Source organism: Brachionichthys hirsutus, chromosome 2 (genome assembly GCF_040956055.1).
Source record: "Brachionichthys hirsutus isolate HB-005 chromosome 2, CSIRO-AGI_Bhir_v1, whole genome shotgun sequence".
Taxonomy (NCBI): domain Eukaryota; kingdom Metazoa; phylum Chordata; class Actinopteri; order Lophiiformes; family Brachionichthyidae; genus Brachionichthys; species Brachionichthys hirsutus.
The window spans coordinates 4,894,120-4,965,426 of record NC_090898.1 but is presented as its reverse complement, the minus strand read 5'-3'; the positions used below and the strand labels follow the sequence as shown (position 1 = coordinate 4,965,426).

General features: G+C 41.1%; 1 protein-coding gene and 1 non-coding gene across 2 annotated transcripts; one reads left to right on the top strand and one right to left on the bottom strand.

Moving 5' to 3' along the window:
• The first annotated feature begins 11,002 nt into the window (after window positions 1-11,002).
• Window positions 11,003-58,589, top strand: sema3bl (sema domain, immunoglobulin domain (Ig), short basic domain, secreted, (semaphorin) 3bl). Its single transcript, XM_068751220.1, has 16 exons — window positions 11,003-11,105; window positions 26,290-26,450; window positions 31,197-31,259; window positions 37,986-38,105; window positions 43,211-43,301; window positions 46,628-46,744; window positions 46,854-46,996; window positions 48,210-48,324; window positions 48,412-48,481; window positions 49,436-49,580; window positions 52,881-53,112; window positions 53,269-53,360; window positions 53,496-53,537; window positions 53,640-53,865; window positions 55,614-55,744; window positions 58,077-58,589. Exons 1-16 carry the CDS (start codon window positions 11,003-11,005, stop codon window positions 58,587-58,589), a joined length of 2,364 nt encoding a protein of 787 aa, XP_068607321.1.
• A 4,453-nt stretch (window positions 58,590-63,042) lies between these two features.
• Window positions 63,043-63,124, bottom strand: trnas-uga (transfer RNA serine (anticodon UGA)). Its single transcript has one exon. It is a non-coding gene; the product is annotated as a tRNA-Ser (tRNA).
• Between the last annotated feature and the right edge of the window lie 8,183 nt (window positions 63,125-71,307).

Below are 71,307 nucleotides of genomic sequence, written 5' to 3'. Positions count from 1 at the left end.
AATGTTTTCAAGTTACTAAATATAAATATACTGACATAATTATTAGATTATTATTATTACATGAATGTAAATTCAACTTTTTTGTGTGTGTACTGCATTTAAAAAATAAATATTTATTATTTTTAGTATTATTATTAAGAATAAATAATAAAACAAGGTGTCAAGGTGTCTTCTTACAAAAGACACAAACACAGATGTTTGCTCTATTTCACACAAACACATCACACACACACTGTCCTGTGCCTGAGTTGAAACACGACTTAAGTTGTTTTACAGCCTTGGTGATTATTTTGTTAACCCTTAATGATGACGGATTGACTGAGATCTAATGGAAAGAAATGTAATGTCTCATAAATTTTAAGGTGGTACTTGTTATTCTGTGTTTCAGGGGTTTGCAAACCATCATGTTGTGAGGGTTAGGAGACATTTAACAGCCCACCCTCGCCGCAACAGGAGCAGAGCTGGTGTTTTCCATCTACTGGGAAAATAATATAATTGAAAAGAAATATAAAACAATTGGCTCATAATTGTTCTTTAATTGAACGTGAAAAGTTTGTCCTTAATTGGTTGTTTTCATACACTCAGTGCGTTTGAATTCGTTAGCCCGTAACCTCTGGTGTTGAGGTTGTCTCTGGAGTGTGTTTTCTTCTTCATTTAGCTGTTGCTCTTGGATATTTGACATTGACAAGCCACAAATACGGCGACGGCCCGGCATTGCTCATTCACAACAGAGCTGGAGTTGGTAGCAGGCTGTTCAACAAACGTACAAAACACAAGAACACATCATTTTAATGAGAATAAATCATTCTACACAATATGAATGACAAATAAACACTGTTAAAAGTTGTGTGTTTAGGGGATTCATGGGCACAGCCTGAGTGAGATAATCATTATTATGTTTTCCTTAGTCTATAATCACACAACCGTCCCTTTGAAGGAGCAGAGGGATCATCATGTTGACGAGACATGCTCATTAAAGGGAATATCTCATCATCTAATGAATACCTATGTGCTATTCCAGACTCCACCAACTGGATGTCTACAAGCACTGTTTTATTTTAAATACACAACATGGTGCTTTGGTTTCAGTTCAATATGTGTCTTTATTCTGCGCCTCTTGTACCTGTCGCATCAACACATTTACACTGTTAAATGTAGCTTTAGTTTACAGTTAAATTTAAATAGTGTTCTGATATTTTACTGTCCAGCAGGAGTCTGTGTTTAATCTTTTTTGTGTGTTTTGCCAGCAGGGGCATCATAAAGGTGACATCACTAAATTAAACCTAAAACAAGCGTGACATGGCTGGCACGCGAGGCCATTCATGTTGGCACGCAGAGAATATGAAGAGACAAATAATTATTTTTATATACCGTATTTTTTGGATTATACGTCGCTCCGGATTGTAGGTCGCACCAGCCAAAAAATGCATAATTAAGAAGAAAAAAACATATATAGGTCGCACTGGAGGATAAGTCGCATTTTTGGGGAAAATTTATTTGATAAAATCCAACACCAAACAACATATAGCACAAAGAACATGCTAACAAGTTTACCAAAATATCAGGTTTTACTCCGAATCACGAAATCCAAGGAAATCTTCATCCTCGGTGTCACTTTTGAACAACTCCCCCAACTCGGCAGGTAGACAAGACGCCGCTTCCTCTTCTACGTCGCTTACATCAGACTCGTCGTCAGTTGCAGTTCCAATTATTCCAGCCTTTCTGAATCCCGACAGGATGGTTACGGTTGTCACTGAAGCCCATGCTTTGTCGATCCATTCAATGACTTCCAGGAAAGTTGCATGGCGCATTCTCCCGGTTGCCGTGAAGCTGTGCTCTCCATCCGTCATCCACTGCTCCCACAGGTTACGCAAAACTGACTTAAAGCTCCTATTCACGGAGATATCAAGTGGCTGGAGTATTTTGGTTAAGCCTCCAGGGATGATGGCAGGTATGGAGTTGAAAACTTTTAATTTATTTTTTAACTGTGGTGTGATGTGCGCTCTCATGCTATCCATCACAAGCAGAGCTTTGCGTGCTCTAAAGAAGCCATCCGGTCGCTTATTGTAGCACTTTGTAAGCCACAAGTTCATCATTTCTTGATCAATCCACCCTTTCTCGTTCACGGCGACTTCAACTGAGGAGGATTGGATTTTTGGCATGGTTTTTCGTTTGAAAATGACCATCGGTGGCAGTTTTGATCCGTCTCCACAACATGCCAGCACCACTGTGAAGTGTGATCTCTCATGACCAGTTGTAACGATATTCACACTTTTTTGCCCTTTCTCTGCAACACTTCGGCCCATGGGGATGTCAAAAGTGAGGGGGACCTCGTCCATGTTAATAATATGATCCGGTGTCGCGTTGTGATCACTTACATGCTTTTCAATGAACGCGCGGAAACTGTCAACCTTGGCTTGGAAGTCCGCTGGCAGTTTTTGGGACAGTGTCGTCCTTGCTCTGATAGAGAGGCGTTTGCGTTGCATGAAGCGGTAACACCAAGAAGGTCCTCCCGCAAAGCCGTTTATATTCACCTCCTTGGCCACCACCTGGGCGCGGAGACGCAACTGCACCGTTGACAAACCTCTCCCAGCAGCACGTTGTTCAAGCACCCATGCGTGAACTCGTTCCTCCAACTGCGGCCACCTAGCTTGTCGCCCGCGATTAGCTTTCTTTGTTTTCTTCATTTCAGTAAGCGTAACCTCCGCTTTTCGCCAGTCCCTTACAAGTTTTTCGCTCACTCCAAACTTTCTTTCTGCTGCTCGATTGCCGTTTTCGGCTCCATATTTCACTATCTGAAGCTTGTAAGCCGCGGAATATGACTTTCTTTTCGGCGACATTTTCATTCAGCCCTTCTAATTTGTGTTTTTAGATAACAGGTGTGACAGATAACTCTGAACCTCCAGAAACCGCGACAGATTCTGACGGGTCACAGAGTTCCCTGTAACACCTGTTATAGAAATGTGTAGGCTACTGTCTCTGCCCTCACAGATTTTGTAAAAAAAAGCATATATAAGTCGCTCCGATTTATAAGTCGCACCCCCGACCAAACTATGAAAAAAACCGCGATTTATAATCCGGAAAATACGGTATTTAGCACCTCGCAAGAAATGGAGCACACTTAATGTTAAATGAATACTTTAACAAATAGTTGTTTGAGTGTGGAGTGGAACGTCACAGGCACTTTGAGCATATTCTAAAGTGGCACACGTTTAGATAATGGTTGTCTACCCCTGCTCTAAATTGTCCGTAGCGTGTGAGTGTGTGCGTGAATGGTTGTCTGTCTCTGTACATCCCCACGATGCGCTGGCGACACATCCAAGGTGTACCCCACCTCTCGCCCATAGCAAGCTGGGAGCAACTCCCGTGACTGGGCAAAGCGAAATAAAATGCATGGATGGAGACGCATCCCTCTTATATTGAATCTTCTTACTCCCAATCAAAGCGAAACCACAACCTAACAATGTAATTTCAATCTGAACTGAAGTTCAAAACTCAAATGAGTCAAGTTCAAAACAACATGCACGTCATGCACCACGACCACCCACACCACCTCCACTGGCGCTAAATATTGACACACAGCATATCACTCAGCACCCATAATGCTGCAGTCACGCTCACACACACACTCCTTCTCCCCTTTGACAGTGATGATGGATGTCCTGAAGAATGGAAGGGATCAATAAATAAACATCTGCCACCGTGATCTACGGGTCAAGAGGTAACAAACCATGGCCAATATCTGTCTATAGTGTGTGTGTGTGTGTGTGTGTGTGTGTGTTTGTGCGCGCTTGCACTTTAATGATACTGTCATACCAATTATCCAAATTAAGGGTCGTAACCTTCATGACCTTGCTGTGCTACAGGAACAACCCAGCAGTCATCACATTGTCCTCACAGAGTGGACGCACACGGCCAGACTGCTGATTTGATGAATGTTGGTTGAGTCGACTTTGCTTTAGTCGATGGTAGACGGTGATGAGTGACGGTACAGACTGGAAACACTAGGAGGAGCAGCTATGTTGACCGTATTGAGGATTTCTCTCTCTCTAATATTTGCTCAAATACTGTGTACACAATATGGAACTATACTTATTACATTCCTGAGTTGGGTCTGATTGTTAAATATTTGGCACCAAGCCCATCGGGATGAGAAGTAGCGTGGCTCTTTTTATGGTAATAACTTGAAGAATCAGGCGATGAACAATCTTTGAGAATCTCAGGCGATTCCTGAATGGAAACATACTTTTTGCTTTTTATTAAAATAATAATGAAAAAAAAAAAAAACATGATTCGCTTCTTGGAAATCCACTGAGTGGTCACTATGGGGAAGAGGAGGGAGATGGATGATTTAGGTGATGGAGAAGGAGAGGAAGACCAGCTGCCAAAATTAGATTTAACCTGTGTGTGTGCGTGTGTGTGTGTGTAGGGGTGTGTGCGTGTAGGTGTGTGTGTTTGCAAGTGTGTGTTTATTTTTTCATTTGTATCCTTACTTTGGAACAATCTAAATTAAATTCAAGTAACTTTAAAGGACTCAAAATGAGAAGCAAGCAGAAGTAAATAAACAGTACCAATGTGACGAGCAGATATCAGTCCAAAATATGTGTTTTGTGTCTTTGTGTGGGTGTGGTAGCAGAAGAAAGACGTTTTTCACATTCCCTGAGCGGACTTTGTTCTTCCCACAACAGGACACAACCCAGGTGCTTTCTGGGAAACCTGGACTGAATTATACATCAAGTAGCGCCATTACCTCTGAGAACAAACTGGAGTAAAAGTTAGCATTTCTTTCAGTCAGCAATACAGAGATAAATGCAAGAGCCAAAAAGGCAGTGAAGCAATCATGCGCTCTATTTATTATATTTAAAATATTAACAGTTGTACAAAATCATAGAACCTTTACGGCACTAAGGCCAGTGCAGAATTTGCTGTGTGTGAACAAACCTTTAAAGATGGTCTCAGGAGGGACAGAAAGAGGGCAAAGTAGATTTGTTTTTTAGGTCACACATTTAAACAAGCACCTGCGATCCGGTATTGGACAAAGTCATTAGGATGAATAAATGAATGAATGAATATCAATAGCTATTGCTAATAGATCCTCTGTCCTGTCCCCTGGAAAATTTTAACACCATTGTCTCCAGTGATCTCCCAGCAGAAGAAAAAAAGAACTGTGTTTCCCCATTTGTGTTGTTTTTGCATGTGGTACGGCAGATCAACTTCAATAATTATTTAATAAATGACTTTAATAAAAATTCATGTTCTGTGTTCTACGTCACACACACACACCAGATTTCTACAAGAAAGTTGTTTGCAGCAACGCTCTGGATAAATCTTGAGGCTCCGGTGGAGATGCAGTCCTTGCAAATACAGCTACATCAGACAGAGCTGTTGGATGGTGGTGGAATAAGTTACATTTTCATATTACTGCTGTGGGAAAGGAAGCATGTCTTCTCATTGTGAACTTACCTATGTGGGTATATCTTGCGGTCTAGAAATTTCTAGAAATATAAAAGGTGGAAAAAGTATATGAAGTGTTTCCTATTAGATTTACTCTTTTGAAAAGATTCCGATCTAACGTTGCAGAACAACTAAACTGCTCTGTACCCAATAGATTTGTGAAAGTGTCACCGATGACAGTCATGACAGTAATTCAGAGCACATTTAATTAGATACCGGCATGTGTTTCATATCAAATGTCAAAATGTCTTCATAGTAGTCGAAGGAGAAATTGCATTGTGGTCAGATTGAGTAGAACGACGAGCCTTAAATAACTTCCTCATGCTGTTCAACAGCCTCGAGTTTTCCTTTTGTCTGCATAATGGAGGTCCCCATGTGGTCTCCTAAGTGCTGTAGCTGTGCTTTATCCTTATCTGGGAGTGTTTAGTGTCCAGTGGTCAGTGGCAGCGGGGGTCACAGCTTAATCAGAACATGTGTGTCTGCTAGGGTCAGGCTCTAATCAGTCTAAACTGAGACATGGAGCATGTCAAGCGCCTTAAAGGGGGCTGCATGGTGTGGGGGTCACAGCCCAGTAACCCTTTTCCACTGTTTAAAATGCATACATTTCTTCACAGCACTTTAAGTACTCACTGTCTTGTAACCAAGATCAAATTGTCTCAGAAGAAGTCATGTATCACTATCATAGGACATTTGATTTTTAGGTGCAATGACATAATGGCCGTTTAAACCCAGCTGCCTTGGTGGAGGGTGCATGCCAAATATCAACCCAGATCCTTCCACTGAAGACAGGAATGATCTTTCAGTGGCAGATGATGAGTTTGAGTACAAGGTTTCGTAGAGGGGACTGAGCTGATGAAGGAGCAGACAAGTTTGAACAAGAATAAAATAGCTGAGTTAGAATGTCTCTCTGCAACTCATGATCGAGGCACATGAGAAGCACGTAAGCTCGGGCATGATGGGAGGAGTCAGGGGTTTATACTGTGGCTGATGATGCAATACAGCTGGGGGTTGAGAAGTTCTCGCTCTCTCTCTCTCTCGAATCATTACAAAACTCTAAACGTTAAGTATTTACATTTCATCTCCTACTGCATTAACAGTTGATTAATATACTAAATTCACTTTAATTAATTAAATAAGCATATTTCCCTGTGAAACAAAATGGTACACGAACCATCTGGCTTGTCTCAGGACGTGCTCAATGACAGACTCGGGGATCAAACTGTGCTACAGGGAATTTATCGTCCAAGGTAATGAGGGGGAGTCGGGTGAGGGATCATAACAGTTCTAGGGAGTGGCACACAGAGTATAATATATGGCGAGGATAATCTTAGATTTCCTCCATGCTGTTTGTGATCACAGGGGCGAACGCAGGTGAGCATATAGATCAAACTTGGAATTGAGCAAGACAAATGATACTGACAGGAAGATAACTACCCATATGGCTGATTTAGCTATCACTCCGGATGCTCAATAATCCCGTAAGGAATGGTTGAAGAGTCTGGGGTTCTTATAGTGCAGGCGGACGGGTGGATGGCAGACAGACAGGGGAGGTGGGGACGCAGGAAGAGACCGGAAAAACTGACCAAATTAAAGTTATGACTTCATACTCTTGAACTTGGAAGCTGCAGGAGAGAATTATCGTAGCTGTGCGCGTGCTGAGATTCTTCGGTTTTATGACCCGTCCCTAACAGCATATAAAGTTTTGGAAAAGTAAAATAATCCATGGAGAAAAACAAAGTAACCGAGGTTGCTGATCCATCTCGTTTGTAACTTAATATGTGAACAGGTAACGTATACCCTGATGAACTGCTTAAGAAAATAAAATAATTGCTGTTGGCGTCTTCATCTTGCTCCAAAATGAAGAAGACCGTTGTAGATATTAGAAAGACCAGGACTAAAAGGAACAATATTTCCTTTTGAGGTTCTGAGTCCCTGTTCAGCTCAGTCGAATGTGGTCGAACAGGGAAATATATGCCATGTCATGTTTGCAGTCCAGCATATTCAAGAATTCAGTGTCTGTTCCTGCCCTGAGATGAACTGGCGACTTGTCCAGGGTGTACCGCCCATAGTCAGCTGGGATAGGCTCAAGCGTAACCTGAAACCCAGATTCGGATAATCGGTTGAAGACGAGACGATTACGATCATCCCGTCTTCAAGAGGATGAACGAATGAATGAAGGTTGTTCCTGCGCGTCCATTGCCACCAGGGGGCTCCCAAGAGCACTTGAAATGCCCCACGAGAGAGCTTGATTACTTTTTATTATGCTGTTACAGCCGGCTCGCCCCATACATCCAACTCTTTCACTGCAAGCTGTTGTATGTTAAACAGACTATATGGCCTCCACTACGACTATGATATTTCCTCTGAGAAAATGTGCTCTCATTTAGAGCGCTTGAGATTGGCCGCCTGGGGACGGGGGCCAGGGTTAAGTTTGTAAGGAAACAGATTGCACTCTCATATAGTTTACTCTCCGTGTATATGTGTGTGTGTCATTTTAGCTACAACAAATCTAACAGACTAATACAGCTGTTATTGTCACTAGGCAACAGGTGTGGTACTTTGTGGCATGAGATTGATAGCATGCGTTTGACTCATGGCTTCCAAAAATATTGTTTTATAATGGAATGCCATTGTATTTAAGTATATAAGTGCATCTTATCATGTCTCAGGTGTGTGCGATGGCCCTAATTCTGACTTCTCATATCTACTTAGTCTTTTTACCGCGTCTCCACTCATGTCAACTCCATTATCTGGGTTTACAGTTAATGTCAAGAACAGTGAAACATTCGCGAACCCTTGGGCTCGTGCGTAAACACCAGCTGTCTCCCAGCTTTGCCCCGCAAAAATTGTTCTTCATCTACTTTTTCCTCCCCAACTCCCACGTTGTGAATTCACGCAGCTCAGCCCTGCCGTTCCCAATCACCACTCGAGGAGCTCCAGACCGATTTGTCAAAACGACGCAATGTCAAGAAGCTGGTAAAGTGGTCTAACGTTTCAACTCCACTGACAGCTGGAAGAACGCGATTCTGCAGCCTCATGAGGATTCCTGCGAGGTGCAGAGAAGGGCCTTGTACTCAGACAGTGCAATCCAATCAGAAATCTGACTGCAAGGAGTTCTGCAAGGCATTGCCTTCCGCTCAGCGTATTTGTATTGTTCAAGGGTTTGAAGACACAAAATGATCTTTGGTAGGATTTTCGAGAGCATGCGCCAGGTAAACGTTTTCTGTGATTGGTAACGACACTGGAATTTAGCGAAAGGAAGGAATTCATTTTGTGTAATCAGCCTACAGCTCCTCATGTTCCCCTCACAATCAGAAGACATGCTTTTCTTCTCTGAGGTCATCCTACGCTACAAACGCAGTGCAGGGAATACTAATTTGCAAGGACGGAAAGGTCATTTGAAGAACTGAATTCGTCTCTTCAACAGTTACCTGCCTGTGTCCTCTTCTGATACTTTCCCACGTGTGATTGCATGTCGATCAGGACGAGTGCTGTCCGACAATGAGCCCCGGAGGGAAGAGAGCACTTCACTTCAACAAGAGCGCAGAGGAGGGCAGCTTCAATCACAGCGGACACACTAATTTGTGGGATCAGTTGGTGAGTTGTTTCTTTGACGAAAAAGAAGACTGTGATGCTCGTTTGTCTTCAGAAGCGCAGGCGATGTGATGTTCTTGTGTTCTCCTTGATGTAGTCTTGGAGGTTATAATTCGATTGTTGTAATAAAATGAATATTTTTGTTGAACAATTATTGCGACAAAGATGCAATCAACCAACAATAAGAAAAAAATCACAAGGAAACACAGATCATATGTCCGAGATCCTAGTATAATAGCACCTAAATAAAAGCTAAGGAAATGACAGATGGAATAAGAATTCTTTCAAACATGTTTGTAATTATAATAAAATGCAGTTTGTGCCTGAAGAAATGGATAAGGAGTAACATCTTTGTTTCATCACTAAACATCAATGTGTACTTGAAATACAATCTTTGCACAATACCACTGAAATGAGGCAGATGGTATAGCCATTTGTCTATAGTACTATGCTCAGATATTCTGTGTACTTTCTCTGGTTCATATTAATGTTTTGAATATGTCATCTAGCATTTCAACGTGTGTGTGTGTGTGTTTTTGTTTTACTTTACACTATTGATATACGTAACTGATAAGAAAACTGGGAAAGAGCTCAAAAAAGAAAAAGGTCAGCCCTAAAATGATAACATGTGCCAGAAAATATCCATTTGTACTTGCAGTATTTGAGGTTGCGCTGGCATCTCAGATACAGCCGAAATATACCCTTTTAGTGTACGGTACCTCCATAAATAAGACATCTGATACCTTACATCTGAATGGAATGCCTCAGGTTGGTGGGTTGGGAATTTCTGAGAATCCAGATATCCACCAAAGATTTTACCACAATCGAAACCAATTTTCAAATATTCACAGGAGAACATCCACTATCTGAGCACCATGACAAATTAAAGCTGTGCTATTTTGTCTGTGTCACGCTATACTGATCTGTCTGGACATGTACCGGTAGGTTCTCTCATAATACCAGAACTTGAAATGCACATGCAGGATCCCCCTCCCTGACACAAACATGCCCAGCTATGAGACAGTCCATCGATTCAAATATCATCCCAGCATTCCTCCTTTTGCACTCGTCTCTCTCGCTTCTTTTTTTTGCTGCTCCCTCTTGATGAAACCTGCAGGGGTGCCTCTTGCCATATAAGCAAGGCTTCCCAGCTCTCGGTTGCACCAACACTGGCACCTTGAATGGGACCCGTCACCCTGCAGTGACCCCTGTGTTCATGCGTGGGCTTGCTCGTAAATAGACAAACACAGGAGGGAGAGCTGAGAAGGTGTCCCACAACTTAATGAAACTCCTGAACACAACCATTGGCACTGAATGGGTTAACAAAGGCCAAAGCATGCAGCCTCCAACAGCTGACAAACGTGAAGATGGGGATGCATGTTGCTTTTGTTTCCCTGTTCGGTGCTGGTTCATTCATTCATTCATTCATGACCAAAGAGTTCCAGTTTCCTAACGTTCTCACCGTCTTTATAAAGTCAGCTGGTGGCAAATCTTCCTCAAGAGTTCACCAATCTAGAAAGGAAGCTTCTGAAAGGTTTTTCTAGTGTTGTCCTGTTGTGGGATTATTTTAAAGGTACTCTACAAAATGTGTTTTATTATAGACGAGAACGTCTCCAAGGGCGTCTAACGCGAGGCTCGGTTGGTAAAGGCGTGGTCTCTCTCTCTCTCTCTCTCACACACGCACACACGCACACACGCACACACACACGCACCTCCGTCAGCTGTTGGGGGTGAGTGGAAGGAGCGCTGCAGCGGAGCCGGTGACTCTCCTCATCAGTGGGACTCCGCGGAGAGAGCGCAACGCGAGGAGCTGCGTAAAAACATCAATGTTGGCTCCTTCAACAGAGGGATCCAGTCTCTGCGTCCCCTGAACCCCTCTGGGATATTCGGTTTGCTCTTTGGCAGGACATTATAAAAGTGTGATCTTAAAGCAGAGGCACCATTCCTCAGCAGCATGAAGGGATTTACACCTTTCCTCGTGATTCTTGGTGCGGTTCTTGTCTCCACGGTGTCAGCGTCCAAACTGAATGTGCCGCGAATGAGACTCTCATACAAAGGTAATCTATCTATCTATCTATCTATCTATCTATCTATCTATCTATCGTCAGTGAAGCCTTCATCTGTGAGGGTGCGTGCGCTTCAGGTGCGATTTTTAAAAGCAGATTTTGTTTTAATTCCTTTTGGGAATATATCAATTCAGCCTCTACCTGTCAATTTAAAATCAAATCCGTGCGTCATCGGCTGTGCTTTTATTCTCTTTATAGTGATCTGAGTAAGAATACTTTAATCCGAGTCGATGCTTTGACTACTGTCTGCATGGAGGCTTTATTTGTTTTAGAGGCACGTATACTTTAATATGCTGCTTCCATGCAGGTTGAAAGCGCTCCGTATAATGGGGGCAAGGCGCACACCGGGGGGGTGGGGGGGGGTGCCTTTATGATCGAGGGATTTCACATAATGATTTGTTTATCCTGCGTTAGATTACAAGTATTATGCCATTATGCCACTTGGTGGGGGAAGTTAATGGTAAATACAGTATTTAAAGTACTGCTTGGATGCATCGCTTTGTTTTTCTTTCTTTTTTTGGACTGTCCGTCTGCAATTCGACCCTAATTGGTGACACGATTTATTCGATTTCATGTTAATCGCATGCGTTTTGCTTTGCTACGCACAATTTATATTCAATTTAGACTATATATAAACAGCAGAATTGAAACGTGGCCATGTACAATATATTTTTGGCCAGTTCCCATGCTACGTCTTCCATCCTCCTCTCCCCCCTCTCCAATCTTAGACTGGCTGTTGCTCATGACTCATTCAAGTTTGATGATAAGAGAACGGCTTTGTGTGTGTGTGCGTGTGTGTGTGCGTGTGCGTGTGCGCGCATGCTCTCTTGGCTGCATTGTTGCTCATTGTTTCGTTTAACTCGGGCCCGAGTCGGTCTGCAATCATCATCAGCGATAGATATCACACAGGATTTCCTCCTGTTCAGATGCATGTTTGCGGGACAGAAGTCATCATGGGTTTACTGGTCTTCCTGTTGGCTCCACTGGAATTGCTGTGGGAGGGGGGGGGGGGGGGGGGGTATTGGAAAATAGATTTTCCAATACGGTTTACGGTAATAGAATAAAATATACAGATACATGAAGAAACATCAAATGCAAGAACATTTACGCGCTGGTCTAAACTGGTTTATGGTTAACTGCATGTGACTATTAATTGCTAATCTAATCAATCTCTAGCAATCTGATTGAGTTGACACTGATACATTGGTTTGTATGGTTGACTGAAAATGTATTGTTATGCAAAACATCTCCAAAGCATGAGCATTTTGGTTCTCCCTTATTTTTTCCTGCTATTAAAACGTGTATTGTTTTAGACAATATAGCTGTTGCTTTGATTTTAATATCCACCACAGCATATTTGCTGGGTAGGATATTAACCATGCATCATGAGTGAAGTTTCATGTGATGGTTATATTTTTGAATTAAAACATAATAATAGTTACTTTAGACTAGAGGTTACATTAAAAGTGGTATCAAATCATCCAAATTTGAGCTTTTATTTGTGTATTGTGCATTTGTGCATGTATTTTATTCTATAAAATTCATGAGATGCATTTCTTTCTGCGTTAATTACTTTTTTTGAATTTGCTCTGAAACTGAGTGACATTTGTTGTGTTAGTTTGGAGAATATATTGGGGAAAATGCTGCTGCGCAGCGGAGGAGTGGAGCGCAGGGGAGCTTTGTGATTGAGCAAACAAAGACTTGCCCTGGGCAAACACTAAGTGGAAGATGCCAAGCCCAAGATCGTGTTTTACTTGTGAAGAGCCCCTTTTCGAAAATGCTATAGATCTGTTTTCACTTTGGTTTAGTAATTAACATTACAGCTTCAAAAACCAACAACAGCAAATTATTAATTCAAAGAGCCATCAAGTCTCCCTTGGAAAGGAATGTAAAAAGTAAGAATGTAAAAGTAAGCTTCTTATTGGTGCTCAACAAGTTCCTGCTTCCTGTCTGGATGATCTCTCATTTGACTCTAAATTGTCTCATTTCACATGATTTCCTTCTCTCTGCTCCTTGCTTGACTTTTTTATGGTAAATCATTCCATACGTCTCTCATGTTCTTGCTCCGCGGTGTAACATCGTATTCCTCCATCTCACCTCAGTGGTCCTTTCCCCCACGTTTGCGTGTTTCACCCCTCCCTCACTATTAGTCGGCTAAGCCCAGAGGGGTTTTTTTTATTCCTTAGAGGACGCAGACGTAATTTAGTAACAGGAAAAGCTGTCATTATCTCATTTCAATCAATTAGTGCAAATAAGTGGAAGCAGGAAAGGATTTACTTCCCAACCATTAAAGTACTTGTACTCTTCTCCTCCCCCCGCTCTGTGATCACTTTGCACATACCTTTAGTATAAACCTATTTTACACATAACAATAGTCTCAAAGGTATTTAAATAGTTGTATTCAGAGTAAGAAATTCATTAAATGTGCGAACACCAAATTGAAACGGCTTTGCATTACAGGAACAATGACATCATTCATTTCTTATTTTAACTATTCATGAATTTCATCTTCCTTTCAAAGTGATTTCCACCAGCATGCCATGCTTTATTATACATCAATATCAATACTGCCTATTGAGAGACAAAATTAAAAAGCCACTCTGTGATTTCATAATTCAAGAGTTCAACAGCAAGGTGTGCATGTATATTTGTAATGATCTGACATTGAGACAATATGTTTAGTGACATTCTGTGTATGGTTGGCTGGACTCCAAGTCCCCCCTGCCAAGCATCTATACCGAACTCCCATCCTGCATCTCTTTCTGCCATTCTCTATCTCTGCTTGTCTTTAATTTGCTTTTCTGTTCTCTCAGTCTGCCAGTTTCATTTAATCATCTCAATTCCCTTTTGTCTATCTGTGGACAACACACACTTTCTTTCCACACACACACACATACACACACAGGCAGGGGAGCACTTGCAAACACCAAAACCCACACTGGTGTCCTATTTTGATCAGATTGCATTACTTCTTAAAGTGAGGGGTCCGTTTGTTTTCACTTACAGCCTGTGAATATATGAGTTTGTTTTCTCAGTTGGCTGTGCCCAGATACGCACTTACAGACGGGTGTTAGTTGTTCACAGGCGGAGCAGCGTAATCTATCACCAGGAGTCTGTTGGAGAGCCCGGGGCTCCTTGAAAATAGGGCGTCTCATTCTGTCATCCTTCAGCTATTTTCACTTATCCATTCTTTTGCGTCTTTTTTCGTGTTCCATCCATCATTCCCTCTTTGCTTGAACTAATAGCACATTCATCGACATCTTTCTCTCCCCTGATTTTTCCATGCTCAGTTTAAGTGGTCCCAGGCCTCTTGACCAATCTAAAGCACAGCCAAAGAGAGAGAGAGAGAGGAAACAAAAGAGAGAGCTGAAGCTAATCAAGCCAACTGGCTTGTCAGACACCTTTTTTTTGTTTTTTATAGGATGCTTATAACTTCAGCTCTGGAAAGAAGAGAGGCTTTTAAAGGTTTTAATGTATTCGTAATTATTGACATGTGTTTAAATTTCAAATGTTTGTGCAAGTTCTGAATGTACTTTATGGTTTAAGAGATTATTCGGCCTCAGGCTCACTCAGCTATTTAAAGTCTTAAGTGTATGAACAATTTCTTTAACTAGTTTAACGAAATGAAAAAAGAGTAGTACAAGTGAACAGAAACATTCTGAAACGAACGTCATAGACCAGGTGAAAGCTGGAATTGAATTCAGATGCACAATAAAAGTAAGAAAAGCAAAAAGTAAAACCAATTTTTTTGGAAACTTAAGTTAATGAGGATTTTATTTTTAGTTCCAGATTGTAGATTGTATTATTGCTGCTTTAACCCCTCCTCCTATCGAGCTTCTATAATTAAGAAGTGAGAACAGCTGGTTTGGTTGGCCTGCCCTCTGTGTTGAAGGAGTGCGGAGTGAAACAGTTTTTCTCCAGCTAAATTAACATTTCCTTTTGTTTATTGTTTGAAGTCAACCACAGAGAGTATTTTCATTTTTGTAAATAAATCCAGAAGCATTTCTGTTGAATCTGATCTGTGCAAGTGCTTATTATTTAGCAAGTCATAAACCTCCTCCTCAAAAGACTACTTTGATGGGTTGTTTAAGCAAGAGTAGCCCTAACACATACATGCATGCATGCATACATACATACATAACATGCATACATAATAATAAATTGTTCATATTGTATGTTTCTGCACACATTGAGATGTCAAAGACAGTAAAATTCCAAATTGGAGAATTATCATCGGCATTCGTAGTGGTAAGACAAAGACTTATACAGCCAATACAAATTTGTAATTTACTAAATTAATAATATACCAACATTATTAATGAACTATATCCATAAATGTGTCAAAAATAGTTTATTTTACTGACAGTTTCTTTATAGGAAGCTTACTAAAGTGAACAAAAGTGCTTTTGTGATTGAAAATCACTGCTAATACAGAGCAAGCTGAGATGGCGTGGAGAGGTTTCTTTCTGGCTTGAACCTGCTGACAGAAGAAACTCTATATGTTTCACACACCATGAGTCTAAGCAGTGACAAATGAGTGTGTAAGAGAGAAACTAGCGATGCACAGTGAGGATGCTGGCTATAGCTCCAAGTGTATATGATGATATGTTATTCTAGGTGTTTGTAATAACCTAAAGCATTTGCGTGTGTGTGTGTGTGTGAGAGAGAGAGAGAGAGAGACTGCAGAGGTCAGGAAGTGTGTGTGGCCATGAGTGTGTGGGTTAAGGAAAAATAGGATAGTTGGTAGCCTTTGACAGCATGTGTGTGAGAGGCAGCAGGCTGTGGAGATTAAAACAGGAATCAGATCAGAGCAAACAGATGAAGAGGAAGTGACAGTTGAAAAGAGATGTCTGAGGAAGAAGAAAAGGGACAGAATGAACAGCAACAGAGGAAGGTGAAGGAAAGGAAAAAAGAGAAACGATGCATCAGAAAGTCACAAGGAAGTATCAAATAAGAAAATAAGAAATGCTGGAGATGAAAAGGGTTTCCTGTGGCTGAAACTGAAACACAAAAAGCCAAGCAAAGAAAGAAAGAAAATGCTAATGTAAAGAACAAGCAGGATTTTGTTTGAGATTCTTCTTCTTCTTATTATTATTATTATTATATTGGGTAGATTGTATTGACAAATCTCATGTAAAATGGCTTTTTTAGCCTGTTGTTTTTCTAACGCTTGCTGCCTGTCTCTTCTTCCCCCTTTTGAATCTGAGCAGTGACACGAGCTGAGATTTAAAGCAACAGAATTACACCTAACCCTAAACCCGACATATGACGTGGATTTTGTGGCATGTCTTCAGAATAAGAAAAAATGGAATAATACCAGCCGCATCTGTAATGACGTTATGATGTGTTGTTGTAAAGAGCCCGAGCCCATCTCCAAGAAACAAAGAGGCTGAGGTGCCTCTGTATACGCAATTCATATCTTCCTCAGGGAAATAAATTCCACTACTACTTCACTTCAAGTCTATTGATGGACTGGTAAGATCCCGCCCCCGTGGATTAACTGACTTAGTTATGCTAAAAACCAGAAAATGATAAACAATGCATTCATACGTCTTAAAGGTCAGCGCACAAAGACTGAGAGCCCGAATCAGGTCACCAGCATTAATTAAAACATGCGCCCCCTAACGCTGGCACGTATCAATGGGCTAAGATGTCTGTGAAAGAAAGAAAAAAACATCAATGAATTGCAAAGAAGAGTGAAAAGAGGACAGATGGTAAAGAGAGGAAAGTAAGGAATGAAAGATATTTGAATGTATGGGGAAATAAATGATGGACCCATGAAAGAATGAATGTAAAAAGAAGGGAAGAAGACAGAGTGGAGAGGAAGAAAAGGCAGGTTTTAAATGGGAATACTAGAGCAGAGCAGACAAAAAGAGGCCATGGTGCCAGAGTGGAGAAAGATAAAGGGATAAAAAAAAGACAGATAGGAACTAAGAAAATGAATAGGAAACAAAATGACATGCAGTTGAAAGAGTGGAGAGAAGGTGGACGAAGGAATGTCAGATTGTTGGATAAACGGAAGAGCGAGGCTGACCTGGAGGATGAAAGTCCCTTTGAGGAACGAAGGTTGAGGGATGAAGTCTCAACAATGCGGCTTTGACCGTCTGTCAGGAAGCTTGCAAAGCCTTCCACTTACAGGAGTTGTGGGAGATGTGTGCGTCTCGCATGATTGAAGGCTCATGTGTCTTTTCTCTCTGTGAAAGTGAGTCACTTTCTGCGTGTCTGAACATTTTGTGTTTAGCATTCCGGTGAAACAAGTGTGTAACACTGCAGAGACTGCGAGAAGAGGGCGAACCGATTAGATAACCAAGGCCAAATCCAGACTGTGAATCCCAATTCTTCTGTCCAGACTTCAAAGCAGTTTTATACAATGGGGAACACGTCTAAAGTTTTCATCAATTGGCCCAATGTGCAGTAAAGCTACCTGCGTCATACAAATATCATCTCATGAGTGCAATAATGACCGAAACAATTTTCCTTCAGACTTAGTAATGAAATGGAGCAAAAAGGCGTTTTTATATTTCAACTTTTTGGAGTTTGAGCTGAAGCTGGGGAGATGCTCGGTTTAATCTGTTCACAGATGAGTTAACCGCAGCGGTTTTCATTACTTTAAAATGTAACAGTTCATTTCTTACAATTGTTGGTGTTATTTTACTTTTAACTGCTATCATCAGATCATGATTGGATGTAAAAGGGGGGGGGGAAGAAAATCCCTTTCTAGCTCCCTCACAATCTCATTATCATCATGGAAAGGTTTTTTTTCTTCAATTCTTCTTCAATTCAATCATCGCAAAAGTTATGGACTAAGTATAGGACTGGTTGGAAATGGCTTTGGAAGCCACAGACGCAGACCTGGATGAGAATAGTAAGAGAGATGAAGGTAAAACCTATCTGGATAAAGGAATGCATCAAGATAATCAGATCCGATTTTGAATGAAAACCAAACAGAAAATTGTAATTACGTTTTTGACACCTAGAGGTGGAGCAACACTTGCAGGACAAACAAGATGACTGTCAAAGGAAGGTGAGCCAACTGTAATCACCGAGCAAGTCGGCTCACACAGAAGAGCAATTCATCATTAATCAAATCACGCCTCAAAAGGCTCAAAGCTCTGGAGGAAAAGATCAGGAATAACCACAAATGAAACTCTCAGTCCTTCTGAAGATACATGTTCCATATTCATTCAACTGCATGACATCGTATTATACATATAGTGGACTTTATCATAAAGGAGAGCTATGAGGACTAAATAAATCACAGGAAGAACATACCCTCCCTGAATGATTCATATCAACTTACGTATATATTTACGGAATTCTCATTCATTCATCTTCTTGAAGACGAGACAATCGTGTGTGTTTGAAAGAGAGCAATAGCAATGTGATGTAATAGGTGTGAATAGGCCAGCCAAAACCAATCCCAGTGTCCTGATGTTGTTTTAACTTGAGTGGGATGAACCAGTACAGTGAACGTTCACCAAGGGGGGTTCAAGTCCTTCAACTTATTTATCTAAACTTTTTACACTCTGTCACACCCTGACATTAAATGCACCTAGCAGCTCCCCACCCTGCTGTCCTCCTTTGCTCTGGGACTGATCTGCTCCATTGTTATTCTGTCTTTATTGTTCTGTTCATATCTTTACTGGTCTTCTCTCTCTCCGGATGATTGCCACTCAGATTCAACTAAATGCCCCTGGGGCATTTAGTTGAATTGAGCATCTGAAATAGGTATAATACATATTTGTTTATAACAATAATAACTTAACTGCATAGTCAATGTTAAAATTTGCATGTGATGTCACATGACTATTTTTCATTTATTTATTCAACAATTTCATCTAAAGAGGTATTTTTAGGTTGGTAACATCTAGACCACCTTGTAGAATTCAGTCAAAAAAAGAGCCTGGTTAATGTTGGTCAGGGCGATTGTTAAATGTTCCTAAATTTAAACAACTTATTGGGGTGTCCTAGTTCCACATGTGGGCACCATAACAAATACTTCAAGCCTCACCCCATCATTTAATCTTGTATTGCCTGTTTTCATGTTTCTGCTGTGAACTATCAAAAACTGGCAAACTCTGAGACGGCATCATTTTGCAACCAGTCGACAACCATGCCAGCATCTGTGTGAGGTTGATCACGGGCCGCGTGACCCTGAGCCAAATACTCATCGGGCTACACGATCAAGGCTGAAACATTTAGATGTTAATCTGGTGTAACGTTTATTAATGTTCACCAACAAAGAAGAATAGTCATGTCTGGATCAAGTTATCTGATACCTGCTCAGACATTTCACTGAAACCACAAATGGAAATCTCACGATTGTCCTAGAAGAGTTATTAGGATTCATTGTCTGGAACCGCATTGCTGGGGGCAAAGTTACAACCACTGTATCTATCCAGGTAATGTTCTGGAGCCATGGGAGCAAACGAATACCACAAGTATTAGTATAGAATATTGGCATTGAACACTACGAGAGATTCCACTGTTAGCTTATCAACAAAATAAAATTATATTACAGATACCAGTCACAGGCAAATGTCCAAGCCATACAAGCTGTTTAAAAAAAAAAAACGTGTGTTTTAATATGTCTTACTAAAACAACAATATCTAAAGCCAATAGAACTGTAGCAAAAGAACATGAGCATTGCATCTTTATCCGATGTGCATGAACATGACACCTTTTTATACTTTCCAAAGAAAATGTAGCGTCTCCTTGTAACACAGTGAAAACTCTGTTCACTAAAAAAAAAAAGCCAACCCGGCTTCCTTCCTTCAGTCACCGCCTGACAAGTTCCTGCTGGGATGAAGGTGAAAGGAAAGATGCCTTGCCAGTATTTTACAGTAGGACTTGTCTCAACGTGAAGAAGCCCCGCCCTTGACCACCCGTTCTCCATGCGATGGATAAACATCTTCATCTATGTTGTGTGTGTTTTTTTCCCACTGGAGACATTAAAGAATTACCAGAGGCTATATATTACAGCTGTCCTGTGAAGCTAAACCCTTCATGCATAGAGCAGAGAGCACACGAAGGAGGCAAAAACAGAAAGGGCTAGGCCGGGTGAACACTCGCACACACACGCAGAGTTCTTCTTGTCTTCTCATGTCAATTCTGTGTTGACCATTTGGCACTTTGGCAATAGAAACAATAGAAAGTGACAGAGCGGCAGGCTAGAGGTGATGGGAAAACTTTTAGGTGCAGGATACGTGACATTATACGTCAAGTTCTCAGAGGTGCTCACTCTCTCCTGAAGCAATCAATTAGTTCCACTGTGGCTACTGACGAGAAGAGCAAAGCACAAGGGATTCCACTGTGGCCCGGATGCGGCTGTCAGACAAGAGCTCACAAACACAAACACTCACAGATATCACAGTTAACTGACAGTAAGCAATCGTACTATAATGCCGTGTTATTTTTGTTCTTCCCTTTAGCATGCAAAAGTCTCCAGAATTAATTGCAGATCTTTACTCGGCTGCAGTCCAAGATAAGTGAAGATAAGTGAGTCCAGTTGAATTACATTGGCTTGTAAACTTGCAAAGACGAATATCACTCGTCTCACATCTGTTTGTGCCATCACGCAAAGAAGCCAAAAGAGAATGAGGTGATGAGGGAGTGAGGGATGGAGGAAAAAAGTGAGAGAAGGTAGATAAATAGCGCTGGTCTTCGGAGAGAGATACACTTTATGGGTAAAACTGATGAAGTGAAAGAGTAAGGATGGAGAAGTAGCGCAGAGGGAGGATGACAGATTTCTGAGACAAATGGGAGGACATAAAAAAAAGGAAATTAGCAGGGATGAGGAGAGGCATGGGGGGGGGGGGGGGGGGGTGATGCTTGGGTGAAGAGAAGCAGTTTCTCATGGATTCCGACGAGAGGTGTGTAGTACGGGTCAGTAGTGTAACACGAGAGGATTGAACAATGTATGGAAAAAAAGAAAGTTGATAAAAGAGAAAGATGGATAGAGAGAAAAACAACTTGCATTCAGGGAAAGTTGGAGATAAGGAGAGAAAGAGAGGAAGGAGCAATGGTGAAGTGAGGGAAGAATGGGACATAGAGGAGGGAGAGGGCTGATGAGAATTGAGCGTGATGAGGTAACACCATCAGCCGTGTTTTGGTTGGCCCAGCTGGGAAGATTGAGTAACAAGAACTGTGATAGGCATCTAAAAGGAGATGCTTTGAACATGGAGGTGGCGTCCATGGGTGTGACTGTGTGTGTGTGTGAGAGAGAGAGATGTTGTGCGTTCCACCTCTTTGAAGCTCTTTTCATTTGTCACGGCTTCATCACACAATCAAGCGGCTGAGAAACGTGAGCTGTGCCGTGGAGACGACGTCGTCAGAGAGCAGCAGAAACCGACTGGGAAGAAATCCCAGGATTTCTCCAGCCTGAGGCATCTCTGCCAGGACACCTCCGTCTATCTCTACAATGAAAACACAGATGTGCGGTGGTTTAATAACTGAGTTTGTGTTTATTTGTATTTTTAACATAGCATCAATTATTTGTTTCTAAATGTCATGTTTATCACAGTGGGATCCTGCAAACTGCTCTATTCCTTATTAGCATTCTCACCAATCTGGCAACAAATGTTTACATATTTTAACAATTCATCAATGACTAGTTTTAAATGCATTTTTTGCAAGTTAAACCAAAGCCATGGAACAACAAGTGTAAACGATGACAAATTATAGTACGTGGTGTCCATCAATTATATCTTTATGGACTTTTTGCAATAATTTTCAATCCTCTATTTTGGAAGAGCTCAGAACAATATGAACAGAAAGAAAAGGGATGGGTTTCCTTTCCCATCCGGGCTGTTTTTATCCTATTTTACATACAGTGTATAAAATATATTTGAGGGGGGAAAAAATCAGTTTAGGATCAATAACACAGCTATGACACACATCACTGAAACCACGTGAGGAAGCTGAGGCAATAAGAAACCTGGGGAGGAAGAGGAGTAGGATTTTTTTTGGATCTTGCAGCATTCCAGAAATACATGACACACTAACAATATACAGCGAAGAGCTAATGATACCCCGGTGGTGTAATGGGTCTACTGGGTCTTTATTTATGCTTGAGTGTGTGTTTGTGTGTCATGAAAATAACATGTCAAAGAGTCAGTATTTAGAGAGTGAGAGAGACGCTGAGCGGCATGCATTGTGTAGCACAGGGGGGTCTAATAGGGTTCAGATGCCCCCCTCACTGAGCTAACAGTAACAACACTGATGCTGCTGCTGCTCTGTGTGCGTGTGTGTGTGTGGGCTGGTTGACACAGCTGGTGCAGTGCCTTTGCCCAATTTGTACGTTAGAGATGACAACATGTGATGTGAAGTGAACTCTTTTCATGCTCTCTTTTCTCTTCTCCCACATGAACTCACCATCCCTCTGCTTTCCAGACCTGTCAGCACGAGTCGCATCTTTAACCACTTTGCACTGCTTCTCTTCACCAAATGTAAATACAAAATGCTTTCATGCAAGTGTTGCTCTCTCCACCGCGCCACACCGGCTCAGACCAAATAATCTAAGCTCTCAGATCAAAGAGAAAATGTGACACAAGTTGTCCTTTCACCAGCAGAAGTGACTGATTGCACGGAACATATATCTGACTCCCAGATTAGACTGACACCAGGGGATCCTGACTAAGTGGAACATTAACAAGGTAAACAATCCCAGAGTAAATTATAGCTTGGATATCTTTGAAGTGGTAAAGACTCTGCGATACGTGAGCCGAGGCTTGATGCATATAGTGAAACCAGATGCTCTCTAGCATGTCACTTTGGTTGTGCATGGCTGCTGTTCATCACTATTGCACTGGCATGCCGCCCTCGGGGAGCAAATACACATTGGGCACAGATGTAGAAGAATCCCTATGGATGTGAGGAAGCATTTAGATGTCATGGCTTTGTGGCTGCAACGATGAATAAATAGAGATAAAAGACAATCACAATCGAAGGACTTTCAATGGAAACAAGACCGCAAGGGCTTTTTTGAAATGCTCCTCTTAGACAGGATGTTTGACTGTATTTGTACTGTAATACATGCTACTGTGTGACTGTACTTGTACTCTAACATTCTATCTAATAAATATATTCATCATCATCATCGTCATGTAGAAGCAAATGGGTGTGAGGCAGAGAGATGAGTGGGCACCAATGAGAATGATGACATTTTTAAACAACTTCAAGAGGAGGACACATGCCAGAGAGGAAGCTGGATAGACAGCAACAGTCCTGATGGAGAATAATGAGAGGTGGAAGAAAGGATGGAGGAAAAGTGAAGATGGAGAGACGGTGGCGTGGTTTCCACTGAGAGGCGATGAGCTGCTGGAGTGATAACAAGCCACAGATGGAAGCCGTTCGCTCACCTTTACCCTCTGAGCGTGTGTGTGTATGTGTGTGTGGGTGGGTTGAGGTTATTGTGGATTTCTGTTTACGAGATGGCAAATAGAAAGAAGACAGACAGCAACGGTGAATCTTCTTCCTTGCTTGAGCCTGATGAATCTGGCTGCTGCTGAATGTGTGAAATAATGAAAAACTTTGCCGTTCTTTTTTTTATTTAGCAACACCCCCCCCCCCACACACACACACACACATACACACACCCCAAAAAAACACAGCATTGTTCCTGGTCTGTGCAATGTCACTTTTATATTTACAAAGTTTGACAAGTGTTTCCTAGAAATCTGATAACATCTATTTTCCTGCCATCTTTCCTGTCAAGATACGGAGGTGTATCCGCTAACGCTCCCAGCACATGCTACAAGTCACTCTTCATCACTCACTCTTCAGCCGGAGGTCACGTCAGTGGCTCAGGGCTGCGTGGAAAAGTCTGAACCTCCGGAGACAGTTTGACAGTGCGTGATGAGCTGTTGGGATAAAACACACACCTGAAGATGAGCCTTCTGTTTCTCTTCTTCCATCAGCGCATGCTCATGTGAAATGCGCTGAACTTTACTTGTTAGCATGCACTTTTGGACCTTTATGGATCTTCCATCAAAAGTGCAAAAGCTAGAATGATGAATACAGTAAATCCTTCGCACATGGCTTTCTCTTTTTTCTTTTTCTGCTCATTATTTTCCAGCAATTGCTTAAAGTCGCAGTCCTCCCGATTCTCCCCATCATTTTTGTTTATCTCTCCCTGCAGGACACCCACAGTCTGCCTCTGCTTGTGTCTCATTTATGCCGTCTTGCCAGAAGCATCTAAAGTTTTACTTGCACTTGTTCCCATAAAACTATTTTCTTATTTGGTGTCTTCGGTGGAACACATTTACTAGGTTTAAATAATAGTTGGCCTCGGTGCAGGAGAATGTTTTGGCAGAGTTTTTCCTGCTTTTAATTTGGCTGCTGCAAACACCCAATTAGGAAGTAAGTGTGGCATAAAGTGCTAAACTGTTGAACGTGTTCTACTTTCACTGTGAAAGTTTCTTCCACAGTGGTAATGAGGGTAATCTAAGGTGAGGCTCACTCTCTCTCTCTCTCTGTGTGTGTGTTCAGGTTTGTGAGTGTGTTGACTGAGCAAAGAAGACATCGTGGAATAGCGATGTGTCAGACGAGTGATGAGAAGTAGACGGCGAGATAATTCAGCCGAAAGATTTTTGCATTCCAAAGATGTCTTCTCGCATAGAGATGAGCAGAGCATCTATTAGCTCGTGTGTGTGAGACACCACCAGCCACACACACACACACCTGGGGTTCGAAGCATGAGTGTTCTATGAGTGTGCCTTGCATTTCAGAATCTCAGTAGTAGTGGTTTCAGTTTGTTTAGCGCCGCTGAATATAAACTCAGTAAAAATATTGCATGTTTTTACGACATTCTATCATCACATTATTCAGCCTGCAGCAGTTTTACATTTCCTCTCTGGCGGGCACTGCCAGTCTTTCCTGGCAAAATCATTCAACATGCAGAAGTAAAATGTCAAAGAGCAGGTACTGAAACCAAGTGGATTCCCACAAGGGATTTGAACAGAAACGAAACGGCAGAATAAAAGTAAAATAGAGCACTCATAAGGATAATTAGGGGTTTATTTTGATGTCAGTTAAACTGCCAATATCAGGCGTTTGGTGTGTTGTTTTTTATTGTGTACCGCGGTGTGATGAAATCACAGTATCAGCTTTAATATGTTACTGCATACACAGGAAATAGGGAACATAGTAATCGTAGATATACAATAGACGGATGATGCAGGTTGTGAATGCAGGGACGGCTTTATGCAAACTAATTTTGACCCAAGACAGTAAATAAATTCATTATGAACACATTTCAGAAATGAACGAGTTCATACTAATGACAGCAAATGAGCATCTCTGAATAGTCAGGATCAAAGCTGTGAAAGCATGAGAAACATTCTCCCTTCATCCTCTTGATAAAAATCCGACTAACAACTTTTTCCATTGTTTGCTCATTTTGTGTGTGGAGAAGAAAAAACACTTCACAACAAGCAAAAGTCCCAACTTCACATCCTGTTATGTGATGTTTTTGCAATGTTTATTATAAAACAGGCCAAAGCTATCGATGCATCCTGTGAGAAGAGAAATGACTCTTCATCCGCCCTATTGTGACTCTTTACCCCGTCATAAAGGGGGCATGGCTAAAGAGTCAGCTTGTTTGTCCATCAGTGATCATTTCTGCACATCAGAAACGGCAACTACCAGCTTCACCAGACCTTACACAAATTATTCATTCATTCATGTTCCTTTTAACCGTTACCGTGTCGCGGCTGGTGCTGGAGCCTATCCCAGCGGTACACCCTGGACAAGTCGCCAGATCGCTGGGCCGCACACAGACAGACAGCCATTGACACACACACACTTATGGACAATTTAGTGCAACCAAGACACCTAATTTGCATGTTTTTTTGTGGTGGGAGGAAGCCGGAGAACCCAGAGAACCCACGCAGACACGGGGAGAACATGCAAACTCCTCACAGAAAGGCCCCAAATCAGATTCAAACCCGTGACCTTCTTGGTGTGAGGCAACAGCGCTTACCACTGCGCCACCAGGCTGCCCCTATGTTGAATGTGGACTGAAAAAGAATTATAGTTAGTTAATGATGTAAAGTTTTACATTAAACGGAAACAGTTACAGCGCACACATTTTAGCAGTAGGCAGGGAAATATAACACCCTCTGATGAATCTTCAACTCATCAATGTAAATTTGAACCTTCCTTGTCTCTTTGCAGACCTGCTTTCCACCAACCGGTCGTCCGTCTTCAGCGGTCATCATGGCCAGCTCTCTCTTACCGCCATCTTCCTGGATGAGTACCGTGACCGTCTGTTCCTGGGTGGGAAGGATGTCATGTACTCTCTCCTGCTGGGGCCTTCGAGCAGCGAGTCCAAAGAGGCGAGTATTTTGAAGATTTTTGTTAAAAGGCGAAGATTTTACTGGAGTGTGATCGGCTCCAATGATGGATGTTTTGCAAATGGTTTGTTGCAGTTCAGTCCACATTCATCTTTCCATTTTGATTTAAGTTGCAGTGACTCTGAGGGGTTTCACTCCACAGGGGATGATCTATGGCTCAAAGAGATACGGGAAGCAAGACGTTTTTTATAGAAATTCCCTTTTGCAGAACATCTGCTGAAGCACTTTCTGTCATAAATCACCAATAAACATTGAATCTAACCTGAGCAGTCTTTATTTTTCTAATACTACCTTTCTAAAACAGTCCCAGAAAACAATGAAAGCAATATTCAAATAAAATGTTAAGGCAATAACAATTACAGTTAATAAAAAAGTTTGAAATACTGTATATATATATATATATATATATATATATATTGCACACCTGTTTTCTTACATACATTTGTGATTCGTCATCTGCTGGTTCTCATGTAAGAATCTAAATGTCATGTCCTGCTTTCTTTTTGCCAAAGCATTTCACCAAGCTCTCACCCTTCACAGTGCAGGAACACCTGTGGAGCTTGTCATAAATCAGCCCCAGATTTTCCATATGTGCATAAATTGTCACTAAGGCCTATTAAATGCATTTGTTCTGCTGGGACATGAGGGATAAATTATGACCCAGAAGTCTGATCTGTTAACTGTGTCTCCAGTTCCACTATCATAGCATGCAAAAACAGAGACAGGGGACGGCCTGCCATCACGATATCATCGATGTTGTAGATTAAAAATACGACTTCAGTGTTTCAAAACAAATTCGAGTTTAAGGCAAGAGGAGCAGCTGTCAAGAAGATAAGTGGGTGACTTTTCTACACCCAGACAACCAGATGTGGCTGACCCCATCCAGCATTAAATTACTCTACATCATTCCCTCAGCCTCCGCTCACTGCTCTCCATCTCAGCTGGCATTGAAATTTGCACAAACTCGAGTTCACTGCTAAGTTTGAAACTTCCCAAAAACACACAAAGGCACTAAAAATAAGTGAAAATAATATTTTTTCCCCATCATATATCTTTTAATTTTCTGTAGGCACTTGATGCATAAAAACACACTGACATACCTGCTGTATGGGTGGCCATGTATCCAGCTCAGTTAAACAACTGGAGAGTAAAAAAAAAAATAAGCTAAAATATCCTGGATTTGAATTTTTGCCTTCTTATACTGTTGATCCTTTGGAGCATGTGCGGTAATGATCAGAGCCACATTTTGAGAACAGCACAACTCACCAAAATACATGAAAGCTTTGGCTCACATAAATACAACTATAAAATAGTATATTTTAACAACATGAAATCCTCTTTAAAAGCACAAATTACCCATAGTTTTACCCACGTTTCTCTTTCCCACAAGGATTAAAATATATATATATATATATATATATATATATTTCTGAACTGTGAAGCTATGATTAACATCCAGCTGAGCTCATCTGCCTTTTGGAAATGCAATAATTTGGTTTGTAATGTTAGATGTTTAACTTTTCCTTGATTGAGGGTCGGTTTACATTGGAAGTTTGAGTACACAGATTTCACATTCAAAATGATCTTCCAAACCAATGGAACAATCTATAACAAGAACACATTGTTTTCCAGCTCAGACTCCAACAGAGTTCACGGCATCGCTATGACATCAAACTGTGCTTTGTCACCTTTTCCACTGGAACTCTGACCAACAGGGTAGGAAAATTGAAGAATGAAGTGAGTGTGTTCTAGACACATGGCTTTGGTCAGTCAGATGGCGTTGAGTCAATGAACCCAGTATGTTTCTGCTCAAACTGGATTTAGTTCCTATTAAATGAGACTTGGGAAGCTGTACAATTAATGAAAGCTGCTGTTTAAATTCACAAAAATGTTTGGCGTGATGGAGTCAATGTTCCACTTTCACTATGTAAACAGTTATGACTGCCCCTTATTCGATTTCATTTTCAAGTATGGTTGCCGCCTTTGAGACTTTGCCATGTTAAGCATCTTCAGACAGCTCAGTGATTATGTAAATCCTTCTGTGTAATAAAATGGTAAAACTGAAATGTGCCTATAAGCAGATGCTGGGTTGGATGTTCTCAATAATAAAGATACTTCTTACAACACTTCAGTCCAGATTTTAAATACGGTAACACAGCATCTCTAAAATTATCGCATAGAATGACTCTTCTTTCCATTTTTGCCAGACTTGACTTTGACTTGCTAAGGTGACAAAATAAATGATTATGTGCACAGATTCCTTGCATCAGCATCCAGCATGATACAGTTGTGTCTGTCTCCGCTGTTAAAATGTGATTTTTGTATCGACTTTCAGGATAAAAATATGACAGACATTCAAATCCTTGCAAATGAACATTGAGTTTAGCCATAGTTTAGTGCCTCTCCTCACTATAATCATAATTGTAGATATATATATATATCTAGTGTGGGTTGTGTTCCAGCTGGCACACAAACAAAGAGTAAACGTTATTTGAGGATTGCTGTATGATGATTTGGCTGACCTCCACGAGCTGCTGCCTCTTAGAAGGTCCCGTTTAGTCCAGCAATATCTCATTGCTGACATGTCAAGGAACAGTCAAAGACAGAGAGAGGGGACCAGGATAGCGGAGATTGACCATACTGCAGGCAATGTTGGTAGCTGTAAAATGAATTTGGAAGCAGACAGACTAAGGACATTTCCAGCTAGGTTTTGGGCCGGGACTAATTTCACAGCGTATCAATCAGAGCTGTCAGTGTGCTTTGAGTTAGACTGTGTGCCTCACATGTGTGAGTTTAGCTTCATGCCAAAGAAACTTTTGAAATCTGTTCAAACCCAAGTTCATTAGTTTCAGTCAGAGATGAAGATGAAAATCCTTTCAAGGAGCTCTCACAACCGTGAACCAGATTCTATTTAAAAAAACGCAGCATACTTCAAATCGGATGGTGTGACGGTGAAACTAGAGAACGGACCCCAAAATGCAGAGACATAAACCAGAGGGGATGTTTAAAGGTAGTTTACCAACACAAATAATCACAACGAAACACAATAATCGGCAGGAAACAGAATGAGAAAGGAACAGGTCTAAATGCCTGCTGGAACGATCATCATCTGGCGGGGAGCAGGGGGGGGGGGGGGTCAGGTCTTTAAGGAGTAACTGATGACTGGGAAGGGCTTTCAGGTGTGGCTCGTTGGGATCCTGCTGGTTCGTTTTCAGCATCAACAGAAACACACAATTAGTGAAAATGCAGGTTCATAACAGGCGGAGGTGTTTGTCAAACATGCAATAATGTCCATTTTATGCTGCTAGATTCCACCAATAAAATACAGCTAAACACTGCTTCGATATAAAGTTGTAAAAACAGAGATTATTATCTTTTCTGCTTGGTTTTTTTTGCAAAGCTGGGTCTTCATCCCAATGAACTGTCGCCACAGCATTTTCCTATACTGGTAAAATGTTTCTTAAATGTGCACTGCTGTGATGAAGTTATGATTTAATGAGCAAAGAGTAGAAACAAGTATCCTTTAAACTATAACAAATATTACCAGACTATTTCTGTCTCAATGGCTGCATGAGACAACAGCATCACAAGCGCCATCATCTCAATGCTGGTGACTCAGGCTTTTTCGCATCAGCAATATAAGGAGGAGTTGAAAACAAATCTGCTGCAATTTTATTATTTATTTTTTCAAGGATGAATCTGTGGACTTCACGTCTTGTATCGATATAGAAAGAACTGTAAGAAGTTTAAGAGATTAAGGAAGAAAAATGATTATTCCTTCCAGACGTCCTTTGTCAGGATCCACTAAATATCCTCGATAAGGATAATGTTTTTGCTATGTTAAAATTGTGTTGATGCACACATAATTAATTTTCAGTGCACGCTCTATGTCTACACAGTTCTACAAAAGTCTAGAGGATTTTTATTTCAGTAATCAGGGAAATTCTTTGAATAGAAAATTGCAAAATAAAGGAAGAAACCCCTTTATCTGTATCATAACTTAACCGCTGAATTCATTCCTCGCCCCCTCCACAAGGTTCTATGAAAGACATTTTGCATAAGCCTGCTGAACTAACATATTTTCCATGTGTACAGATTTACATCAACATCCACCCCCCACCCCAAAAAAAGAAATTGTTTGCTGAAAACCCACAATGCTGATGATTTATTGTAAATGTCCTCTGGAGCTGCGAGCAACACAAAATAAATTCATCCCACTTCACTTGTGGGATGTAAAAAATCTCAGACGAACTATCCAAACAGTTGATATAAAATGTAAATGATCCTTTTGGCCAGATGCTGCTGGATTTCGGAAACCTTTTATCTTTGTGTGTGTAATGTGAGATACGTGGTATGATAAATGTCTCTGTCATGTTTCAAACAAAGGTTTCATTCCAAAAGCCTTTGTTTGTTTAACATTTAGAAGATCTGCTCTCTTCAATTTGAATCTAATTGATAGCAAGTTAAATGAAAAAGAAAAAAAAAAGATAACAAGGTAAATGTGCATGGGAAATAATTGCATTTTAAGCACACATTGAATCATTACAATGTTGTCATTGTATTACCAGAGTTACACAGAGCCAGTGTGTGTTCGACAAAGAAACTACGTTTTATAATAAAACTAAAGTAGACGGTTTGAATTTCTCCAAACTTATGAGGTCATTAATCACAATACTTCTTTTTCTGCTTTCTGTTCCTCTGCGTTTCTGTCTTTATTATCCTCCACAGATCTACTGGCCCCCTTTACCTGGCACTAGAGAGGACTGCATTCAAACAGGAAAGGAGCCACAGGTAAATGATTGATAGGTAACTCTGAGCTGTTTTACAGGTACATTTAAATACAGTATTGGTTTTGGTAGCCGGTGATGTTTCTCGTCACGGAACAGCTAGATCCTTTTCAGTCGTTCATACCAAGCTGCAAGTTTTAGCCTTCATTTATGGCAGTTTAAATCACTTCATGTCCACTTCCATAGCTCCGTTTACTCGGTTTACATTCTACATAGATCCAGTCTGTTCTATGTCACCTGTGCTCTAATTGTCCACAAGTTTCCATTTCCCAGACATCACCTGAACTAGACGCCAGTTTAAGCTGCACAAATACTTGAGGCCAGATGTGAGGCAGATTTCAGGTTTCCAAAAATGTATTCTTCTGTTCTGTGAGCGCTCGACATGGCCCTGCTGTCCTACAATCCCTGCCTTGCCAAGTTAGTGTATGGTGCTCTTGTACTCACGTCTACCTCCACTGAGCTGTTCCTCTGTCTCGTGTACAATTTTCCCAGCTCTCATTTATTGAATGATATATGTACTTAAACTTACATGGTAACAGTAACAGTAGTCCACAAATGACAGATGTTGTGATTGGAATGTGTCCTTAAAACAGTATGATAACAAATCAATAGTATACTGTACTGCGAAGGTATATAGAGCCATGTTGCATTGTAGAAAGAAAGGAGAACCGTTTGCGGTTGTCAGCGGCGATACTTGCTGGTTCTCTTAAAGATGAATTGGAGACAGGACGTCATCTTTTTCTGAACTCTCAGAATACAGGCAGAGGAGATCGGGAGGAAATGTAAGAGTGGGGGAGTAGAGAAGAGGCTAAACACCAAAGGAGGATATGTGCTCTTTTAAATTATGACAATATTTACAATGATAGAAAAGAGGAGTAGGATATCATGAATCAGCCACTTCAAGTAAATGTCAAGAAAAAATCCAAAGCATTAAGCTTCAGCTTTGAAAATGGTGTAATGACGAGAAACACTGATCAAGAATGTGTCAGCACCTTGAGTCCCATCCTCCTCCACAAGCTCGCTCGGCTTCATGTTTGTTAGTAGAGAGCTCAAAGAAGCAACTTCACAGAGAATAAAGGAGAAAGAAACCGATCGGAGGAAAAGAGAAAGCTTGCAAGGATTGCACAAGTGTTGCAAAAAAGAAGGAAAGGTCTGACAAAGTGAAGACGTTGGGGAAGAAGGAGAGTGTGTTTAGGCCTAAAGCATCACTAACGGTCCGTCCAACACTGTGGCTCGGATAAAATGTTAAACCTGCCACTGAACTGGTTGCTGCGGAGCAACCAGACTGGTACTAAGTAGACGGAGCAACCAGACTGGTTGCTCCGCAGCAAATTTTGGCATGGCAATAAATATTATACCTGCTACAGCTCAGCACGTTAGGAAAGGTAGCATGATATTAACGCTGTCAAGATGACAGAATAAATTATCAATGCAAGGTGATAAACATGATAAATACAAGTGAATAGCAAATAGGAAGGGATGGAGGGAAAAAAGTTAGAATGAAAAGAAGGAATAAAAAAAATGAAGCCTGTTTTCTTTGATCCACTGAGGCATCATTAAAAGAGCTCCCGTGTGGGGAAGCAGCTCTCAGTGGCTTTAGTGATGCTCAGAATACATAAACGTGCACTAATGACTGGTTTAAACACGTACATGGGACACGTGCAATCACCACACACACTCAACCACAAACACACACACACCTATACACACACACACGTACAGAATAGTGCAAGAGAGAGTGAAGACACCTCTGTGACTTTTTTGGTAACAGCAGTGCCCATCTGGAATGGCTTACAAGAATGTGTGTGTGTGTGTGTGTGTGTCAATAAGTATACGCTCTCTGAAGTGGCAGGTGTGTCTGGGGTGTCTTATATCAGTTTTATTAGGTGTTTCCTCTGCTCAGTGCTCACAAGGCTTAAAGGCTCACACTACACTAGGTCTAGGTGTGTGTGTGTGTGTGTGTGTCTGCGTCTACTGCACCATCCATAGGGAAGAAGAAGGTTCTCAATCTGTTATTAAACAGCTCTTAAAACAGGAAGTGTGTAACTATACCTCTACCTTTCATACACTGGAGGAGTCATGAAGCATGTGATTGCACGTTGTTTTATTTTGTTAAGTGTTGGGCACTATATCCATCATAATCAGTCATCTTTTCTTGACCACCAGTCCTCCTGTTGACCATAGGAAGACTGGTCAATTATGAGGTCCTGGTTAAGACAATAGTTAAGGTTTGAATTAAGGTGATGTTTTCCATTAGGCTGGCCCAGATTGCATGAGAGGTATTTTCAGATGGAATATCATAGGAGAGGGAAACCAACCTCAATTTGCAAATTACCCATAGCCTTAACCAGTATTTCAGAAACAGGATTTACAGCAAAAGATCAGGACTGATCTTTGCTGCCTTTGATGTTATGCTATGCTGGTTATGACAAAGTCCCTCAATAGGTCACAATAATGTTTAATCTTCATGATGGATTCTGTCTCTGCGGCTTCCCACTTCAAACATGTTTTACTGAGGGTTTCCTCCCACAATCAAAACCCTGTGGACCTTCACCATCAATAATTACAGTTCTGAAAAATCAATAAGCTGATGTTAGGCACTCCAGGATTTCAGTCAAGCATGCACCGTCTTGTGCTGACTGTTGACACATACTTCTGCTTCATCTACCTGCAAAGAGATATGTCCAAAGTTTGAATGTGTGATAAACCTGGTGGTGCTGATGGTTCTGTTTCATCAGTAGACCTGTGATCACATCCCAAATGTCTTCATCTAGTCTTTGGCATTTTGTGGGTTGTCATTCCTAAGTCATAACATGGTAACAACACGGGTACTACAAAGTCCATCAATGCAGGTTCTGGTAGACGAGTTGACCTCAGTCGTCTCGTTTGGAGCCAGTTCATCCACCTTGCGGGCAACGGGTGTTACTGGAGCTTATCCCAGCATACTACGAGCGAGAGGCAGGGCAAATCCCGAACGTGTCACCAGAACATTGCGGGCTCACACACCTACGTATAATTTAGAGCTATCAATTCACCTGAAGTGTCACAGTCCATGACACAGAGGAAACCAGATGCAGTTTAATTCAACAGGCAAAGTTTGGTAACCGGGTTTTGTTGCGACTTGAGGTGGTGTCAGATGAAGTTTATCATTCATAAATAGTTTTTTCAGTCATGAAGCTCATTTCAAGACACTAACGCACTATAATAAGAAGTGTCAAGACAAGGTGAAAATTGTTAGCATCATTATGTAGCAACAAATGTTTGATAAAGGTTTACTTAGAGACCAAGTGTTTTCCCGTCTTTGCCAAAATGCTGGAATATGTTGGAGAAGATCCCCTGCAGTGAGTTACGTAGATGATACGTTTTGTTTTGTTTAATCATTATGTTAATATTCGATTTGTTACATGATCTGTGCAATTCTTAGATGTTTTGGGAAAATCACATCAAACATTTCGTATCTTGCTGTAACAAAATGTTTTCAGTGCAGTTTGTAAGTCAGTCCCTTTGAAAACTGATTTCAGGTTCAAATATCTTCATGCCTTTGAAATATCTTTATGGTGTTTGTGTGTGTGTGTCCATGAGAAGCCTTTTGTCTTCATATCCTGTTAGTTCTGAACATTGGATGTTTATACTGGAAGCTGCTCTCCATGTTCAAACTTGCGCTCTGCCCCAGTCGGCGATCATAGAATATGTGTTTCTTTGCTCTTAGCTCAATATTTCGCTCTAACAATGCGTTCCATGGACATTCATAATAAACGGTCTTTGACCACATAAATGAATTTGTTGCCAGTATAAATATCACTCTTCTCTTTGGCCGTTCTTTTAAACAAGCTATCTTTACTAGCATTGTTCGAACTGACCTGCTGACAATATTATTAGTCGAGTCTAGAATTAGTTTCAAAATAAGAAAAAGTCAATTTTTCTATATTTTACATTTTGACAAACCATTAAATTAATAAGCAAACCAACAGCAGCCACTCTCATGTCCTCCCTCACTACGTCCATGTATCTTCTCCTGGGTCGTCCTCTAGCCCTGTTCCCTGGCAGTTCCATCCTCAGCATCCTTCTACCGATATAGTCCCTGTCTCTCCTCTGGACATGTCCAAACCATCAAAGTCTGGTCTCTCTGAGCTTGTCTCCAAAACGTCTAACCTTCACTGTCCCTCTCATTGCCTTATTTCTAATCCTATCCAACCTGGTCACTCCCAAGGAGAACCTCAGCATCTTCATGTCCCCCACTTTAGGCTCCGCCTCCTGTTTTTTCCGCAGAGACACTGTCTCTAAGCCGTACATACACAATGTTTATTTAAATGATTGCTGTGATTTAAACATAATTTTAATGATTTCTAGTACAGGCACTACTCATAACTCATGATTAAAAGAGATACTGCCATAAACTCACTGTCTCTGCTTTTAATTTCCTACTGAATATTTTTAGTCAGTATGACTGAAAATGGCCTTAAATGAAATATTTTATTTTCTGATTAACCCAATTGACTGAATCAGAATCAGAATCAGAAGTGGTTTATTGCCATTGTCAGTTCATCCACCAGTATTACAACTATTTTACTGTTTTGGGACACAGTGGAGGAGATTCATACCTTCTACATTTATTGACCTTTCAAGTCTTTAGCCTTTGGCAGAAAAATAACCTCCCGGCCTACAAACTCACCATGCTCCATCACAAATCTATATTGTTATAATCCAAAAGGGCCAGGGAAAGTTGCCAGGTCTTGGCAGTGTTCATGTTTGTTAATAGGAATGACACATTTTTCTCAGAGCAAAATAATAAAAAAATGTGATATTTTATGCTGTAATAACATCTGTAACTCCTGAGATACAACACTTTGTTTTTTTTTGTTTTGTTTTTTTGTTAAACGTTTTAAATCAGTAAATACACAGCTTTCTGTTCCTTGGAAAGAGTATGTGGTATTAGGTGTCCTGTTAAATAATGAATGAGCATTGTGAGCTTTTGTTTCCAAAAGAGCCCTGACCTTGGCTATTAATTGAGTGTTTCCAATCATGTCCAGATGTTAAGTCAACTCCCACAAATCTTCAGAGGCACCAATTTATGAATCAAACACTTAATTTACAGTTTAACAGCAATTCCTTTATTGCCATGAAGTTAGGGCCACATGGCCCAGTAGAACCTCACTTCCTGGGCAGGGCCCAGCAGCTCATTCACTTTATTTGATTTTCCTCTTTTCAACTTTTTATTCCACGCTATGCTCTCCTTGACCACACAGATCTCAAAGACAACTCCCCGAGTAGTCACAAGGAAATGTGGGAGAGACGGATTACGACAGTCCGTGGTCATCTCTCCGAGGCCTCCTTCATCTTTGTGAGGGATAGACATTCTGTTAAATCGAGCCAGAGCTGAACCTCCAAGAGCTGAGCCTGGTTGGCTGGAGATATATTTTGCACTAACACATGTAAAGTAATTATAAGGTAATGATTTGCAGCTAATTTATCTGTGTTGAAAGCATTCTTAATGCAGATCTCTTCACTTTGATTTTAATGCTAGTCTGGTTTTGTTGGGGGGGGGGGGGGGGGGGGGGGCATGATGGGGAAGAGCAGTATGATGTAAACTACATCAGGTCTGCAGCACCTCAAAGCTCAAAGGAAATAATCGACAATATTTAAGTATTGGCTAATACTTTCGGACAGACACGGCCACACACAAATATAAAGTGACAGGTTTACTAGGTTGATTTACTTGGTGATGCAAACATGCACTTGTAAAAACATAGAAAGACTAGTGCACACATGCACATGTTCCAGAGTACAGAGTTCATCACACATGCACTTGGAGGAGAAATACAATCTGAAGCAGCGAACTCGTCTCATATTATATTTGAACATTGACATGTTTCAACAGAGACACGCCAAACATTCATTCTGCACTTATGAGTTTGACCTTGTTATCTTGAAAGAATGACGCCAGCCGACCGCTTCCTCCCGTTACTGTTGTCGGGACAGGAAGAAGGAAGCACTTCTGTCGTACGCTTCCTCTGGAGCTCTGTGCTATAGAAACAACTGAATACGCTCTTCCTAAGTCATAGGCACCCTTTTCTCTTTTATAGTTGTTTTAGTGTATGTTGTTTACAACTAAGAGGTGAAATCAAATACAAAATGAAGTACGAGCGATGCATTTGTTTGTTTCTACCTAGCCATTTACAAATCTTGTGTAAGCTTCATTTTTCCTGAATACAATAGATGTTCTATAGTATTATCTGAAATACACAAATCAAAGTCAAGTTCTCTGTGGGACGCTGAAACCATCCGATTTAATCTAATGAAGCCCACAAACACATGGGATCAATAATCCTTTTGAAGGAATCTATTTGGTTTACTTCAGTTCCCTGAAAATCAAGTTATCTGTTGGCTTATGTCTTTCTGATTTATTAAGGGAGCCTTACCTTGTGTGTCAGTGTGTGCGTGGGTGTGTGTGTGAATAATCCACACATCCTGTACTGGTGCAGAAATATCCGGCAATACTGTAACTTCAAAATCTACAAGCAAAAACATGTTTCCTTTTTGAGGGGAAATGGTAGAGCATGTTTTCTGTGCAGTCAGTTCCTAAATTATGAAGTATTCCTTCACAAAGAAAGATCATTATAAATTAAATCTGACCTTCCTTGGTTTTCAAAATATTTGCTATAATTTGTACATTACAATGAATGTGCTTCAAGGTTTTCACATTATGTTTATGTGTATCTGATCTTCGTAGACGGAGTGTGCCAACTTTGTTCGCCTCCTGCAGCCCTACAACCGCACCCACATCCTGGCCTGTGGTACCGGCGCCTTCCAGCCCATGTGTGCCTTTGTCAATGTGGGCCACAGAGGGGAGGTAAGACAAGGGTCTGGGATGAACTGTGGGGGGGGTATATTGGGATAACCTACATAACCTGCTTACCCAATTCACACAAAGGCTGAACACATGGTATATTGGAGAATTGATGAGTGACTGCATGACAAATACGCTGTCCAATAAAATTAAACAATGGACTGACTCACACAGTCTAAAATGTTTCATGTTAATTTTCTGTTTGGCATGGAAAATTCAACATTACACAGAGACATTTATATAAAAACAGGTATTCTCCAGTGCCACACCACCACTAGCACTGATTACATTTAATTACCACCAGCGAGGAGGTTATGTTTTCACCTGTGTTGGTCTGTCTGTCTTTCTGTCTGTTAGCAAGATAACTCAAAACGTTCTGGATAGATCTCAATGAAATTTTCAGGAAATGTTGGGAATCTTACCAGGAACAGATTATTTCTAAGCAAACTTCTATTCTAGAGTCAGTGCTTCCATCCATATTTGTACTGATTGTAGAGCCTTTTTTGGCACATTGTAGGCTAGCCTGATATATTACAGCTACTTTTTGATCAGTGTAATAGTGTTAAAGACATTTATGAATGATATTTCTTATTGAATATTTTGCTGTGACAGTATTTGATAATTTACATAACTCAAAGCCAGTCTTGCAAGAAATCTTTCTGTGGAATTGGTTCCAAAAAAAGAGTGTACAACTTTTTTACCTAATTTTCCTAATCGTAGTGTTTTAACCCTGATATATCGCTTATGAAGGCTCTTTTAGCAAATGTTCTTATCATAAATATAATAGAGTGTTTGGATTTGTGCATGTCCAGATGTGTGTGAAACAACTTCCCGCTTGTAACAGCTGTCCAAGAACAAACGCACACCACCTCAGCTGTCCTGTGGTTTGTGTGTGTGTGTGTGTGTGTGTGTGTGTGTGTGTGTGTGTGTGTGTGTGTGTCACTTAGACATCTCCTTCCAGCTCATCAGTGTGTCTGTCTGAGGACGACACCGCAGGGAGCCTGTTCATTTATTTTACTCACTGTTAACTGGTGGCGAATACACAACCATGTATTTGTCTAACCTCGCGAGGAGACAGAGGGTGGGTGGGATGACCTTTGACCCTTTAGGTGTTTCATCTCAGTTAGTGGCAAACGCATACTTTTTCTGCTGCTGTCTTCTTTTGGCATCTGTCGCAGATTTGATGTAGAACTTCAAAATGTATCAAGGAATAATATTGAATAAATTAGTGTAATTTTAGATAATCTGTTTTGAAAGGATGAACTAGTGTCTCTTACTGCAAGACAATGGCTATTCTAATACTCTGACCCATTTGTAATCATATTTCTGGAAATGTGTTGAAACTTTTCAGAGAAATTTACAGTACCACCAAGATGCTTTTGAAAATGTTGAGCAATAAGATCTAATTGAGTTGAATCCCTGCATTTCATGTTCATGGGCCAAATGTTCCTCTAATTGCATTGTTTGTCATTTTTTCAGATAATATTTTGTAAGCTGTCTGGGTCTGGGGCACCTAACTTCTCGCCTAACCTAACATGATCTGTGTCTTAAAGCTTGTGTGTGTTTATCTCACTTCTGGTCACCTACACACACACACACACATGCATGCTGATGTCCACATGGTGAGTGGCTCAGCAGCATGATGCGGTGTCATATATGTTAAAATAAACATCTGACTATAACACAGTGATGACAAACAGAGGACCAGACCACACACACACACACACACAAAAAATCAAACCAAACAAATGACGCAAACTTGAACACAGAGACATGAGATACAGAAAGAAATATACAAACGTAATGAAAGACGTGCACATTCAAACAAATATACATATCTAGAAATGAATGTGCAGAAAGACCCACAGATCCACTCACACATGCACACACACACACACACACACACGCAGACTTGTCTCTGTATCATTACAGTCTGAAGTGGTTCACATTCTCCATTTGTCAGTAAAAGCCTTTCACCTCAGAGTTGGCCTTTCTGGCGCTTGCAGAGAGTCTTGCTGAGCACCTTACTTCCTCTCAACATGACAGACTTCCATGACAATGTTTTAAGTGCTACACATGGGCCACGTTTCAAGTTCAGTGGGGAAAACGCTCTCCAGTTGGGCCAGCAGCCTTATTGTGGATATAGAGTTGACTGAAATGATTGAAAGCATTATAAAAAATTAAGTGCTTGTGAATCACTTCTGTCGTTTTCTGAGGACTGTTGTCTTTGGATCGCCGACCTCCAAACTGGAAATGAATGGAGTTTCTTATTTCACTGCTTCTGCCTCTTCTGTCAGTGCTGCTCCCTTCTCTAATCCTTTTACTTGGTAACATAAAGCTGTAATTGTACCCATAACTCTCAATGCCGAAGTCCTGCCTCAATATGTCGCTCCTTTCTTATCGACTTCATCGGCCTTTTATTGTCTGCCTGCCTTTTACTTATTATAGTTAAGAGGTATGAAAACCAAAGAGAGATATAAAGCCGAGTCAGCTTCCCATGCAGTCACTGGCGTGAGAGCTGAGTGGAGACAGGGGAGTCCACCCATTAACTGACTTGGCAGGGAGGAAAAGGTACAACAGCAGATCAAATTAGGAATGTCAAGCTGCCTTTAATGTGTGTGAAGTCAGTCCAAGCCTCAGAGTTTCAGTCATTTAGCATCTTTTAAAACCAGACCACTAGATTACTGTGACTTAACTGTGAACAATAATGATAGCAGTTGGCCATTTTAGGACTGAAAGGGAAAAACGAGGACACAGAAACCAGCTGGAATCGGTTCCAGCAACACCTGCAACCCGTAGCTCAGGTAATAGCGTGAAGATGAATGAATGAATGAATGAATGAATGAATGAATGCAGATAATGCTGAAAGCTTAAACAAAGTTTAAACACAGAGTAACATGAGCCATCACACCCTAATTAATTTTTTTTTAATAAAAAATCTAAAATATGTGGTGTTTATTATTTTTCAAATTGCATAGTTTAAAAGCAGGGATTTTGGAACAAGCTGAAAAAAGGTTAAAAAATTGACCTATTCTACCTCTGTCTTTCTGTCTGTCTTTCCCTTAGAGAATCCTCTTCTTGAATTAAACAATGATTCTGTTTCTAATATGCAACGATAAAGCATGTAAACTCTCTTTCTCTCTCTCGCTCTCTCCTCTGTATCATAACACTCTTGTGTATTTGTCTTGGCAACGTTCATCCAAAGTAACTGACAGACTAATCTGCTGCACCGTTCCCCTGGACCGTGATGAAATGACAAAGACACACACATACACGGTCCTACAGCCTGTCACACACTCTGATACAGAATACATGCAGTGCAGGTAACTTCAGTTACAGGAGAGAGAAGTGGCGATGACAGATTAAGGATGATAGGATTGAGCTAAAGGTGTTCAGCAGAGAAAGAGACGGAGAGCAGAAAACAGATGGCAGCAGGAGCTGAAATCCAAGATCGAGAATGTAAGCAATTAGTTAGATGGAAGAAAGGAGGGAAATGAAATGGTTCGATAGGCATCAGACAGAAACAAAAATGATTAACGCACAAAGAAATGTGTCCAAAAAAAAAAAACCACCTTCTGTACGTACAATCAATCAGAACAGATTCTTACAAATGGATTTCCAGGTCTAAAGTCAACAAATAATATAACAGGACTGAAAATCTTCAAAAATCCTATTGATATGTAAACAAATAGTTTTTAATGGAAAATACAAGTATTAGATTTTTGTTTAATTTTCTTTTTTCCCCCACATCATTTAAAAAGTAATCAAATGTGACGTGTGTATAATTGTGAGTTCTGGTAGATTCCACTAACCTAAATACTTAAAGGAGTGTGCATGTGAATAAATAATATACAACTCTGTCTCTTCTCAATGGCTGAGACATGTCGGGCGGGCCGGTGCACGACTGCACGGCGGGTAAATATTGGTGGACATATAAATCTTGACGTGCGTGGGTGTGTGGTATTGTTCACTGTTTCTTACCTCTGACTTCAACATCTTCATCTCCCCTGTGATCTCTATTCAGTCGGACTCACCCACCCAGTAACAATGGCGCATTGTCTAGTAGAGGCACAGAGACGCATACACACTGAGTTCACTGAGAGGACATTCAAATCAATAATGTGGACTTGAATCAAACAAGGGATGTTACTGTTGGTCTAGTCATCACCTTCCATTTCCTTTTGTATCCTATAGAAACATTGATCATGCCAAGGCGGCTCCGGTAGGGAGAGCCCGGTACGGCAAAGGGCATTGATGTGAGGCTTGAATGACTTCAAACAAAAGGCCTTTTGTCCAGTCGCACCGGCCGAGGACGTGATCAATGTCGCTGGCATTACTCCTGTTTGTCATTTTAAATTGGTTCCTGACTGCTGGAGTCAGAAATAAAATATTGAAAGAGTTGAAATGGTGAGCCATTAAATCCTCCTTATGCTTTTTTGCCATCATCTTTTAAAGTTCAACTTACAAAAAAAAAAAAAACTGGCAGTGCTTAGTTCTAGTATTTTTCCAAACGGTCTATTGTTGCTTCTGACAGCCAATGACAAATGTTTTATGGACAGTTGACCAGTTGCGTTTCCTTCTTTATAGTGTACATTGAATTACATTTATTACGCTCAAAGAACTCTGAATTTCTGTTTCGTGTCAGTGTGTTACTCGCCTTTCTCTTTTCCCACTGACTCCTTGAAATACTGTCCTGTTGTCAGGGCTGATCCTCACGGGGCACTCAGTGGGAAAATGTCTGAACTCAAGTCTACTGATCCTGCATTTCCTGGTTCCTCAGACAGCATCTGTAGCGCTCAGACAGAAACAGAGTTCATTGGGGGGACAAATCCTTGTCCGGATAATGGAACAGAAAAGCATGTGAATTTACCCTCTCATAAAAGGTTGGTCCATTGTGTGGCCACATCCACTGAACTTTCCTGGAACATAATTCTTTCTGAGGTTCTCCACTACAAAAGGTCAAACGATTTTATAAAGCAAAGTATTGATTTATCACAAAGTTATTCATGTTCCTGATGTGTACGAACAAGTTGGTGCCTCTGATGTTCCTTGAAGAACAAAACTCTGATGACATGAATGGCTTTACTCTCGTGTGTGTTCTTCACCAGCACGTGTTCACGATGGATCCCACAAATGTGGAGAACGGAAGAGGGAAGGTTCCACATGACCCCAGCCTCCCCTTCGCCAGCACTTTCAATGGTACGTTCCATGTTCTCCTGCCACTATCTGTCTTAAGTGTTTATGGAAACGTCATTCAGGTGGTCCGTACTTAACGGCGGAGTTACGTTCCGAAGACCCCGTCGCTAAACGAAACCCCCTTGACCGACAACTTGGCCAACATTTTGTGTGGTCAGAAATGTTTATATTTGAGTACTATTATACTGTACATATACATGTATACATACTCGCTCACAACTCCGCAGCCAGTGCACTCCGCTCATCGTATAAGCGATGCTATGTCGCTAAACACATTCTTTTAACTTCCGCAAAGCCCTTCGTAACCGTAAATCGCTGTTAAACGAGTACGTCGTTGAGTGAGGACCATCCCTAATTAAAGAACTAGGTTGACCAAGTGAGTTGGCTTTTAAAGAAGAAGAATATGCCATCAATTCTAACTGGGAACCTTTGTTGAATGTTGCATTTCTAATCCCTCACCGTATATCTTGTTGTTTTCACTGTAAAAAATACACGGAAAAAATACAAAAATAAATTAAAGAAGAAGGCAATGCAGGGGGTCGTCGACGTACATCCTATGCGACTCGCGACTGTTCGACTTTACGGCCGCACTCGTTTGTTTGTCTGTTTACGAGGTGTTTTTACGACATACCGGAAAGCGAATGAGCGAATAGCGTGTGCGACAGATTCTTCGGTCTCACCCACGATGTGTACCGAGAGGAAATGGTCTCTTTGTACTCCTCTCTTACAGAATCATGATGCAGCATAATATACTTACGGTAATTCAACATGGGTCGATTTATGACCGAGTCGACGAACGACAAAACCCTCGACGAGCCCCTGTATATTGGCAACTGTTTGCAGAAAGTGTTTCAGGTTCTATGGTAATTTACAACACACGGCAAAATTGAAATGCAGCGTTTTTTCCCTTTATGCTGCACAAGAAAATCTAGATTTAATGGTGGAGTGCAGAGGATGGATTTAGGAGCCTCACATCCTGAGGACAGAAGCTGGTCTGTAATGTGATTGGGGGGGGGGGGGGTAGTCTTTTTGACTCTCCCCAGGTACTGAACCTACTGAGATCGCTGATCTCTGGTAGGTGGGCTCCAATGATGTTTGAGCTGACTTTGTGCATTCGTGAGCTACAGGACCTTCATTCTCTGGGCTAGAATGACAACATCTATCTCAAAAGTGTTAAAATACCAAACACAGATGTCTGTTTCTAAATGTTTCACCTCTCAGTGCAGATCTCTGCTATTTAACCCCTGAAGCAACTAGTGTGGCCTCCTTCTTTGACTCTGACACCAAAACACACACACACACACAGAAACACATGCACACAATCTGGAGCTGTGCTGACAATGCATAATAGTACTGGGTGTTTCTCTCTGAATGTCATTTTGGCATTTATTTTATGAATTAATGCTGATTTATACCGCCATCCCTCCTTCCTTCTCCTAAGTGGGTGTTTTCAAGATTTGAATTTATCCCACAATGCACAGCATCTGGCAGGAAACACATTCAGCTTTGACCACAGCTCCAATAAACTTTCAACACACACGGAACCATGCAAGCAAAGCTGTTGAGGAATTATGCTTGCAGAGGTTTATTGAGGAAAGACAGAAAGACAAATAGAGATATTTAGTTGTACATGCTGTGAGGACAGTGGTTTTGTCCAAGGATTGCACGCTTGCAACCACTCGTCATTTTCAACAATGTGACATGCCGATTCAGCAGATTCCTTCTGACCTCGTCATGTTCAGCAGGGGAGGCAACACGGACCACAGAGCTGGACTGTAACGATCCTATTTAATGAGACTTGCTGACCGTGACTGATGGTCTGGACCCTGTGTGGATTTTACCCATCGGGGGGGATCAGTGGTGCACAAACAGTTATGTGATTACTTTTTTTTACACTAAGTATGTAAAATAACAAACAAGCAAATGTACACAGAGTATAAAATATCCACACATGGAACACACTGTAATAAGAAAATTAATGAAGGGGAAAGGAGATGCCAAACATGAAGCCGTGAAAGAAGATGTAGGTCAGTTGTCATATTTCTCTTCGACACCAGAATCTTATCTGAAAATAAACACGACCCACTGGTGTTTACAGTACATGTTATATATTTGTTTATGCATGTTTGTAAAGTTTACAGATAAATATCTAGCTGACATATAACTGCTGACAGATTCAATTATGTTTTAAAGAGGTATTCCTGTTGCTGTCTATAGCAACTGTCACCATTGTCAGTTGTGACAATTTGGATATATGTTTTCATTCAGTGAAAGTTATTCTTCATTTCAGTTCAATGCTTCGTGATTGAAAAAAAGCTAACTATTATCGTAATAATTTCATAAAGCATATCTAATGTCTTCCAATGAAGAAAATGCATCTCTCCCAGTTGATTCTCGTGTGATTTGTTCCTCCAAAAAGGGATCTCGGACCTTGATATTGGTGGTTTGTCACAGCAAGAGACAATGAAAAGCGCTGTTACCCTGAATGCAGTTATTTGGGTTTGAACTGTCTTTGAAACATTTACATTCATTTAAGTCAAGTGAAGCCAATTTTATTTGCACAACACCAAATTATAAAAAAAGTTATAACAAGGAACTTTACAGTGTACCAACAATCACCCAAGAGGAAACTGCCTTTTAACAGGCAGAAACCCCAAACAGACCCAATGCTCAGGGAGGGTGAACAGCCTTGACAGAGAGAGAGAGAGATAGAGAGAGAGACAGAGAGAGATATTAAAGGTCAAGTTGACTTTCGAGATTTTCTGGCATATTATACATTTCAAAGTAAATTGGATTGTTCTAAAATAAATATATTTCGTAACGCATAATGTGAAAATTTCACAGGAATCTCTCCCTTGAAGCTGTTTCTGATCATGCTGAGTTTTCCGTTTTGACTTAAAACAGATCGCCTCGCTTGCCTAAGATTTTTCCCGGGTTGCATAGACGCACCGCAGGAAATATTTTGTTTCTGTTTAAAAGAAAACCAATTTTCTGAGTTGTTGAAAGTTAAAGTTAGCGAATGCCTATGGTCTCGGTGGAGGATATCCAGTGCAATGTGTGTTAGAGTTTGGGGTTTAGATTTACTCTCCCAGTGTGCTCTTTATTGGATTTGTTTTCCATTTCCATCTTCCTTTCCTTCTCCTGACTCATTTACTAGAACCGCGACGCTTTCTTTTGCCACCTATGATTTCCTTTTTCTGCACTGCCGAACTTATTTTCAAAAATTTCTGCTGTTGCTTTACATTCTAACGGTTTGCCTTCATATGTTTTCACTTGTCCCATTCTTTCTATCCTTTCTTACTGTATCTCTCCAAACGTCTCGCCCGTAGGTGGAGAGCTGTACACAGGACTGACGGCCGACTTTCTTGGCAGAGACTCTGTGATCTTCCGAAGTATGGGAGGTCGATCCACCATGAGGACAGAGACTGACCACAAATCGCTCCACGGTAATGCGTCACTGTTTTATTAAAATGTTGCTGTACATAAGGAAAGTAATAATAATGCTATGCTTTGACGTTTGTGTTTCCAGAATGACTCTTACTTCTTCTTTCACAGATCCCAGGTTCATCGCTGCCCACCTCATCCCAGACAACGACGACAGAGACAACGACAAAGTGTATTTCTTCTTCACTGAGAAAGCCACGGAGACGGAGGACAGGGAAGGGGCCATACACACACGTGTTGGACGAGTGTGTGCGGTGAGATACTGTTAACAGCATTATTTTGTGATGCATGACACCATGATGTAATTATTAAAGTTGATGCAATGCAGATTTGTGAAACTAGATTTGAGATCTCTATCCTTGAGCTGGAATGGAAAAAATGACATCAGAGCATGCCCAGAAATAATAACCGCTTAGTAAGGAGTCCAAAGACACACACGCAAAAGCATGAGATAGTTTCTGCTGTCAAGCAGGGATGTGCTGGCGGCACAGTGCTACTTAAGATGGCCTTAAAGTCCCAGTGAGCTTCACGTGATTTAGGAGTGACTTGTGTCTGATGTTTAGCTTCATAGCCCCACTGGAAAAGCATCACATGAGAGACAAGTTCAAAGTTAAAGCTTTCCTGAAGGAATCAGGTGACATTTTTTTGGTTGGCTGGTTGGCTTTATTATCATATTGTAATATGTTAAAAGTCTCCTCATGGAAGTGCAAATGTCTTTGGTGGTGTTCAAATATTTGCATTCTCTCAGTGGACCACACAGGCATCATGATATACGAGATAATTTGGATGCTTTAAATTTCCGATGCACACACTGCCGTCAAAGTGTCCAACCGGGCGATCCCCATCTGCCCCTCAGTCTCACTCACATCCTTTAGGCATCCATGTCTCCCTCAAAGCCACTTGTGAGTTGCATGCATCTTACTAAAGTGCACAAAAAGGAACACACGCAAACACACAGCTGCAGGATTTCCTGGGAGACAGATTGACTCTGCCAGAAAACCTCGACAAACTCCCACCCAAACCTTCAAATCATAACTTTCTTTGACATCTTCATCCCCCTTCTCTCTGCATCTGTCTCTCTTTCTGTCCTTACATGTATTTTAGTGTTTTGTCTTGAGCCATCTTTTGTCCCTTAGGTGAATGTGCGTCATCGCTTCTCTTGTGGTTCTCTTAGTTCATGCAAAGAAGCCAATTATCTCTCTCTCGCTCACACACACACACACACACACACACACACACACACATACACTCTCTCTGTCTCTCTCTCTCTCTCTCTCTATCTGAGGTGACTACAACACAGATGGTTGAGTCTGTTTTTCATTCATCTGAAGGATGTTGGATTGAGTGTCATCTCTTCATTTCAAAGCTTGTAGAAGTTAAAAAAACGAATGAAACTCCATATCTGGAAATTAACATGCAGCTGTTTCATACGTAGCTCATGCGCTATGTTTGTGTGTCTGCTGCTAGAATGACGTTGGAGGTCAGAGAGTGCTGGTGAACAAATGGAGTACCTTCATTAAAGCCCGACTGGTCTGCTCTGTACCGGGACCTCACGGCATTGACACACACTTCAACCAACTCGGTAAGATGCGTGCAAACACTTTACTTTGGGACCTTGAACTATCAAAATTCAGACACACTAAGCGACAATGTTGTTTATGAAACACAGAGGATGTTTTCCTGCTGAGGACCAAGGATGTAAGGGACCCAGACGTCTATGCAATCTTCAGTACAATCAGGTGAGTCACGCTGGAGCTTTATATGCATCATCCTACAGAAATATATATATATATATTCCTCACAGGAAGGTAGAAACAGCCGACCTGACTTAAAGAGCTCCTAATATTAAGAATAATAATCATTTGGTAAAGCGTCATGTCTCATTATGGTCAGAATACTCTACCAAAGGCTTCTCCATCATCCCATAATTAAAGAGCAAATTTACAGCATTATGAAAATATTGTTTTTGCTGATGTCCAGTGGTTCGTACATTATGACATCACTGCTGAGTGGCTGGTGTGGCTGCAAGCATGTCAGTGGGGGTGTAATAAGAATATTAAGCAGGATTACATTTAACATGTTAAACCAAAATAAAAAATAGTAATGCTGATAATAAAGCCAAGTGCTTTAATACATTAAATGCATTTTTAAAGAAATGCATTCTGAGAAGAGACTTACTGATACTGCAAATGGCTGTTCGCCTTTTGCCCTATGCAGCGGAGGTCTGGCTGAGGATCAGAGGCTGTGCTTTGGCTCATAGGGGAGCAGCAACTCAACAGTGTAGCTGGAAGCTAAACCACAAAGAGCTCTGAAAGAAAGCCATTAAATACCGATATCCATTCTAAGCTTGACAGGTGAAGAAATCTGCTTAATCGCGGCTGATGTGATCTCGTTTTCTGGTGTTTGTTAAAAGCTGAGCAGCTGCCTTTTGCACAGGCTGAATGCACGAGACAACTTTATGACTCCATCCTGCATAAAGTGAGTCGCAAAAGACTAAACAAGAATGAACAGCATATCAGCAATCTGTTTGTTCAAGCAGCGGACCTTGTTCACACAATATAAGCTGTTAAATAGAAGCATTGTTGCTTTAATGTTGAAGCATTTGTTACACGTTCATTCTTTTGTTGAGCATGAAGTCAGATTAATAATGTGAGGACGTCTCCAACTGAGTATCGCCTCTCTCTCCTTTGCAGTAATGTGTTCCAAGGGTTTGCTGTGTGTGTGTACCGTATGGCTGACATCAGAGAAGCCTTCAATGGACCCTTTGCACATAAAGAGGGTCCAGATTACCAGTGGGGGGTCTTCGAAGGCAGGGTACCTTACCCGAGACCGGGCGTGGTGAGTTGTTGCTGACTAAACGCATCACTGAAAAGTTTGTGTTTCCCAGCCCAACGCTTTACAGTAATTACCATGACAAAGATATTTTACGTCATCTACAGTAGAAATCAGCAACTCTAACCGTCAATAATGTAGCTTTTCTTTAAATACATGATGTGTTTTCTTGCTCGGTATGCACAGAAGATACATTGTCACACCAGCACCTATTACTTCAGAGTCTTTGTGAAATGATTAACAGAAGGTGATTCACGCCAAGTGGCAATTTTCAAACAGTCAGAACTGAGGTCCAGACTAATAAATCTAGGCTTGTACCTGCCTGGCATGACAGACAGACAGAGTGGATGGGTTTTTTAGAAGAAGAAGAAGAAGAAGAAACTAGAGTTGAGAGTCACAGTGGTTAGAAGTGGTAGATGAGTTTTAGTCCATGCTACGACAGAGAGCGATTATAATAGAAATTTTATTTTTTTAAATATCATTCAAAAAGGATGTAAAAAGTCTCTACTGTGTGTCAACAGAGCAAAGCGTGTGGCAGTGCATCGGTGATGAGTGTAAACAGTGCAGACCCGTCTCCTGGTTTACATCCTGCCTCTCGGTGGAGCGCCGTCACTTTCTCTCAACCATATCACTGTAATTCATGACTGTTATGTACACAAACACACATAGGCAGCACACACACACATGGCAATGTCACACACACACACACAAGTCCACCTCGTTACCAGAGTGAAGGAGGGTGTGTGAAGGGAGAAGGACTATGAATAATGTGAGAACAGAGCAGACACATCTGTGGTTTAAATCTCCCGACTCTCTGATTAACAGGAATGGTTTTGGCCTGAAACTCTGGCTGCAGGAGAGAGAGAGAGAGAGAGAGAGGGAGCGTCATGGAGGAAATAAAGGGAGAGGAAGCAAGGGAAAAGTTGATGACTCAGACAATAGGTTGATGAAGAGGCACAGATGGGAAGAGGAAGGGAAGGAGAGGAAGGAGATGTTAGAGGGGGTCAGTTTTGCTTCATTGCCTTCAAAATGATCATCAAAACTAATTTGATGAAGAACAGTCTCCCAGCATTGGATTGAAACACTTCTGCACATTAACATGATGGGTACTGAAGTGGGACGGGCGGTAGATACAAGCCGGCGCGGGAGACAGTTGGACAACCCGGTTTAAGCAGCTGGATGAGGGGAAGAGGAATAGCAGGTCTGTCTTCTCCAGCCCACTGCTGAGAGGGAGAGCGAGAGAGAGAGAGAACAAGGTTAACATCAAGGACCAAACCCTGGCAGAAATCCTGTGGTCCCTAAACCAGGCCCTCTCCGGTCCCTGGCTGCGCCTAGAAATTCTGTCCATAAAGATTATGAACAGAACCGGTGACAAAGGGCAGCCCTGCCAGAGTCCAACATGCACCTGGAACAGGTTGGACTTACTGCCGGCAACTCGAACCAAGCTCTGACTTCAATCATCCAGGGACCGGACAGGCCTCAGCAAAGTGCCCCCCATACTCCCAAAACACTCCCCACACCAAGACACTACGGGGGACCCGGTCAAATGCCTTCTCCAAGTCCACAAGACACATGTGGGCTGGTTGTGCAAACTCCCACGGGCCCTCGTGCAGCGGATGGAGAGTGTAGTCAAATAATCTACAGGAACAATTCTGTCTGTTGATCAGCAACAGAAACAATTCTGACTCCTTCACAGTCTAAATGTTGTTAGAGTTTATTTTATTGCAACACATTAACGCTTCGTTTCACTTTTGCTCCACTGCTATTTAATGCTTCTTAATACGCTTTCACAGCTCAAATATATTGTCAGTCCGAGGCCACATTAGGCTTCATTAAAAAAGAGCGCATGTTTTACATGGATCATGTTATTATTATTATTATAGGTGGTGCCGTTGCACCTTCTCTGATAAATTGCTGCTGTTAAAACACAACCAGAAAGACTGCTAGAGAAGATTTCCCTGAATCTGAACCTCAACTAGAATCACTTTCTGCTGCTGGATTTGTTTGTTATAATGGATCATTCTCCTATACGTGCAATGCAAAAGGCCCCACACGGTCCACGCTGTGCTCAATACACACACAACCACAGAAATGATGGCCGTTGCCAAACACGCTCACCTCTTCCCTCTCCCTCTCTTGGAGATGGAAAGCACTCCACCTGCACCTCGTTCAAACGATGTCGCAAACATTAGTTTGAATGAGGTGATCTATTCCAGTGTGGGTTTCACATGCCAAACTTAATAAACACATTAAAAAAATTCTTTTGTGTAGGGGGGGGGTGAACGTTGAGGAAATCTTTTGTAAGCATTTGTTGAAAGAAAGTTTTTTTTCCTCTCTCTGTGTTAATGAAACAAAATGAGAATGAGTTAACTATACAAGTTACCGGTAGTTTGCAGGAAATGTTTGCTTTAACCTCATGTCACACTGAAGTACTTAATCGCGGCTAATCCAGCTCGTGATAATAATCAATGGGATTGTCTGTGTACCGGTATGTGTCTTTCTTGGCAACATTATGTACCACAGAGCAGCATGTTGGTGCAGCGTCACTCTTTAAATCTTTTCGTTCAATGTTTGTAAGTTGGGGTCTACAAAGAGATTTCTGCATTGTCATCGATTATGGCTGCATCATTCTTTATTATGAGGGAGAACGAATCCCAGCGAAAGCCACGAACATAGTGGCAATTCTCTGAAGAGAGTAAATCTGCTTTCAATGGAAGAACAGACACGCGCTTACTGTGGGTTTGGCTGCCAGCAGAGACGATACAGCCAATGACCTGGAGAGCAACCGATAGTTTAATCCATAGTAACGCTAAACATGTGAAAAACTTGAAGTGAAGACTTGAAAAAAGGAGCTATGCGTGACAAGACTTTGGCATCTTTTCTGAATTACTGGTCTGAACCGTGAGCAAACCCGAAGATCTTGCAGATTGTGTAAATGCTCATTTTGACAGTTAACCGTTTGCTGTCGACACATTTGATTTATCTTGATGACAGTGCCACCAATTGGGAGGTTTTAATCCCAACATTTAGCCTAGAGCATAACTTTAAATCAGTATTTTTAAACATTTATCCACTGTTTTTAGGCTCACTGCGAATTACGTTTTTGTTTTTTTTCTTTTATAAGTCTTTAAGATAATTATTAGATTACATTTCACAAAATCTTGCCTCCAGTGGTTAAATACATTGGGGCTATTGAGTGCAATTAGAAAATGCTTGCTTTACAGTTACCTTCTTCAAACTCTCCGAGGATTTGATCAAGTCTTTCTGTTCTTTATAATCAGTCTCCCTTTTCCCTTGTCGCTCCAGTGCCCGAGTAAAATCACCAACCAGCCCGGCAGAGAGTTTGGAAGCACCAAGGACTTTCCTGATTACGTGCTCCAGTTTACACGCAACCATCCCTTGATGTGGCGGCCGGTTCATCCTGCCTTCCGCCAACCTGTGCTTGTCAAGGCAAACATCCCTTACAAGCTGAAGCAAATCGTGGTGGACCGGGTGGAGGCAGAGGACGGCCAGTATGACGTCATGTTCATCGGTACAGGTTCGTGTTTGTGGCGCCATGTTTTTACAACACTTTCTGATCCTTCCTGCCTGCCTGTACCATTTCAGCTGACCCTGTTTAGGGTTTAGGGGCAGACATCGTGCTCCTATTTTTTCAGCCTTGTCACTGTCTGGTATCTGTTTGCCTCTCTTCCAGACATTGGTACAGTATTAAAGGTGATTACCCTACATAGTGGGAACAGTCTAGAGACAGAAGAAGTCACACTGGAAGAGTTACACGTTTTTAAAGTAAGTTTTTTCTCCATTAGTTGTAGGTAATTCTTGCAGCTATGTTAAGCATCAAATTGGCGACAAAATACATTTACAGTTCAGGTTTTTTTCATGGTATAAAATATCTTCATTATTATATTTTCTGTATTGCAGCTGTCAAGTCCGATTACATCAATGGAAATATCTGTGAAGAGAGTAAGTGGATATGACTTAAATTACTAATATAAATAACTAAATAATTGCACAATTACTTGAACCAAATGATCATCCTCTTCTTTTCCTCATCGTTTGAAACAGCAAGCCCTCTTTGTGGGCTCTCCAGAAGGTGTGGCACAGGTGAAGCTGCATCGCTGTGAGACTTACGGGAAAGCCTGTGCTGAGTGCTGCCTGGCAAGAGACCCTTACTGTGCCTGGGACGGATCCCTGTGCGCACGATACGTGCCCAACAGCAAACGGCGCTACCGCAGACAGGACATCCGATATGGAAACCCGGTGCTGCAGTGCATGGATCAGAGTCAGAGTGGTACGCATGTGTCGTTTGCCGTCTTTGTGCATCACGCAGAGCGACGTCTTCTCCCGAGTCATGCCGATGCATGTCCTGCATTGCTGCAAATAGTTATGTGACGTTTTTTCTGATGGAACCCTTTATGAAAAGAATTCAGTGATCAGATCTAGAAATAAAACATAAAATCAAGCAAAACACCATAACTCCTCAATTACAGAATCATGACGCAGCATAATATACTTACGGTAATTTAACTCGGGTCGATTTACGATCAAGTCGGCTTACGACAAAATCCTATAGAAATCAATTGTGGTCGCAAGTTGACGACCCCCCCCCCCCCCCCCCCCCGTATTTCCAAAGCTAAGCTAAGCAACTATATTTTACACAAGAATAACTATCTCTCAAAATATCAAACAGTTTGTAGAAAATCTCAGGCGGTATCGGCGGCTATAATTTGTCAGTTCAACTAAGTGCACACAATAAATCTCGAACAAAGAATGAATTCTAAGATGATGTTTCAGAAAACACATGAATCTTAGGCTCTTACTTCAGAATCAGCCTGACACCTTGGCACAAAGAAACGTGGATCCATCCAAAGGCCCTGACGGAGGCACATTTCATCACCTCTGCTCGCCTCGGAGAGGAAACGCTGCCAACACATGATCACGCCCTTTCGCTCCCCTCCTCTCCCCTCCTTATTTTTTGTCTTCTACTCTCCCCCCTCACATAATTTATCTATTTTTCCCTTTCATTTGTCGTTCTATTTTTTCTTTTTATCTTTGTGCCTTTTGTGTAATCACCGATTACTGACAGTTTCAGCTTTTGTTTACCAGCATCTCACCTCTTTTTTTTCTGTCCTTCTCCCAACAAATCTCCCCATGCTTTTACAAAGGTTGATATATTTATAACAAGCACACATCTGAGTATGTATGTAATCTCCCACTAACAAAACGCCTCTCCATACCTAACAAGGTTGTGTTTTTTTACAGGCACTGGACGGGTGGTTTCAACAGATGTGTTGTTTTTGAGGTTAACATTTATAATTTGCTTGTAAAATGAAAAACATCTGCCCCAGAACATCTGACTCCTTACATATACGAACTCCGGCTGCCGTCCTGGGAAAGAGACGCAAAGACATGCAATGTCCCTTACAGACACATACACACTTCAAACACAGACTAGCACACAGGCAGCATCCGCTTCCCAAGGATTTCGTGGGTTTACACACTCATGTATACAAAAGTGGGGTCTATCTCGTCTCCTTTCTGTCCACAGCTAAATCATTTGAAGTGTTTAAGGACACAAGCACCACCATTTTCTGGAGATTGTCCGCTTAGCTACAACTTATGAAAATAATTTAGAAAAAATGACCAAGAAAGCATTTCAATCAAAATTTAGATAACCATTGTAAAACAACAACAACCTGATAGCAATTCTTGTATCGATGGGTTCCAATCAATTGAGGAGTAGAAAAATAACATTTCCTTGCCGTAGACATCGTGGGTGAGACCGCAGAAACTGTCGTACATTCGATTTGCTCGCTCGCTCGCTTTCCGGTTTGTCGTAAAAACACGTTGTAACCAGACAAACAACAACAGACCAGTAAAAACAGAAAAAACAAAACCAAGACATGTGACTCTGGTTTGGCTGATTTATATTGTCTAACATAGTCAGCGCTTATGTGAAGAGAACCCACAACAGGTGTCCTTTACTTTGTCTTTCATCTCTGTGCTTCACAAGCTCTCCAAACATTTCTCTTTCACCAGACGACTATGATGCGACAGAGGAGAGAGTGGTTTACGCGACAGAGAACAACAGCACCTTCTTGGAGTGCATTCCTCGCTCTCCACAAGCTACCGTTACGTGGCTCATTCAGCATGACGACCGTAAGGAAGAGGTAAGATTAGCAAACAGCCATTAGATTAAAAGCACGATGAGAAAACACCACCGCATACAAATACACAACAGTAGGTCCATTTTGACCTATGGTTGAAATCAAACATTTCAAAGAACTAGAAAAGCATCCAGACAGCGCAGACCTCTGCCAAGCAGCTCATTCCCCTCCTAATTTGGAGGGGAATCTGAAAACGCGATTTCATTGTGTGTCAGGACAGATAATGATTAATAAAGTATTTCATTTAATTGGATTTACACAGTCCACAAGGTGATCTGGATCATCATCAAAAGGTTCTAAATTGTTCTTCTATATCTTATACACCAAACATGAAAAGTAAAAGTGAATCAGAGTTGATGTGCATTTTAACAGATTTTTGAATCCGTAAATGGGATTTTGAATGTTAAAATGTAAAACATAATTTCCTGACCTCATTCTGGATCAGATCCAGAAGACATTGTGCATGATAGTGCATATCGGACCCCTTTATGACTGTGATTTTATATGATTATTTAATGCATATTTTACATATCATAAGATATAATTTTTTTGAAGAACGCTCCATTATAAGTAAATGAGAAAATCCGGATTGCCACAGTATCCACAATCCGGATCCAATCCGGACGAAATTTAGTGGTGAGACAGAAGTCCCCACCCTACATGGTGGTGTAAAATTCCATAAACATCGGTCAATAATCAACCAAGATATTGAGGAACAAATGTTGAAGCTCCATTGACTGCAATGTTAACAAAAATGTCAAAGTGATCCAGAATCCAGGATCTCTTCTGGATCGTCGCCAAAATTTAACAAACTAACGCCAGCAAAAACATGACCTACTCGGTGGAGGTAAAAATGCAACCACTCATTTGCTTGGATAAACAAAAACAATTGTAGGCTTGACGACATGAAAGCTGAAACGTCACTCAAAAAAGACAAGGCCATGTTGGCCCACACCCGCACTCGTCATCTGCTTGTTTAAGGGCAGAGTTCTCGAAGCTCAAATCGGTGCCGTGGTCTGCCATGCAAGTATTGAGGCATTACCCGTTTCTCCATTTCTCTCCAAATAAACATTTGGCTGCCATTCCAGCTGACAAAACTACCATGTTTGTGTTGGCACAGGGGTACAGAAGCTGGAGGAAGGACGTATAAATGGATCGAGAGGGGGAGAAAAAAAGTTTAAGAATAAGAAAAACTAACATTGACTGGATTTCATAGCCGATTCTTGCTCTTGAAATTCAAGCTTGTGCTCCATCTTTCTATTCTCATGTTATGTAGTTGATTTCATGGTCTTTAGCTAATTTCATTTTATAGTTTGTAGTTTTATATCCAGATAAAAAGGGGAAAAGAAGTGTTGTATTATCTGCACAATTTTAACAGGATCTTTTCGATAAATGAAGTATTCTACATTTAGAATTGTTTAACTCATTGAGTGCCAGCTATTTTCAACTCAGCTATATGCTGAGTGGCCCCAGTTTTCACGCATTTTTCCAGATATTCCAAACCCCAAAGAATACTCTTTTCATGACTATGCAAACACAGAATGAAAGATTAAAGTATCTTTTTTCATCAGGAAATTATTGCCAATGAAAAGAGGGGCAGATTTCAATGTCAGGGTTGAAAGTGAATATTTGGGTTCCAAAAAAACTTATTTAGATGTGAATGGCACTCAAAAAGTTAGAACTAATCTTTGATTTAAAAATTCCAGCTACTGCTTTGTTGTTTGTCCAGTCACATTTGCATTTTTAAATAAAGTTTGTGGAACTACTCCAAATTTAATTGATTTTAAAGATCCAGTTTATACTTTATTGATTCCTTACCATAACATTATTTATAGCTATAACTTGTCTATACTAAATCATACCTCTGCAGTTACAGTTTGAGTAAAAGAACAAGAAGCCGGAGGTGATACAGTTCAAGGATTTGCAAGGGCCAAAATGGTCGAGTGTTTCAAGACAATCATAAAGGAATGGACAGCATCCATAAAGGAAAAGGAAAAGTCAAAAGGCCAGGCAGAAACAGATTCGGTACACAGACAGGAAGACAATCCAGACAAATAACGCAAAGGAGGAAGCAAAGGCAAAAATGAATAATGCTATGAACACAAGGCACAGAAATACAGAAGTGAAACTAAACACAGACTAAATACTCTGAGAAGGAGGGCAATGAGGCACAGGAGACACCGAGCAGGCCAGGGCAGACAGTCGCACACAGGAAGTCAGTGATTAACAAGATCAGGGACAGGAGAAAAGCTTCATCATGTCACAAAATCTTACATTCATATGTTGTTCTGTCATATAAGACACATGGACCCAAACTCTGCCTTTGTCTCACCAGGTGAAACTAGATGATCGTGTGATGTCTACAGAGCAGGGCCTCCTTTTCCGCCGCCTCTTCCGCCAGGATGAAGGCGTATACGTCTGCCGCTCCCGAGAGCACGGCTTCACACAGACCCTGGTCCGCCTCGCCCTCGAAATCCTCCAGGCGGAGACGGTCGACGAGCTCATGGCGCGTGACAAGGCCGGCCCCTCTGACTCGTTCAAAGAACGGTCAACAGGTGGCTACCGGGCCTGGATGCCTTGCAACTCTTACAGCAGGGTCGGCCCTCCCGGCCAATTCGGCCAGTCGCGTACGTGGTTTAAGGACATCATGCAGCTGGTCGGGCCGTCCAACCTGCCACATGTGGAGGAGTATTGCGAGAGGATGTGGTGCAACGACAAGCTGAGGAGGAAGCATAAGAGCATGTCGGAGAAATACCGCCAGGCGCAGGAGAGTGCCAGGAAGGTTCGCAGCAAGAGCTCCAGCGAGCGCAACAGGATGCCAAGGGATCTGAGCGTACGGGGGGGCTAATGGAGAAGGAAGACGAGAGGATAACGAGAAAGGATGAAAATAAGGGACAAAATAAACTGTGTTCCGACAAGGGTCAAAACCACAATCAACCTTTAAAAGTTGAAACTTTGGCAATTGGACATGTAAAAAAAATAAGCTAGGTGAGAGATAAAACGATTTGCATGGATTTTATGTCATCAATGTGTGTGTAGGTCACCTGTTAGTTTTTTTGGTTCTGGACGAGACCAGAGAAAGACAAAAGCCGCCAGCAGAGACTACTGAACCGGACGAGCCGCATTGAATGAAAAACCAATTCCAAACGCTGACGACTCCTCCCCTGTCAAAGTTTAGCCATAGTAAAAAAAATGTCCTGTTTTTGAAATGACACTCCTGTTGAATCCAGATTCATGAAATGCATGCATGCTTTTTGGACTCAGCATCTTGGACTCCAGTGAAGGAGTTTCATAAGAGAGGAGCGTCACACCTTTATTTACTCTGGACTTTAAAATGACAAGTGAAGATGTGATACGCGGGGGGGGGGGGTTGACACAGTCACATCTCACAAAATGCAACTGCGGGAATGAATGCCTGCTGATTCTTGCTCCATATTTCATGTCTTGCTCCACACCTGGCTTATTTTACAAAATATTCATGTCTGCCTTTGTTTCAAGACATAGCTGACTTTGCATGATATTTATGGCAAGCATATGCAGGTAACACACACACACACAAATACACACTAGTCTTACATAAACTGAAATCCCACTCACTCTTCACACTGAACACACACCCTTGACTAGTTCAAACTGGATTCCATTATGAGACGACTGTTGATGGTTCAACAGATGAGTGCCGTGTTTCCTTTTTTCACTGCTGTGGGCTCAGCATTTCCATTAAAGACCAGCTACAGATCATGCTTTTGGAACACACTGTAAAACCTCCGGGATTGAGCCGAAGCTGACCTCTGACATTTGCTTTTACAATGAGGCCTGCAAAGCAAACCGAATTATTTTTAAATGGTTAATTGTTTAGCCTCGAATAGTGAAGCCTCATAGTTTTCCACCATCTAAAATAATGTCTTCGCTGTGTTTTTGCTCTTTCTAATCATCAAAAACCATGAAATGAGAAATATCATCAGCAGTTTGCTCTGTGAAGTTTCCCCCAAAGCTCATCTGTTTCTCTTGTGATAATAGATCGGACGTATTCAGCATTTCCCAACGCTGGTTTTAAAACAGTTCATGATTTTGATACATGATGATCCACAATGGTATTTCTTCAGTTTTGTTTTAAGACCGAAACCAAAATAACTTTCATTCCATGTGTAAAACTTAGAAAACGAGAAGAAAACATTGGAAAAGCAATGTAATAGTAAACTTTTTTCATACTGCATTGACATTATTATTATTATTATGTCCACTCAATTGTATAAAGTACATGTAACAGAATACACTGATGGGACCATTGCATCATTGGTCTACTATCCTCCTGTGGGCCTGCTTGTGTCGGCTCCGCCCACGTAGATCCACACGCTTTATAGAAATTATGCTGCTATAATGTTTCTATTGCTCAAAGTTGCCAGATACATAATTTATTTTCATTTAATATAGCATCCTTCATCTTTGTCCTTGTGTTAATCTATGTTTGCAAGAAATCCAAGCTGATGTTATCTATTTTCACTGCGCTTATGCTGGCTGTCAAAAAGTGATGAAGTAATCAGATTCCTGTGCAAAAGTAGAAACACAATCAGCTGTTCACTGTTCTTGCCAAAGAACTGACAACCACCAGTCTGACTACCAGAGGAGGGGGGATCCCTCAAATGTGTGTACATATGGAAAATTATATATATCGACATAAGTGAAGCTTCAAGGCATTTGAATGGACTTTCAGAGAACCAGTATAAAGAAAAGAGGTTTGAGGAGAGAAGAAAGGTGAGATAATAAGGTACTATAAATTTATGAAAAACCTTTACCCCTATTACAATCCACTTCACTGCAGTTCAAGTATGAAGTATAAAAGTTGACACTATTATTAGCAGCTATTGCAGCACACTATAGCGTGCTTTTTCTCCTAGAAAGGCTTTTTTTTGGTTGTTTTTAAGAATTGTTTTTTGTTGAAATGGTTATGTAAGTGTTTGTTCTGGTCTGTGGTGTGTAAGATGATGACCAAACTAAAACTACAATCAGAAAATAAAATAAAAAACAGCATTTTTAGGAATGACGATTGACTGAAAACCTGCAAAATGGTGTGAAAATAATTCCAGTTTTACATCATCTGTTAAGCGCTGAAAATACAGAAACAAATTGTGACACTGTTTTGCTATCTTCAGATTTAAAATGTAATGTTAGACATGATTCATAGTCATGCAGAAATGTGTATTTACATAAAATGTACAACACTGATTAAATGTTAGTTGTTTGTGTGCGAAGAAATGCTTGTTTTTAAGTGTGTTGCACCAAACATTTACATTTTTGCAACCTAAGAATGCCACTTGTTATTTTAGATCTCATAAATACATGTTAACCTTTATCTAAAACATTTGTTCGAGTACTGATCATTCCATTGTGTAAACTTGTAGTATGTTATTATTTATAGAAGAAAAAAAGGACCAAACATCCATCATTGTGATCTATTTGCTGTCATAAGTTTGATTTATTCAGGCAGCGTTTCCTTAAGAAACAACCCACACACACAAAAAAAAAAAAAAACACTTTCATAGTGGAAGTACATCCTTGGATGAGCATTTACTTGGTGACCTTCCCATCGTTATGCTGTAAAGTTGTGCTTGCTGTGAGGACTCTGACAAAAGCCTCATGCATGCCGTACATTTCTGCTATTTAAGGGCATTAAACAGTGATTTTCTAACAAGAAGGAAGTGGCCCTCGACTGGGTATTTTAAAGAACTGTGTGTTTCGTTTTGGGGTGGGGGACGGGGGACTGGCGCCTGCGACGTAAACAGAGACAAGCAGCAGAGCTTTAACATGAGACACTTATATAAGTTCTTACTGCACAAAAACCCCAGCATGCTCTATTTAACACTGAATCAACAACACAAAGGCTACTTACTTACAACAAGGCTGTGTGGCATTTAATATCAGGGTGGAACAAACTCGCTGCATTTTAGATTTTAAGGGCTGTTTTAGTTTAAAAACTTGGTTTTGGATCCCTTTCGGACAACGTTGGGCATCTCTGGGGTCTCCATACTGAATGCATGTTAAAACAAACCAGGATCATTACAAAGCTCTGGTGTCTGTGTACAGTACTTTAGCATTGATAGGCTGGCGTGTGTGGTTGCAGGATTACAGCACTAATGAGCAGCCCATTACGTAACCTGGGCTACTGGGCTTGGTCATGCATGTGATTGGAGGGTAATTGCTGCATGTGTGGAGAAGTGAAGTAACAACAGTTCATTGTAGCGCCGGCTAACAGACGAGCTCGTAAAACCCAGCGCTGTAGCCGATGCCACCAAACGGCTTCACAGCCAGACAAATGATTACAACCATGAATGCTGGTTGTAATAACTGAGCATAAAATATAAAATACTAAACATGTAAAACCAATAAAGTCACATTGTTAGTTATGTTTTCCACCGATAGTCAATTGAACTTTAAAATAATTATCTGTCTGTATAAATTAGGTGTAATACAGGCCTACGATGTGTATTTATACTTCCTCCTGTTGATGCTACACTAGTACTAAAGAAATGGTTCAGTATTTATAAATTGTCTCTTTTACACATATGAACTTTTAACGCTGTTTTTTTTTACTTCTTCTATGATCACTGATTCACTCATCTGTCTTCCGATCCTGGCACAAGCTGGAATTCTCTGTTCTCTAGAACTTATATCTTTCTGTCCTGCTTTGTGCCCAGTCGTCTCTGATTCACCTTTGGTTGTTTATATTCAATTATAGCACATTTTAGAACAAGCCGTTTCTTTTTTTTTTTTTTGCAATTTGGTTACAACTGTTGTGAAAATCTTCAAGTGTTTGAATCAGGACAGCTTCAGATCTTCTCTTTACATGTCGGTGTATTGAAAATGAACGTTGATGAAGCAACACCTTTTTTTTAAATCATGTTTACGTGAACATTCATGGCAGCTACAAAGACTGACTGCTTTCTTTGATTGGGTCAACTGGACCTTATTCCAGGTCGATTACGGGTCAAACCGACAGAAGACAAATGAGCAGCGTGCTATGACAGCGCAACACGACTGCTTTGTGTACAGATAATGGCACATGTTTAGAGATACTCAGGATAAATACATCAATCTTGAGGATAATATATCATCAGTGACATCGTGCACAAGCAAATGTATCATCTGGTGATCACAAAGATAAAGCCATTCCTCACCCAGTGGAGGAGATACGGAAGCTCACTGGAGACGAAAGAGCTGAATTCAGTGAGCTGACAAGGAATTCTGCAATTAAAGTGCAACTATAGATTGTATAATATTACTGACTAGAGATACTCATTCACCACTGCGAGCAGGGCTCTAACCTGCGTGTGGAGACCCCATTGGATTTCAAGTCCAAACCCTTAACCACTCGGCCATCGCAGCACACGGGAATAGAATATAGCCACACATTTCGGATCGGCAGCCACACCTACGCCACACCTTGCTCTATTAAACATGGCGATGTGACTTTCAAAGGCAGACAGTAAAGTGGAATGAGCCAGCCCGAACGATCTAGCAGCTGCGCTCGCACTTCTGCTTCTGCCCATTTCAGCCGCTTCAGTGTGGGATAGTCACTGCTTTTGGGAACCTGTGTTTTTCATAAACACGCAGGTTTGTCCATCTTTGCTTGCTTGACATTGATCATTTTTGACATTCCAAACCAGTGGAATTTTTATCCTTGCAGACTCATGGATATTGCATCTTATAGTTTCCATTTTCCAGGAGTTTGTGTGCTTCACCAGCTGGATCCTTGCTTTTTTTCTTCTTCTCCTAATCCAGAGTAGTACAAATTTTCTTATTATTTTATAGATATTTAACAAAAAATAAAATCACGTGACACAGGTATAGATAATGTCACCATAATCAGATTATTAAACTCTTTCTAAATCTCTATCACTCCCTCTGTGGTCTTTCATTCACACCAAAAATATATGTTATTGTCTCTGTTTTCAAAGGTTAATAAATGCTTCTATATTCAGTGTTGTGGGACAAAGCAGTTTTATAACCTCTGGGTTTTCTTTTATACAGCACAACACAGCATGTTGCTGGCACCGTTTCCCCAGTTGGGGTGTTGGCCTCTCCTTGATTCCTTTATTTCTGGTCGGTTGCAGAAAAAGTTTCCTTCTTCTGCATGATTTATTTTTCTTTTTTTGTTCCGCCTACTGCAGCAGCCTTTTGAAGTCATTGATCCTGATTGGAGGCATGAGGCTTTCTTTTTTTAATGCGTGCGTGCTGGAAAAACTCACACTCTCCCTGAGTCACTGCAGACCCTGCCTGACAAATATGGTTAAAAAGTCTACTTTGTGTGTTTTACTGTTCCTCTTGAAATCTCGTTTAATCCAAAACATTGTGACATGCATAGTCAATGTTTTACCGTTAGCATTGTTGCACTTTTTTAATAGTTTGTCCTTAAATTATTATTTTAGTACTTTAGTAAAATTGCTTGTAAATCAAAGGACTCTATATTATTCTCCAAGATCAAGACAAATCTTTTAGTCTTCTCTCTTTTCTAGAAGGGCACCATCCACAATGATTTTGTGGAATATTGGAATGTTGCTCTTTGTTGTGGATGGCCTCTAAAATTGTCAACAAATTTAGAACTCATTTTCTCATAGAGCAAAGCAGATCCTTCATCTGCGAGCAGAATTGCATACTATGCATGACGTATAGGCTGCAGACAATCTTACAGTGACTATCATATGGTTAGGGGATTAACGTGACAATTGCAAGAAGAAATGTTTTTAAAAGATGAATAACGGAAAAGTGACAGAGATAGAGAGAATATACCGAGAACCACACAAGAAATCCAAGAAAAGTAAGTGTAAAAGTCAGAGAAAGCTCAAAAGGAGGAGCAATACATAATTAACAGGGATGTGGTGGCAAAGTGATGAGGAAAGGAGAGGGGGGGTGGGGGGGGAGTCTGGAAGACTGACTTGAGATAGAGGCTAACTTTGCGAGGAGACGCTCATTCGGTCTCTTCTGTTCAATCCCTCTTCTCCTCCGGGTGAAACAAATGAACTACTTTTTGATGTGCCACGAACTGTTAGGCGTGATTTGGGGCTTTTAAAGCATGTATTCCAGTCCCAGAAATAAAACTCATTACTCACTAGATAGATAGTGCCATTCCACGGCAACCCCACGGGACACAGAGTCCAAGCACGAGCTCCAATGATGAATACGGCTGACTTTCAACATGGCTGTATACGGTCATTTATCTTTCAGCATCCAATCTGGTGTCATTTATCATTTGCTAACCGCTCCATCCTGCAAAGCAGCCACAGAGGCCTCTTCTCTACTTCTAACTGAAGGCCCGAACACATCTGGCCTTGCAGGTTTCTTTCACAGAAGCCACAGAAGAATTCCCTATTGAGGCACGAAAAAAGGGTTCATTTGGAATGTTTGCATAAACCATAAAGACATAATCGGCCATTGTTTAAAACTTAACATGATTTGAATGGGACTGAAATACATTGCTTGATATGCACTAACATGAGTGAGTTGCGAAACAGTTTGTGGTTCCAGAGGCCTTAATTACTAGATAATTGTCCAGTCTTGATTTTTGTTCATTAAACATTTTGAAAACGTTTCTTTCCGAGTCACGAGACTAGCTCACCACACAGCTATGCATTCTGGGATTTCTCTCCTGCTGACAGACACCTCTGTAAGACACACCAGCTGTGATGCTCCTATATTGTTTACATTTGAAACCAAGCTCACACTTGGGGTTTCATCACAAACATAATGAGAGTCTGCACAGACGATCTTCTCCCAAACCTCAAACGTGCATGCGCTTGCTTATGAAGCATCTGTTTAAAGTAAACAAAATAACAATGGCACAGTAGGAGCATGCATGCCTTGCAATAATAAAGTTAGCATTGTTTGGGAATACTGGGTCCAAATGGAATGTGGATCCTGCAGCGATGATTGGAGATAAGAGTGACGGTTAGCTGTACTCCAGCTAACTTGAGCCTCAAAGGAAAATGTGTTTTGCCGTCACTTGGCATCATCTATTTATAGAGAATTCAACTCCTGAGAATCAAAGATCTTTGAAATAAGAGTGTGATGTTTGAGATTGGACACGTAAGCACCTCAGACATCCAGGTGATCTAAAATAAACATTTCCACCGATGTTCCAGATGTTCAGCCTGAGCGAATCAGATGTGCATAATTCCACTAGTTTTCTTCTTAGATTCTTCTTCTTCTTCTTAGATCAACCCGCTGATTCTGAGGGATCTTCAGGTAGAGAGTTGAGAAGACAACCGATTTTGCATTTCTCTATGATGATGAACCTATCTCTCCACAGTTACTTATACTGTATACAGTATACATGTTAGCATTTAAAGGGCAACTAAAAGACATCTCACGAAGACGCAGAACAGTGTCAGGATCCTGAAACCAGTCTGAGACACAAATGAACTTTTTACAGATGTGCACAATGTACAATCCCCCCCCCCCCCCCCCAATGTCAATGTAGGCTGATGCAAAGATCCCAACCAGAGATATCCTCTCCACTGGTCTGAGTTGCAGCTGCATCCACTGCTTAACATGTGGGAAAGGCTGGATAGTCGTTTGCAGAGAGACCCCGATGCAAGCACACACACAAGAACTGCTCAGCAACCCTGCAGCCTTTTAAGTTATGGATTTGTGAAATGAACTGAATTTAAACTAATCCCTTATGATGGAGAAGACATCCAAGTTTAAGAGGACTGTGTGCGTCCCCTTTGCACCAATGAGGCTGCCAACCATGTGCAAATGATCCACTTGGTATTGCCATCATATAAAAGGCTTGTCGTGAACCACAGATGCTGATATTTTCTAGCCTGAGGGGGATACCTTAGACCGAATGTAAGCACTCTTCGCTTGATGCGGATGCTTATTGCAACACAGAGAACATGTGTTTTCATGCGTCGTTGCTGAATGAGTCATCCTCAAGGTATTAAACTGATGGCGACAGAAACAAAGAGAGTCTGTTTTTATCCAGAGCGGAACAAACAACTGATGAACACCAAGCTGACGTTTAAAGGTGGAAGGAAGCCGAGTGCCAACACACTGTTGGGCGGCAAACCTTAATGAATGTTTTGCGAAAATCGGGTTAATAGCCGGCATACCAGAGGTTGTTTACGGTCACGCAAACGTATGGTTCACTTCCTGTCTTTTAAAAATAATGCTGGATTTAGCCTCTTCCCAGATTACCTTTCTAAGTGCAACAACCGCACACGTAATGCAACAGGCCGAGCTTGAGCTGCCAGCCTGAGACCAGACATCGTTACATGTTCCAATGGAGCCAAAGCTGCAGGATGTTCAATATCGTTGGTATGACGATCACGTGGTGTCAAAACTCATACATAAAACCTGACCACATGGCATAACTGAATAAATATAGTGAGTAGAAGGAAAATAAATAAAAAGTAATGACAGTAATAAATATTTTAACTGAAATGAGTGAGGTAACTGAATAACCCATCTACTATGTCCATGTTAATAATGCACACACACACACATAGATTATGATTATTATATATGGATTATGAAGTAACAAAGGTGTGCTGTGAATGCATTCACTTAAAAGTCAGACGCAGTTATCACCATCATATTTATATATATGTGTATATAAAGTACCAATACCAGGTTTGTGCAAAACAACAGTAACTGCATGTGTTTCTTACAGCGTCTGAGTGTGTGCTTCTCATTTCTCAATGCTCAGCAGACAAATGTCTGCCTGATAGGAGCTGTTGTTCAGCTTTTACTTTCGAGGCTGCTGAACCTCTTTCCAGAGGAGAGGAAGCCGAACCGCCTGTGGCTCCGGCGAGAGGATGTCCCCCTTCGTGATGCTGCGTGGCCTTTCAGACAACGCTTCCTGTTCATGTCTGATGGTGATGATGATGATCATCATCATTTTGGCAGTTCTCACTACCTGCTGCTGAGCCTTCCTGTCGGCACCAGCGCTTCACTGTGACGTTGTTAAGCTGGAGACTCGCCATGAAGCAAAGATGACAGATTATAAGTGTTTGAGACGAATGCGTCTTATTGTCCACAGAAGGTTGAGCTTTCTTGACCAGCGTGGATGAGGTTGTCCTGCAGGTGGGGTTCAGTATTTTCCTTCAACTTGTGGACTTGCAGGAAATGGAAGCACCAACCTTCTGAAAAATGAACAACTGCTCAACAGCTGAGGCAAAGCTGGAGACCTTTTCATGTCTAGGTGTGTCAAGATAGGCTAAGATATTTGTTTGTGTACTTAAAATTCCAATGATGTTAAACTAGTGCTTCTCAGTTGTTTTCTCGTAAGCCCCCCCCCCACGAAAGAAGAGATTTTTTGCATCTTCCGCCAAGTAGACCTCTGTTTAACATTGTAGCTTCAAAATGTGTTCCTCGGTTGATTATTCACCAATGCTTATGGAATTTGACATAGTCATGTAGGGTGGAGGTCTCTACCTTTCCAGATCTTTCATCCGAATCTGGTTCAGAAACAGGTCAGGAAAAAATATTAAATTGTAACACTGAAAACCCCATTTACGGATTATATATATATATATAGCTATACCACACCCCTATAGCTTAGGGGTGTGCCTGGATGCATCATACGTATCCTAGTTTACTGGTATGCCAAACAACATATGCAGGTTAAATGGGGAAATAACCTATCCTCACCCTTCAGTACAGGCAGAGCCGGCTATGGGCATAGGCGAACTAGGCGATTGCCTAGGGCGCCACCAGCTGGAGGGGGCGCCACTCCAAGTCTCGAAACAAAATTATAAAAAAATAAAAATAAAAAAAAAAAAGTAAAAAAGAAAATAAACTAATAATAGTTATAATTTATAGCCCCAACGGGCGCCCTTTCCTCATGCTCTGCCTAGAAAATAAAAAACAAACAAATACTGATTTTTTTTTAAAACAACACCCGCCCCCCCCCCCCCCCCCTCGTTGTTTGTCATTCTTGGTATGACCTGGAACACAATGCCTTGACCGTCCTAGGAAAGGGGGGAGGGGGCGATTTATCAGTGCGCACCTCAGCTAGACCGTGACAGTTGCTGCTGCAGAGAGGAGCTTCTCCAAACTAAAGCTTATAAAAACTTACCTGAGATCTACGATGTCACAAGAGAGGCTCAATGGACTTGCTTTAATAAGCATAAATCATGAGGTTTCAAGACAGGTATCATTTGATGATACCATCGATGCCACAAGGAAGTCCAGACGTGTAAAATTTGAAATGTAAGCTATCATGGCAAAATTATTTGCTATGTATCTGTTTTGCATTGTTTGTGTGGAAGCTGTCAGGACTTTTAATTTCCTCTTAATCTGAACGGTAACACTGTTTTATTTCTGTTTATTTATTTATTTATTTTATTATTATTTGTATTGTATTGCCTGTGCTAGTTGTTTTGAAGAATAATTAAACTTTTAAGGTCCGTCATATGGCTGTTGTTATTAATGTTTTATATATATAATGTTTGCCGTGTATGGGGGGGGGGGCGCAAAATCATAATCTCGCCTCGGGCACCAAAATGGCTCTGAGTACAGGCAATGGAGTACGGCAAGGGGGGCTTCTGTCTCCAGCCCTGTTTAACCTTTACATGGATAAACTGTCGAAGCAGTTGGGGAAGTGTAAGACAGGTTGTCTGATCGGGGACACTCTGTTAAACCATCTGATGTACGCAGACGACTTGGCAATTATGTCCTCCAGTACTGTTGGGTTCCAGCAGCTGTTGGATATATGCTCCGAGTATGGGGTTGAGTTTGATGTACAGTACAATGCAAAAAAGAGTGTGGTATTGATATGTAGGACCAAGGAGGATCAGAAGCTGCACTTTCCAATGTTTTACCTGTCGGGGCAATCCCTCTGTGTATCTAACTGTGTGAAATACCTTGGGCACATCATAACAGACAAGATGGAAGATGATGCTGACATGTATAGGCAGAGACGGATGTTATATGTCCAAGCAAACATGCTAGTCCGTAAATTCCATTATTGTTCTGATGATGTGAAAGTGAGCTTGTTTCGGGCTTACTGCACGCCTACGTACACGGCCCCATTATGGGTCCGCTATAAGAAGGAGACCCTGCACAAACTTCAGGTAGCATATAATGACTGCCTGAGGATACTGCTGAAAAAGCCCAGGAGCAGCAGTGCTAGTAAGCTCTTTTGTGACTCAGGACTAAGCACTCTACATGCCCTCTTGAGGAACCTGATGTTTAAGTTCATGTCCCGACTTGACGAGTCCCGAAACAGTATCATATTGATTCTTACAAATCCCAGGTGCAGCTCGGTCAGATATCAATCATATCTATGGAAACATTGGTATTGGTGTCTGTTAAGACTCTCCTGAATAAGATGTTTTGCTGTGTTTTTGTGTTGTATGTTTTTACTATTGGGTCTAGAGCAGACATGGGCAAACCCCGGCCCGGGGGCCATATGCCCCCAGGTTGGTGTTTTTAATCTGGCCCGCCAAACTTGTCCAAATTATATCATTAAATAAATTGTATTATAATTAAACCTCATTCATTTGACCGTTTCCCTGTAATGCTACCTGTAAAAGGCCAAATCCTTTAATGCAATAGCTTTCATGTGTCATTTATATTAGCTCACACAAATACTCCATCCATCTGTTCTTGGTCCGGCCCCTCTGTCAAATTTTAGAACCTATTGTGGCCCGCGAGTCAAAAAGTTTGCCCACCCCTGGTCTAGAGCCTGTAATAAAGTTTATATATACCATAAATCCAGTATCTGAATCCACACAAATCCACAATACACAGAAAACATGAGAGCCGTGTCCCAAAAGTCAGTCCTCAGCAGTGCTTAAGTTTTGAATCCATTCCAAGGTTTTTTTTGCCACATGTATCTCATATACCGTCTCATTGTTTAGTTTATTCTGTCAAAAACAGAGAATAATCTGCGCCACTGAAAAAATAGAATAAATAATGAATTTATACAACCTAATTAAATTATTGAGAAAGTATGTTTAATATTCAAAAAAGAGCATCTTGTGCTGTAGGTTATTAAAATTAATTGACTGTCTGTTTGTAATTTTTTTTAATTAGTCATACAATGACTTCTAGTTTTGGACAAATAAACGAAATAATCAGACAAGAATTCCAGAGGGAGGAGGTATGGAGTAAAGAACCACAGGATGGCGTCGGAACCACAGGACTGCTTGGAACTCGCCCCTCCGTTCGTGGGACTCAAACATATACTGCCTTTGGTTTTGTTTATGGCAGCGGTTTTGCTTTTTTCGGTTACTGCCTGTCTGCATTCTTCATGTGTTTCTAATAGTCCAATCTTCTCAGGGAGCATCACTCGCTCTCCCTACTCCTGCTGGTGGATCAATGTCATTGGTGATTTATTGCTCCGCTTTCTCGATTATAGCGTGCAATCATAACTCTCCTCAACTACCGGGACCTGCTTAGACTTTGGCCGGATGAGCTTGAAGTGATCTCCATACCTGTTTTATAGGTCAATTCAAGTCAGGTGTTGGTCTTGTCTTAGCTTCCTGTATTGTACAGGACCCCGTGTATTTGTACCCTGTCCTTGCTGTCAAATCGAGTATCTTAAAAAATATTTTTATCCAGTT

What these genes read in the sequence shown, in the direction of transcription:
- sema3bl (XM_068751220.1), top strand. Translation starts at nt 11,003, where the DNA reads ATGAAGGGATTTACACCTTTCCTCGTGATTCTTGGTGCGGTTCTTGTC. An exon ending in TGACCACAAATCGCTCCACG is followed by an intron (nt 46,745 to 46,853) that starts GTAATGCGTCAC and finishes CTTCTTTCACAG; the next exon opens with ATCCCAGGTTCATCGCTGCC. An exon ending in TGGAAATATCTGTGAAGAGA is followed by an intron (nt 53,538 to 53,639) that starts GTAAGTGGATAT and finishes CGTTTGAAACAG; the next exon opens with CAAGCCCTCTTTGTGGGCTC.